Source organism: Schistocerca gregaria, unplaced genomic scaffold (genome assembly GCF_023897955.1).
Source record: "Schistocerca gregaria isolate iqSchGreg1 unplaced genomic scaffold, iqSchGreg1.2 ptg000001l___fragment_1, whole genome shotgun sequence".
NCBI lineage: Eukaryota > Metazoa > Arthropoda > Insecta > Orthoptera > Acrididae > Schistocerca > Schistocerca gregaria.
In genome coordinates, this window is record NW_026061697.1 from 1,720,053 (window position 1) to 1,792,141 (window position 72,089).

Here is a 72,089-nt window from a genome sequence, read left to right on the forward strand (position 1 = left end):
TCTTCACTAATGAGTATCATATATGCCTTCAACCACACAATCGTTGGAGACGTGTTTAGAGGCAACATGGTGAAGCTGAACACCTAAGACACACTGTCCAGCAGGTGTAGTTTCATTATGTGGGACTGATGTATGTTGCTGCTGGTCATGGAAGGCATCATAATGGCTGCATGATACATGAATGCCATTCTCCAACCAATGGTGCAATGATATCGGCAGCATATTCATGAGGCATTAATTGTTGTGGACGAGAATTCATACCCCCATGAATGTTTTCCTTCAGGATAATTATATTGTTTAACTAGAGTGGCCAGCATGCTCTCCAGACAGAACCCATCAAACTTGTCTGGGATGGATTGAAAATGGCTGTTTATGGATAACATGACCCGCCAACCACTCTTGGGGATCTATGCCAAATCGCCATTGAGGACTGTGACAATCTGGACCAACAGTGCCTTGATGAACTTGTGGATGGTATGCCATGACAAATACAGGCATGCATCAATGCAAGTGGATGTGCTATTGGGTATTAGAGGTACCAGTGTATACAGAAATCTGGACCCCTACCTGTGAAGGTATCACTGTATAGTGGTACAACATGCAGTGTGTGGTTTTTATGAGCAATAAAAAGGGCAGAAATGTTGTTTATGTTGATTTCTATTCCAGTTTTCTGTACAGGTTCTCTACTCTCCAACTCTAGGGAATGAGGTTATGCAAAACTTTTTTGATGTGTGTATTAGAATAAAAGTTGAAACTACATATAAAATTAAGGAACGGAATTTTAATTGCACTGTCTACCAACATATTGACATTATAAAGTCCCCAGATACAATTATTGACTTTTTCTCTCCACATAAGATGCTCAGTCTAATTTATAAAAATGTCTGGATCACAGTTCTTGTTTCTAGAACACTTTCACAGCTGCCACACTTTCTATACCAAGAAGTCCCTTCCATACAGCCTAGTCATCCATGGCTGTTGCATCAGTAGTGATGAGCAGTTCCTCTGAAAATATGCTGAGGATCTGACTGAGGCTTTCACAGACTGTTATTACCTTCCCAGCTTCGTACAACAACACATCCCCGTGCCTTATTGCTCCAGTCACCCACCACCTCGTTAAGGTACAGCATTCCACTCATGACATGGTAGCACAATCAGGACTGGAGCAACCATATCATATTCTCCTTCTCCCCTGCAGGTCCGGGGTTTAGAGTAGGCCCAAGGTATTCCTGCCTGTCGTACAAGGTGACTAAAAGGAGTTTCACATGTTTCAGCCTTTATGTGATGGCCCCCTGTAGGGTTTGACTTCCATTCTTCAAACTTTTCCGAAAGAATGAGCCAATTGGAGAAGGGAGCCTTAAAAGGTCCATCGTGTCCTTCGTGAATTAAGATCTTTAGACCCGTGACCACACAGGCATTGTGCTGCTGATGCCTGCACTGTTAACTCCCTGCATATGCCAAGGGGTAGATGCCCATCTTCCTGGGGCATCGGGACTCCCAGCAAAGGCCATCCTATCAGGTGGCCCCTGGTCAGAGTGGGCGGCATCAGTGTGGATGACAAACGATGAAGCGCAGTCCATCATCTCTTGCTGGTGGTGAAACACCAGCAGTTTCTAAGCTATCACAAGCACAATTCAACACACAAAAGTACAACAAGTAAGAGCTTAAATGTGGTCCAGGGTACCACATTTCACAGAGACATTCTTTTACAGTCCAAAATTGAGCTGTATGCCAAGATTGTGGTTGCCCATCACATCACAATACTCCATGTGCACTGCCTTCCACCTGTGTCAACTGCAGAGAGCACCATTCACCTTGCTCACCTGACTGCAGGATTCTCCAGAAAGATAGGAGAATCCTGGAGTAGAAGACCCTGGACTGAATGACCTACACTGAGGCTAAGAGAAAATTTGAACACATGCATCCTGTGTGTATGACATAGTCTTGCACCACCCCTACAACAGTTCTGACACCATGAGCTCTGCCAACCCAGGTCACCTCTCAGAGCTGGTAGACTCACCTGCCCCCTTGATGTTGGAGAGCATTTCCATCCCTGTTGATCCTGCACCACCTACTTGAGGAGCAACACCCCCCCCCCCCCGCCCCCCACTGCTACCATCATTGCGCAACAATCAAGGCTGGAGCTGGAGAAGTGTAAGTGTTCTTCAGCTTCTCTCCCTAGGAAGTGGTCCCTTGGGTCACTCCATTCCTAGGTATCTTCTAGTGGGAAACATGCTGGCCAGGGTCGTTGACTTACACCTTCTAGAGCACGTTGGGTGGCACGGGATACATGCGGACGTGCATTGTCGTGTTGGAACAGCCAGTTCCCTTGCCGGTCTAGGAATGGTAGATCGATGGGTTCAATGACGGTTTGGATGTATCGTGCACTATTCAGTGTCCCCTCGACGATCACCAGAGGTGTACAGCCAGTGTAAGAGATTGCTCCCCACACCATGATGCTGGGTGTTGGCCCTGTGTGCCTCGGTCGTATGCAGTCCTGATTGTGGCGCTCACCTGCACGGCACCAAACACGCATACGACCATCATTGGCACCATGCCAGAAGCAACTCTCATCGCTCAAGACAACACGTTTCCATTCGTCCCTCCATTCACACCAGTCGCGACACCACTGGAGGCGGGGTGCACGATGTTGGGGCGTGAGCGGAAGACGGCCTAACGGTGTGCGGGACCGTAGCCCAGCTTCATGGAGACGGTAGCGAATGGTCCTCGCCGATACCCCAGGAGCAACAGTGTCCCTAATTTGCTGGGAAGTGGCGGTGTGGGCCCCTACGGCACTGCGTAGGATCCTACGGTCTTGGCGTGCATCCGTGCGTCGCTGCGGTCCGGTCCCAGGTCGACGGTCACGTGCACCTTCCGCCGACCACTGGCGACAACATCGATGTACTATGGAGACCTCACGCCCCACGTGTTGAGCAATTTGGCTGTATGTCCACCCGGCCTCCCGCATGCCCACCATACGCCCTCGCTCAAATTCCGTCAACTGCACATACGGTTCACGTCCATGCTGTCGCGGCTTGCTACCAGTGTTAAAGACTGCGATGGAGCTCCGTATGCCACGGCAAACTGGTTGACACTGACGGCGGCGATGCACAAATGCTGCGCAGCTAGCGCCATTCGATGGCTAACACCGCGGTTCCTGGTGTGTCCGCTGTGCCGTGCGTGTGATCATTGCTTGTACAGCCCTCTCGCAGTGTCCGGAGCAAGTATGATGGGTCTGACACACCGGTGTCAATGTGTTCTTTTTTCCATTTCCAGGAGTGTAGATCTCGCCAGACCCTCTCACATGATGGATATAGACTATTCAGGCAATAAATCAGTGGAAGCAGGTGACTGTGAGCCATACAGTGCTTCACTGAATTTTCCGTGCCTTCCCAGTCTCACGATGTCATCGTCCAGTGGAACTGTGGTGGTTTTATCCACTGCCTGGCTGAGCTACAGCAACTGTTGAGGTTTAAACCTGCTATCTGCATTGCCCTCCAGGAAACCTGGTTCCCTGCCCTCCGTCACTATAAGGCATATTACAGCAACCACAGTGACTATAATCGATTGACAAGTGGAGTTTGCGTTTATGTTCTAAACTCAGTATGTAGTTAACATGTGCCCCTTCAAAACTCTCTTGAAGCTGTGGCTGTCAGAATAAAGATGATGCAGGAAATAACTGTCTGCAATGTATATCTTCATCTAGATGGTGCAGTACCCCTGAATGTATTAGCTGCACTAATTACAAAGTGGAAGCTCTTCAGTGCTCTTGCGCATTGCACCGACACATTTCCTGGGTCTGACCGCATCCACAGCTAGGTGATTAAACATATCTCATCTGACTACAAGTGACATATAATCATCATCTTCAACCGGCTATGGCGAGATTGTGTAAAAACGCACTTGATGTTGACAGCTATCATCCCATCTGCCTCACCAATGTTCCTAAAAAGCAATGCCACAAGAGTGAGAATAAAACGGGTGAAATGTGTAACACAAAACAGAAAGAAAGGAAAAGCCATAAGAATGAAGGGCACACTATGAACACTAGAAGGAACAAAAGAGGACAAGAAAACAACAGAAGAGAGTAAAACATGAAAGCAGATTACAGTGGCTGGCAACCACGAGAATAGAAAGGGAAAGCCAGTGACTCTGCAACACATTAAAAACTCAACCGTAAAGCACTAGGCTGGAGTACACAGAGGGTCAAACGATACACTAAACCCTACATAGAAGTATAAAACCCATTCTCACGGATAAAATGTAAAACTGAAGATGCTGTGGAGTCATTGTGTCCAACACCGAAGGCAGGTTGGTGGGAAAGTTGAAAGTCTGTCACAGAGCGGCTAAATGTGAGTAGTCCAGCAAGAGGTGGACAACTGTCATTTGGAAGCCACAGCGACACTTAGGTGGCTTCTCGCAACAGAGTAGTTAACCATGCATTAGCTTCATATAGTCAATGCAGAGCCGGCAGAGGATGACTGATTCCCTGGGAGAGGCCTGCCTGGAAGACTTCCACACATTCATAGCCTCCTTAATGACATGCAATTTGTTGTGTGTGCTGTTATGACATTCCATCTCCCAAAGCCAGAAAACCCCATGGTGTAAGACAGAATGTAGGTCAGCTTCAGAGAATGCCTATCTCCAGAAGCAGTTTCCACGTCGCCTGTTTGGGAGCCATTCCGTGGTTTTTCAGTGGACCCCAGGACACGTCATTATCCTTGGCTATGAACTTGCTGATAGGCAGATGTGAGAAAATGCAAATCACCAAAATGTAAGTAGTTACTCTTTTTAAAAAAAATTGTGAATTTAACTGTGTAATAATATAAAACTAACACAACTGCATCGTTATAAATCCCACCGATGATACCTTAGAACAGGAGAATGTGAAAAGTGTACGGGATAAATAAAGTAACTAGCAGCAGGATAAGGCAGCTTTATTTACAAAACAAATTTTATATGCTTGCTGCAGAGGATGGCCACACAAACAGACTTGTTATTCATGCCATGCCAGGCATTTCCACATGACCCATACCAGAAATTCAGAAGATTCATCTGAACATCCATAAAACCATACAACACACAAAATTGAACAAGATATGCAAATGTAACAATCTGGTACCTAAATATTCAATGTAAAAATTAAAAACAGTTCAACCACCACCCAAAAAGCAATGCATTCTGCTCAGAAAATATGGTTAAAATACGAGATAAAATCCCTAGACTCTAAAAAACAAGAGTTAAATTATGAGTTGTATAAGACATATTTACAACTCGCATACACCATAAATAATATGAAAGTTTTCTACCATCAGGTCAACAGGGTCGAAAAGCTTTCAAAACTGGTGCACAAAGAATAGAAACAGTTAATAGAAGAAAGATCAACCTACTCAAAAAACTCCAGTTACAACATATTACCTTTACTCACACACACAAATTCTACCCAAGATTAGTGAACCTTACGGACACACAGTTAAACAGTAAAGAAAGACAGCTGTTGGAGAAAGGATGAAAATACAATGTAAATTTAGAAATAGATGAAGGTTACTTAGGAAATCTAATTATAGAAGCATAAAGTGTTTTGACAAGGGATGATAGGAATGAAAATAGCAGTGTCAGCATTGGATTAACTAGAGAACCAGTAAAAAAAGAAATCCAGAATATAATAAGCAGCATCAAAATGCAACAACACAAAAACAACAAAACCTCAGATCTGCAACTCTAGGAAAAATTATGAAAAAACTACAAAAACAAAATGTTATCATTTTAAAATAATAATTCCAATCCCTAAGAAAGCAGGTGTTGACAGATGAGAAAATTACCAAACAATCAGTTTAATAAGTGACAGCTGCAAAATACTAACACGAAAGTTTTACAGACGAATGGAAAAACTAGTAGAAGCCGACCTCGGGAAAGATCAGTTTGGATCCCGTAGAAATACTGGAACACATGAGGCAATACTGACCTTACGACTTATCTTAGAAGAAAGATTAAGGAAAGGCAAACCTATGTTTCTAGCATTTGTAGACTTAGAGAAAGCTTTTGACAATGTTGATTGGAATACTCTCTTTCAAATTCTAAAGGTGGCAGGGGTAAAATACAGGGAGCAAAAGGCTATTTGCAATTTGTACAGAAACCAGATGGCAGTCATAAGAGTCGAGGGGCATAAAAGGGAAGCAGTGGTTGGGAAGGGAGTGAGACAGGGTTGTAGCCTCTCACTGATGTTATTCAATCTGTATATTGAGCAAGAAGTAAAGGAAACAAAAGAAAAATTCAGAGTAGGTATTAAAATCCATGGAAAAGAAATAAAAACTTTGAGGTACGCCGATGACATTGTAATTCTGTCAGAGTCAGCAAAGGACTTGGAAGAGCAGTTGAATGGAATGGACAGTGTCCTGAAATGAGGATATAAGATGAACACCAACAAAAGCAAAATGAGGATAAAGGAGTGTAGTCGAATAAAGTCGGGTGATGCTGAGGGAATTGGATTAGGAAATGAGACACTTAAAGTAGTAAATGAGTTTAGCTATTTGGGGAGCAAAATAACTGATGATGGTTGAAGTAGATATCATATAAAATGTAGACTGTCAATGGCAAGGAAAGCGTTTATAAAGAAGAGAAATTTGTTAACATCGAGTATAGATTTAAGTGTCAGGAACTCTTTCCTGAAAGTATTTGCATGAAGTGTAGCCATGTATGGAAGTGAAACATGGATGATAACTAGTTTGGACAAGAAGAGAATAGAAGCTTTCGAAATGTGGTTCTAGAGAAGAATGCTGAAGGTTAGATTTGTAGATCACGTAACTAATGAGGAGGTATTGAATAGGATTGGGGAGAAGAGAAGTTTGTGGCACAACTTGACTAGAAGAAGGGATCTGTTGGTAGGACATGTTCTGAGGCATCAAGGGATCACCAATGTAGTATTGGAGGGCAGCGTGGAGGGTAAAAATCATAGAGGGAGACCAAGAGAAGAATACACTAAGCAGATTCAGAAGGATGTAGGTTGCAGTAGGTACTGGGAGATGAAGAAGCTCTCACAGATAGAGTAGCATGGAGAGCTGCATCAAACCAGTCTCAGGACTGAAGACCACAACAACAACAACAACAACAACAACAACAACAACAACATTTTAAAAGGAGACAAGGGGACCACAATATTACTGATACACAAAGAACAATACATTGAAAAAACACAAGAAATCATTTTACAAAATAGCATTACAAATTTAAAATCAGACATGACATTCAGATTAAAGACAAAAGTACAAAAAAAAAACAAAAAAACAACACACTCTGAAAAGTATTGACATCATACTGGATAACATAGAGAAAAGAAAGTTGTCATATATCAGTCCCACTGCGCTGGTTCTCCGAAGCCAACCAAAAATCCACAAACCGAATCTTCTGTGAGGCCAGTACTGGATTTCAGAAAATCCCCCCCCACTTCAAAGCTTGCAGGATACATGTTAAAATTTCTGTCTGTAAATTTCAAATTACAAGAAGACAGAACTATTAAAAACACTACCCAGCAAATACAACGAACAAAAGATATAACCCTCCTTTCATTTGTTATAGAAAACATGTATTGCAACATACCAGTACCAGAAATGGTTCAAATGGCTCTGAGCACTATGGGACTTAACATCTGAAGTCATCAGTCCCCTAGATCTTAGAACTACTTAAACCTAACTAACCTAAGGACAACACACACACAGTCATGCCTGAGGCAGGATTCGAAACTGCAACCTTAGTGGCTGCGTGGTTCCTGACTGATGCGCCTAGAATTGCTTGGTCACACCGGCCAGGAGTACCATAAGTAATAGAAATTATAGATAAGTACATGAAAACTTATAGTCACCTTCCTGATGAACAGATTAAGGAAATATGCACACTAATAAAGCTCATAACTTAACAAAATTACCTCAAATTCAGTAATGAATTTTATTTAGAAGGAGATGGATTACCAATTGGGTCCCCAGTTTCAGAAGCCTTAGCAGATATTTTTGTAAACCACATTTAACAGATCATTTTCACAAAAATATTAGCAAAATAATACAACATATTATATTGGTTCAGATACATGGATGACATCCTTTGCTTAACAGATATACCACAAAGATAAATTGAAAAACTACATACTGACATCAGCAAGATCCATAAAAATATAAAATTCACAATTGAAAGAGAACAGAACAACCAAATTAACTTCCTGGATATTACAATAAAGAAACAGAACCATAAGCATATGTTTGAAATTTACCGTAAACCCACAGCAACAGACAATATGATTCATCAATCCTCTAACCACCCGTACACACAAAAGCAAACAGCACTTCAACACATGCTCCACAGACTCAACACAGTACCACTTGCCAAAGAGGCTACCAAAAAGAATTTGACATAATGATGCAGGAGGCACAAAATAATGGTTACAACAGTAACACAGTAACACAGTAACAAAGCTTAACAACAAAATTAAAAGTAAAATAAAAGCAGAAAGCTCCAAACCACAGACAACAACACAACAGAACCAAACACAAACATGCAGTCCCATAACAACTGCACAGGATAATCAGAAAAAGTTGAAACAAAACAATAGATGGTACACAGTGACATACAAATGCAAACTCACCTATCAAATCACCAATATTTTCCAGAGACAAGGAATAAACATAGCAGACACAACAGACAGTTCTATGCAAAAATACACCCCAAAACTGACTAATAACAGAGACATATACCAGAAAGTAGGTATATATCAGCTACAGTGTAACACTTGTGAAGGCAGTTACACAGAGCAAACAGGGGAACATTTGATGTCAGATAAAAAAACACATGAGAGTTTGGAAATATGGGACAAACCACATCACATTTGCAGAATGCCTAAGAGAAAAAGACCACAAACCAACCACTAGAGACAATGACATAAAATAATTACAATCGACAGTAAAACAACACCTCCTAATAATGCAAGAAAATTACCACATACAGAAAACCAAAGCAGAAGGTAAAATCCTGTTGAATGACCAAGTACACATGCCAAGCCATTCATTATTTAAAATAATAGAATACCATCTGCAAAAAGGATTAATAAAATAATACAGTCCAATATAATAATAATAGAATCCAAAAAATCCATGAACCCCTCCACAGAATATTGAAAGGAAAAGTCAAATCAGCTGTCACTGTCACCAAAGTATTCAACCACTCACTGATAGCTTGTACTCCCCCCTCCACTGCCCCCCCCCCCCCCCACTCAAATTAAAACTCGTCAGCTCTATCCCCCTCCCTCCCTCTCTCTCCATCGTACGCACACACAGTAGAAACATCAGAAATAGAAGTTAGTCTCGAAAATATACTTCGTTACATTTGCAACAAATAGGTAAATTTCTCAAAGAAGATGAAACAAATAATAGAGTTGCGATATTTACGTTGAGAAAAACAGTGTACGATGAAATAGTTGTATTGAGTGACAAAAGAACAATAGTCGACCACAGAAAGGGGAGAAATATGGTGAATGGTGTATGGAAGGTGAGAACACAAAGATGTGATTATATGGCAGTGATAAAAGTGGTAGTGTGACCTCCAGACCAGATGTGAGGATAAGCAAATTAGCAAATCATAAGTAATTACTTTTTTTTTACAATGTGAACTGTTTAATAATCTAAAACTAACAAAATTGTATCATTATATATCCCACTGATGATGCCTTAGAACAGGAGAAGGCGAAACACATATGGGATAAATAAAGTAACTAGCAGAAGGAAAAGAAAGCTTTATTTACAAACCAAAAATATATATCACAGTACCCTGGAATGGGAAATGTATTAAGCACTATTAAGCACTATCTTTTACATCCCTTCCACAATAGTATTCCACTGACCACTGAACCTAGAGAATATCATTACTACACAACCCCTGCACGCTGCCCTTTACCTCGTGGCTCATGCCCCTGTAATAGACATAGATGCAAGACTTGTCCCATACATCCTCCCTCCACCACCTACTCCAGTCCACTCACAATTGTCAATTGTCCAATCAAAGAGAATGCTACCTGTGAAACCAGTCATGTGATCTAAGAGCTAAGCTGCAACCACTGAGCTGTATTTTATGTCGACACGGCAACTGACAAAATGTATGTTCACATGAATGACAACCAAAATCCTGTGATGAAGAAACAGTTGGGCCAATCAATTGCGGAGCATGCTGCACAGCATGATATTTGTCATTTCAGTGACTGCTTCACAGCCTGTGCCTTCTGGATTCTTCCCACCAATACCAACTTTTCTGAATTGCACTAGTGGGAACTCTCCCTACAGTATAGCCTACATTTAAGTAACCCTCAACCTTCATTAGTCACTGTCTACCACCAAACTATACCATTCCTTGTTCCCATTCCAGAACTCAATTCCAGGAATGCACCCACAGTTTCTATAGCTACCTCCTTTTCAGATGGCCCTCCCGCCCCCCTGCCAACATCTGTCTAATCTCCTGACTCCAACTAGCTGCCGTACTCTCTCCCCGCTTTGTCCCTGTAACCGTCCACAAGCAGCACATAACTGTCCCCCTACCCTGCTATCTCTCCCTGCCCCATTCTCCTCCTTCCCCACCACCTGTTTGCTTCTCCCACCATGTGCTTCTGCTTGCAGTCTGGTCTTGGGTGCCAGAGCTTGTGGGCTTTTGTGTTTGTTTTCCTTGCTCTGATGAAGATTTGTTATGATTATTAATATGCAGCCAATATGCAAGGTATCAACATTCTATTAAGGAATGGGATTATCATTGTCTACCGTCAAAGAAAAGCTCTACAGTTGGGTGCATTTCCTTGAAGAAGCTTCTGGCTTTGAAACATTTAAAACAATGTGAGCTCAATCTTATTTCTGTTATCTCTCTCTGAAAATAATGCTAATAATCAAGAACATAGATTTAAGATTATTTCTATTTTCTTTCATCTGTGGTCAGATTCTACATATTTCAAAAAATTTACTTCTTTTCAGTTTTAATATCTATTGAGCAATAGTGACTGTTTACTAGCACTGAAGTTAACTAAAACAAAACAATAGTTGTTAGCAACACTATCCCACAAGGATTTTTGTGCATGATCTTTCACACAGCGCTGAAGATTAGTTCCCACTGTCATATTTGTAGTCCTCTACTATTTCATGTTTCAGGTTCAGAACCCACTAAATTATTCAGATGTTCATCATGATGCTGATGGTTCAAGTAAGGTTAAACCATGTAATGGATAGAATGGGAACTTCATTGCAGAAGACAATAGAAAATATAACATAGGTGTTATGTCACATCAATAGTTGTGATACAAGCCGTTCAGAAGCTGTACAGTTTCAAGGGTCAGCACCTGAAATTGCTGTTGATAGTTCCGTCCTTAAAACGGATAGCCAGAAGTTTCTTTTATAAGTTCAAAATTATGAGCTCACCAATCTTTAATCATGTCTTTAAGATCCTATTGGGTATGACCTGATCTCTTACAGTTTCTAATGGTGTATGCAGACAGGTACTTAGTATGGACATCTGTGGAGCACAATACTTATTATCTCTTCAGAAAGTAATTGTGCACACAATACAGATGAAGTGATCAAAAGTTGTTTCACATACAGTTAAGTAAAACACGGCAAAGAATGGTTGTTGTAAACACAAATATCATTAAATAAAACTGAAACACACACATAATGATATTTATTGCTCATAATTGTAAAATAAGTTCTCTCAGCCTGACTTAAATGAATGGAGAGGCAACACAAATAATTCCCAAGAGTGGTCTAGAATGCAGCCTAGCTAAACTGAAGCCATACCTGAAGAAGATTAACAGCACAATCAAGAGAGTGGAGTGAATGTAGGCCGTAAACAGATATGTTCTATGGTATTAATGAACTGTGTTAATTTATTATTGTTTACAAAACCTGTGTGCCAGAAGGCTAAGTTTTATTGGCTGTGGATATTGTCATTATATTTTGTTTGTAGCAGTATGTTACTTCGCATGAGCAGCGTCTATTCAAAAGTTCAATTCTAATTTATGCCTATGCATTGGAAATCAAGGGCTTATTATTATTATGGGACCCATCTTGCATATTAAAATGTAGTTACTGAAAAATCTGTAATTTGTAATTCAGGACTCTTGCTCATTAGTACTGGTGTCAATAGAAATTAGAAAAATCAGATGATCAAAAGTGTATCAACAGATCCTGGAAATTCACAGCAATATGTCCATAACTGGCACTACAAATCTGGATAAAGTTAAACTAACAATTATCAATATCTGTTAATGCATATAACAAAGAAAGTTGCTGTGACTTACCAAATGAGGAAGTGCTGGTAGATAGACACAATAAAAAATACACAAACACACACACAAATTTCAAACTTTCACAACCCAAAGTTGAAGCAACCTTGGGTTGCGAAAGCTTGAAATTTGTGTGTGTATTTGTGTATTTTCCTCCCCCCATGAACCATGGACCTTGCTGTTCGTGGGGAGGCTTGCGTGCCTCAGAGATACAGATGGCCGTACCGTAGGTGCAACCACAACGGAGGGGTATCTGTTGAGAGGCCAGACAAACGTGTGGTTCCTGAAGAGGGGCAGCAGCCTTTTCAGTAGTTGCAGGGGCAACAGTCTGGATGATTGACTGATCTGGCCTTGCAACATTAACCAAAATGGCCTAGCTGTGCTGGTACTGCGAATGGCTGAAAGCAAGGGGAAACTACAGCCGTAATTTTTCCCGAGGACATGCAGCTTTACTGTATGATTAAATGATGATGGCATCCTCTTGGGTAAAATATTCCGGAGGTAAAATAGTCCCCCATTCGGATCTCCGGGCGGGGACTACTCAGGAGGATGTCGTTATCAGGAGAAAGAAAACTGGCGTTCTACGGATCGGAGCGTGGAATGTCAGATCCCTTAATCGGGCAGGTAGGTTAGAAAATTTAAAAAGGGAAATGGATAGGTTAAAGTTAGATATAGTGGGAATTAGTGAAGTTCGGTGGCAGGAGGAACAAGACTTCTGGTCAGGTGACTACAGAGTTATAAACACAAAATCAAATAGAGGTAATGCAGGAGTAGGTTTAATAATGAATAGGAAAATAGAAATGCGGGTAAGCTACTACAAACAGCATAGTGAACGCATTATTGTGGCCAAGATAGATACGAAGCCCACACCTACTACAGTAGTACAAGTTTATATGCCAACTAGCTCTGCAGATGATGAAGAAATTGAAGAAATGTACGATGAAATAAAAGAAATTATTCAGATAGTGAAGGGAGACGAAAATTTAATAGTAATGGGTGACTGGAAATCGAGTGTAGGAAAAGGGAGAGAAGGAAACATAGTAGGTGAATATGGATTGGGGCTAAGAAATGAAAGAGGAAGCCGCCTAGTAGAATTTTGCACAGAGCACAACTTAATCATAGCTAACACTTGGTTTAAGAATCATGAAAGAAGGTTGTATACGTGGAAGAACCCTGGAGATACTAAAAGGTATCAGATAGATTATATAATGGTAAGACAGAGATTTAGGAACCAGGTTTTAAGTTGTAAGACATTTCCAGGGGCAGATGTGGACTCTGACCACAATCTATTGGTTATGACCTGTAGATTAAAACTGAAGAAACTGCAAAAATGTGGGAAATTAAGGAGATGGGACCTGGATAAACTGAAAGAACCAGAGGTTGTCCAGAGTTTCAGAGAGAGCATAAGGGAACAATTGACAGGATTAGGGGAAAGAAATACAGTAGAAGAAGAATGGGTAGCTCTGAGGGATGTAGTAGTGAAGGCAGCAGAGGATAAAGTAGGTACAAAGACGAGGGCTGCTAGAAATCCTTGGGTAACAGAAGAAATATTGAATTTAATTGATGAAAGCAGAAAATATAAAAATGCAGTAAATGAAGCAGGCAAAAAGGAATACAAACGTCTCAAAAATGAGATCGATAGGAAATGCAAAATTGCTAAACAGGGATGGCTAGAGGACAAATGTAAGGATGTAGAAGATTATCTCACTAGGGGTAAAATAGATACTGCCTACAGGAAAATTAAAGAGACCTTTGGAGAGAAGAGAACCACGTGTATGAATATCAAGAGCTCAGATGGCAGCCCAGTTCTAAGCAAAGAAGGGAAGGCAGAAAGGTGGAAGGAGTATATAGAAGGTTTATACAAGGGCGATGTACTTGAGGACAATATTATGGAAATAGAAGAGGATGTAGATGAAGACGAAATGGGAGATACGATACTGCGTGAAGAGTTTGACAGAGCACTGAAAGACCTGAGTCGAAACAAGGCCCCCAGAGTAGACAACATCCCATTAGAACTACTGACGGACTTGGGAGAGCCAGTCATGACAAAACTCTACCAGTTGGTGAGCAAGATGTATGAGACAGGCGAAATACCCTCAGACTTCAAGAAGAATATAATAATTCCAATCCCAAAGAAAGCAGGTGCTGACAGATGTGAAAATTACCGAACTATCAGTTTAATAAGCCACAGCTGCAAAATACTAACGCGAATTCTTTACAGACGAATGGAAAAACTGGTAGATGCGGACCTCGGGGAGGATCAGTTTGGATTCCGTCGAAATGTTGGAACACGTGAGGCAATACTGACCTTAAGACTTATCTTAGAAGAAAGATTAAGAAAAGGCAAACCTACGTTTCTAGCATTTGTAGACTTAGAGAAAGCTTTTGACAATGTTGACTGGAATACTTTTTTTCAAATTCTAAAGATGGCAGGGGTAAAATACAGGGAGCGAAAGGCTATTTATAATTTGTACAGAAACCAGATGGCAGTAATAAGAGTCGAGGGGCATGAAAGGGAAGCAGTGGTTGGGAAAGGAATGAGACAGGGTTGTAACCTCTCCCCGATGTTATTCAATCTTTATATTGAGCAAGCAGTAAAGGAAACAAAAGAAAAATTTGGAGTAGGTATTAAAATTCATGGAGACGAAGTAAAAACTTTGAGGTTCGCCGATGACATTGTAATTCTGTCAGAGACGGCAAAGGACTTGGAAGAGCAGTTGAACGGAATGGACAGGGTCTTGAAAGGAGGATATAAGATGAACATTAACAAAAGCAAAACGAGGATAATGGAATGTAGTCAAATTAATTCGGGTGATGCTGAGGGAATTTGATTAGGAAATGAGACGCTTAAAGTAGTAAAGGAGTTTTGCTATTTAGGAAGTAAAATAACAGATGATGGTCGAAGTAGAGAGGATATAAAATGTAGACTGGCAATGGCAAGGAAAGCGTTTCTGAAGAAGAGAAATTTGTTAACATCGAATATAGATTTATGTATCAGGAAGTCGTTTCTGAAAGTATTTGTTTGGAGTGTAGCCATGTATGGAAGTGAAACATGGACGATAACTAGTTTGGACAAGAAGAGAATAGAAGCTTTCGAAATGTGGTGCTACAGAAGAACACTGAAGATAAGATGGATAGATCACGTAACTAATGAGGAGGTATTGAATAGGATTGGGGAGAAGAGAAGTTTGGGGCACAACTTGACTAGAAGAAGGGATCGGTTGGTAGGACATGTTTTGAGGCATCAAGGGATCACAAATTTAGCATTGGAGGGCAGCGTGGAGGGGAAAAATCGTAGAGGGAGACCGAGAGATGAGTACACTAAGCAGATTCAGAAGGATGTAGGTTGCAGTAGGTACTGGGAGATGAAGCAGCTTGCACAGGATAGAGTAGCATGGAGAGCTGCATCAAACCAGTCTCAGGACTGAAGACAACAACAACAACATTTGTGTATTATTTATTGCGTCTGTCTACCAGTGTTTTATCATTTGGTGAGTCACAGCATCTTTGTTTTTTATGTATATTTTTACCATGTGGAATGTTTCCCTCTATTATATTCAATATCTGTTAAGATAATTAAGTTTACTGAAAAGAGGAAAAATAGCCCTTTAATTTGAAAGTGATCTTTCCTTCAAAATATACCTATTAACTCGTAAGACTTTGCATAAAGTATGAACTTAAATTTACCAAAAGTCTTATGTGGATCTTAATATACGTTACGGGTTTGGTGCCACTGCTCCACACTTCTCTCCAGTGCTAAACTAGTGATCCGTTAACATCTTAGAATGCATCCTGTCCACTAATCCTTTCTTTTAGTCAGCTTGTGTAGGAAATTTCTTTTCTCTCCAAGTCCATTCACCCATCTTATGTTCAGCATACATCTGTAGCACCACATTTCAGAAGCTTCTATTCTCATCCTGTCTAAGCTGTTTGATATCCATGTTCCACTTCGTATATGCCAACAATCAATACAAATGTTTCCAGAAAAATCTTTGTAACACCTAAATCTATAAACATGTTGTGAATATTGCAGTTCCATGTTGTGAATATTTCAGTTGTCCTTATTTCTGTGTCTAAGAAAATTAGAGAGAAATTTCCCCTCTCTTTTTTTTTTTTTTTCGGGCATGTTCATAGCTGTGTTTTCACACAAACCTGTTTCAGCATTTTCTGTACTATCTGAAGATAGCAAAAAAAAAAGTGCTGAAAAATGTCTCACTGAAAACAAAGCTACAAAGGTGTCTTGCATAAAGTGCAATTACTCTACAACCTAAGTTTATATTCAATGCTCCAAAATTTCTCTTCTTCAGAAACACTTTCCTCTCCATTGCCTGCCTAGATTTTATATCATCTCTACCTTGAACATCATTAGCGATTTTGCTGCCCAAATAGCAAAAATCATCATCTTTAATCTAATTCCCTCACATCACCTGATTTAATTTGACTACATTCCATTATCTTCTTTTGCTTTTGTTTATGTTCATATCATATCTTCCTTTCAAGAACTGTCCATTCCGTGCAACTGCTCTTGCAGGTCCTTTGCTGTCTCTGACAGAATTACAATGTTGTCAGCAAACCTCAAAGTTTTTATTTCTTCTCCATGTATTTTAATTCCTATTCTGAACTTTTTTTTTGTTTCTTTTACTGGTTGCCCAATATACAGTCTGAATAACGTCATGTATAGGCTACAACCCTGTGTCACTTGCTCCCCAACCACTTCTTCCCTTTCATGCCCCACAACTGTTATAGCTGCCATCTGGTTCTGTAAAAATTTTAAATAGTGTTTCACTCCCTGTATTTGATCCCTGCTTCATAATTTGAAGGAGAGTATTCCAGTCAACATTGTCAAAAGCTTTCTCTAAGTCTACAAATGGTAGAAACATAGGTTTGCCTTTACTTACTGCATCTTCTAAGATAAGTTGTAGGGTCAGTATTGTCACATGTGGTCCTACATTTCTCCAGAATCCAAAGTTATCTTCTATGAAGTCAGTATCTGCTGCTTTTTGGTCCTTTTATAAAGAATTTGTGTTTGTATTCTGCAACGACAAATTCCTAAACTGACAGTTTGGGAATATTCACACCTCTCAGCACCTTATTTCTTTGGAAGTGAAATTAATACATTCTTAGTGAAATTTGTGGATATTTAACCAGTTTCGTACATCTAGCACAGCAAATGGAATAATTTTGTCATTGTTGTCTCTCCCAATGCTATCGGTAGTTTTGACAGAATGTTATCTACCCCTGGGTACTTGTTTCCTTGTTTCAGTGTGAGTCTTCAGTGCTCAGTCAAATGCTTCTCACAGTATATCTCCCTTGTTATCTTCATCTGTCTCTTCTACTATTTGTATGATGTTGCCCTCAGTTATATCTCCCTTGTATAGATCCCCTATACACCGATGAGCCAAAACATTATGACCACTGCCAACTGTGATGTCGGATGCCACCTGGTAGCGTTACAGGCATATGACACTCTAAAAACAGTAAGTAAGTGGGAAGCAGATGCATATGGGGATCACCCTAATGAAGATACAGGTCCTCACAGCTTTACTTCTGCCAGTATCTCGTCTCCTATCTTCCAAACTTTACAGAAGCTCTCCTGTGAACCTTGCAGAACTAGCACTCCTGAAAGAAAGGATACTGCGGAGATATGGCTTAGCCACAGCCTGGGGGATGTTTCCAGAACAGTTTTAATCTGCCAGAAAGTTTCATATCAGTGCACACTCCACTGCAGAGTGAAAATCTCATTCTGGAAACATCCCCCAGGCTGTGGCTAAGCCATGTCTCCGCAATATCCTTTCTTTCAGGAGTGCTTATTCTGCAAGGTTCGCAGGAGAGCATCTGTAAAGTTTGGAAGGTAGGAGCCGAGATACTGGCAGAAGTAAAGCTGTGAGGACCGGGCGTAAGTCATGCTTTGGTAGCTCAGATGGTAGAGCACTTGCCCACAAAAGGCAAAGTTTCTGAGTTTGAGTCTCAGTAGGGCACACAGTTTTAATCTGCCAGGATGTTTCATATCAATGCACACTCCGCTGCAGAGTGAAAATCTCATTCAGGAAATCAACAAAATGATTGTATTGTGAGGGGGCTTTGTGCAGCTTCTGTCCCATAAAGCACTTAGGATTATGGATGAAATGGGATGACCGTTGCTTTGTAGTAACCATACCATTACAGTGTAATAGAGTGAGAGGAGCTTGCTGGAGCTTCTTTCAGAAACAATTCACATAGGGTTTTGGCTGAAGTGTGATGATTGTGGCTTTGTAGTAACTATACCAACGGGATGATAGTATTGTGAGGGGAGTTTTCTGAAGCTCCTTTCAGAAATAATTCACATAGGACTATGAATGAAATGCAATGATTGTGGCTTTTTAGTAACTGTACCAAAACTCGTGGTATTGGTCGGAAAGCTTTTTACAGTTTCTTTTGGAAATAATTCACATAGGACTACGAATGAGATGAGATGATTGTGGCTCATTAGTAATTATACTGGAAAAGTGATAGTATTGTGAGGGGAGCTTTCTGCGGCTTCTTTCAGGAATAAATCACATAGGCTTATGGATGAAATGCTATGATTGTGGCTTTGTAATAGCTATACCAACAGATTGATACTTGAGTGAGAGGAACTTGCTGCACCTTCTTTCAGAAATAATACACATATGGTTATGGATTAAATGCAATGGTTGTATGTCTTCAGTAACTATAACAACAAAGTGATAGTATTGTGAGGGAATCTTCCTGCAGCTTCTTTAAGAAATAAATCTCATAGTGTTATGGGTGAGATGCCCTGTATGTGGTTTTGTTGTAGCTATAGCAACAAAATGATTCTACAGTGAGAGTACCTTTGTGCAGCATCTTTCAGAAATAATTCACATAGGGTTATGCATAAAATGCGATGGATATGACTTTGTAGTTACTATACTAACAAGGTGATAGTATTGTGAGCTTTCTGCAGCTTCTTTCAGAAATAATTCACATACCATTATGTGTGAAGTGCAATGATTGTCACGTTTTAATAACTATACCAACACTTTGGTTCTAGAGTGAATGGAACTTTTTGCAGATTCTTTCAGAAATATTTCACAGCATGCTATGAATCAAATGCAATAATTGTGGCTTTGTAGTAACTACACCATCAAGGTTTATAGTATTTTGAGGGGAGCGTTCTGTGGCTTCTTTCAGAAATAATTCACATGACGTTACAAATTAAATGCAATGATTGTTGCTTTGTAGTAGCTATATGAACAGATTGATTGTTAAGGAAGAGGATCTTACTGCAGATTCTTTCAGAAATAATTCACAAAGTGTTATGAATGAAATGTGATGATTCTGGCTTTATGGTAACTACACCAAGAAAGTGATTGTAGTGTGAGAGGAGCTTTCTGCAGTTTCATCCAGAAATAATTCACATAGTGTTATGGCTCAAATGAGACGACTGTGGCTTTGTAGTAACTAACCGTGAAAGAGATTGTAGTGTGAGAGGAGCTTTCTGGAGCTTCTTCCAGAAATAATTATCATAGTGTTAAAGATGAAATGCCATGATTGTGGCATTTTTGTAACTATACCAACAAAGGGATAGTAATTTGAGAGGAGCTTTTGTCAGATTCTTTCAGAAATAATTGTCATAGGGTTATCGATAAAATGCAATGCTTGTTGCTTGTTGCGGACCTTTCCTACAAGAGAGTGCAAGAATTCAAATAGCTAGGGGCACTTTCCACTGTGAACTCATCATGTGATGCAGAGATCAATGCCAGAATACAAGCAGGAAACCGATCTTTCCACAGCCTAGCACAACTGCTTTGGTAGAAATATCTCTCCAGACAGTTCAAGATTCAACCGTACAAAACCTTTATCCAGCCTCTTGTTCTATATGGCTGTGAGATATGGAGTATCCGCAAACAGGGCTTCCATAAGCTCCTTGTTTTTGAGAGAAAAGTGCTTCAGAAGATTTTTGGTACAGTTCTGGATGCAGATACTGGGGAATGGAGGATCAGATACAATGAAGCGCTTGAGGAACTATACCAGTGGCCCAACATAGCAGGTACCCTCAAAGCCAAACAAATGCAGTGGGCCGACATTGTAGCTTGGATGGAGGATCACAGATGGCCTCGGAAGCTCCTGGATTTCACACCTAAAGGAAAGGGACTTCCAGGGAGACCCAAGAACCATTGGTGGAGTGGACCCCATGAAAATTTAATCCAAGTGTCAATAGATTTGGACGAATGGCAGATAGCAGCATTGGACAGAATACAGTGGAGGAGGAAACTTGTAGATGTGTGTGGTCTACTGGGCCTGATCACGTAGTAGTAGTAGTAGTAGTAGTAGTATTGCTTTGTGTAAAATTTCAAACAAAGTGACAGTACTGAGAGAGGTGCTTTTGCAGCTTCCTTCAGAAATAGATCACAACTGAACCAACAATGTGTTAGTAATGTGAGAGAATCTTTCTGCAGCTTCTTTCAGAAATAATTTCCACAGGGTTATGGATGAAATGCGATGAATGTGGCCTTGTAGAAACTGTACTAACAAAGTGACAGTACTGTGAGCAGAGCTACAAGCAATTCATTTCAGCAATAATTAACGTATGGTAGTGGATGAAATCAGAAGATTCTGGCCTTGTTGTAACTATACCATGAAAGTGATAGCAGTGTGGTAGGAGCTCCCTGCAGTTCCTTTCAGAAATAATACTCATAGGGTAATGGATGAAATGTGATGATTCTGTCTTTGTAGTAACTGTAGGATCAAAGTGTAGTAGTGTGAGTGGAGCTTTCTGCAGCTCCTCTCAGAAATATTTCAGGTAGTGTAATGGATAATATGCAATGATTCTGGCTTTTTTGTAATCATACCAACAATGTGAAGCTGCTGTGGTATGAGCATTCTGCTGATTCTCTTGAAAAAAAAAAAAAAATCACATATGGAAATACATGAAATGCGATGATTCTGGCTTTGTAGTAATCATACCAACAAAGTGATCCAAATGTGGGAGAAGCTTTCTGCAGCTTCTTTCAGAAATAATTCTCACAGTGTAATGGGTGGAATGCGATGATTCTAGCTTTGTAGTAAAGATACCAACAAAAGTGTGTCTGCTGTGGGAGGAACTTTCTGCAGCTTCTTTCAGAAGTAATTCGCATGGTGTAATTGACGAAATGTAATGATTCTGGCTTTGTAGTGTTACGAAAGTGTGGGAGGAGCTCTTTGTAGCATCATTTATAAATAATTCTCATAGGGTAATGGATGAAATGAAATGATTCTGGCATTGTTGTAATCATAGCAACAACATGACACAATTGCGGCAAGACCTTTCTGCAGCTCCTTTCAGAAATAATTCACATAGGGTAATCAAAGAAATGCAATGATTGTCACTTTGTAGTAATCATACCAAGAAAACAACACAAATGTGAGAGGCGTTTTCTGGAGCTTCTTCCGGAAAAAATTCAACTAGGGTAACAGATGAAATGTTGTAATTGAGGATTTGTATTAATCATACCAACAGAGTGACGCCGTTGTGGGTGGAACATTTTGCAGCTTTTTTCAGAAGTAATTCACTTAGGGTAATAGATAAAAATTGATGATTCTGGCTTTGTAGTAATGACACCAACAAAGTAACGCAAATATGGGTGGAGCTTTCTGTAGCTTCTTTCAGAGAAAATGCACATAGTGTAATGGATGAAATGTTTTGATTCTGGTTTTGGAGTAATCATACCAACAATGTGACGCTGCAGTGGGAGGTTCTTTTGGCACTGCCTGTGAGAAATAATTCACATAGTCTTATGGATGAAATGAGATGATTCTGGCTTCATAGTAATCATACCAACAAAGACACGGTGCTGTGGGAGGAGATTTCTGCAACTTCTTTCAGAAATAATTCACATAGCATGATGGATGAAATGGGATGATTCTCACTTTGCAGTAATCATATGAACAATGTGACTCTGCTGCCTGAGGAGCTTTCTGCAGCTTCTTTTAGAAATAGATCAGATACGGTCATGGATGAAATGTGACGATTCTGGCTTTGTTGTAATGATACCAACAAACCGATGCTGCTGCAAGAGGAGCTTTCTGCAGCTTCTTTCAGAAAATAACCACATACAGTAATGGATGAAATTGGATGATTTTGGCTTTGTAATAATCGTACGGAGAAAAAGACGCAGCTGTGCAAGACGCTTTCTGTAACTTCTTTGAGAAATAATTCACATATGGTAATGGATGAAATGCGATGATTCTGGCATTGTAGTAATCATAGCAACAAAGAGATGCTGCTGCAGGAGGAGATTTCTGCAGCATCGTTCAGAAATAATTCACTTAGGGTAATAGATGAAATAGGATGATTCTAGCTTTGTAGTAATCATAACAACAGAGAGGTGGTGAGGTGGGAGAAGCCTTCTGCAGCTTCTTTCAGAAATAATTCACATAGGATAATGGATGAAATACGATGATTCTGGCTTTGTGGTAATCATACCAACAAATAGATAATGCTGCAGGAGGAGGGACTGCAGCTTCTTTCAGAAATAATTCGCATAGGGTACTGGATGAAATGCGTGATTCTGGCTTTGTAGTAATCATATGAACAAAAAGATGTGCTAGGAGCTTTTCTGCAGCTCCTTTCAGAAATAATTCACATAGGGTAATGGATGAAATTCGATGATTCTGGCTTTGTAGTAATCAGACGAAGAAAGAGACGCTGTTGTGCAATGAGCTTTCTGCAGCTTCTTTCAGAATAATTCACATAGGGTAATGGATGAAATTCGATGATTCTGGCTTTGTAGTAATCTGATGAAAAAAGAGACACTGCTGTGGAAGGAGATTTCTGCAACTCTTTTGGGAAATAATACACATATGGTAATGAATGAAATGGAATGATTCTGGCTTTGTAGTAATCATATGAACAAAAAGAAGTTGCTATGTGAGGAGCTTTTTGCAGCTTCTTTCAAAAATAAATCACATATGCTAATGGATGAAATGCAATGAATCTGGCTTTGTAGGAATCATACAAGCAAGGAGACGCTACTGTGGAAGGAACTTTCTGCTGCTTCATTCAGAAATAATTCACATAGTGTAATGGATGAAATGCGATGTTTCTAGCTTTGTAGTAACCATACCAAGAAACAGGTGGTGCTGCGAGTGAAGCCTTCTGCATCTTCTTTCAGCAATAATTCACATAGGATAATGTATGAAATGTGTTGATTCTGGCTTTGTGGTAATCATACCAACAAAGAGACGCTGCTGTGAGAGGAGCTTTCTGCAACCTTTCAGAGATAATTCACATAGCGTGATGAATGAAATGGGATGATTCTAGCTTTGTATTAAATATACAACCATAAAGACACTGATGTAGCAGGAGCTTTATGGAACTCCTTTCAGAAATAATTCACATAGGGTAATGGATGAAATGCAATAATTCTTGCTTTGTAGTAATCATACCAATATAGATATGCTGCTGCAGGAGGGGCTTTCTGCAGCTTCTTTCAGAAATAATTCACATATGGTAATGGATCAAATGCGATGATTCTGGCTTTGTAGTAATCATACCAACAAAGAGACGCAAATGATGGAGGAGCTTTCTGCAGCTTCTACATCTACATCTACATCTACATCCATACTCTGCAAGACACCTGACTGTGTGTTTTTGGAGGGTACCCTGAGTACCTCTATCGGTTCTCCCTTCTATTCCAGTCTCGTATTGTTCATTGAAAGATGTATTGTCGGTATGCTTCTGTGTTTGCTCTAATCTCTGATTTTGCAGTCATGGTCTCTCTGCGAGGTATATGTAGGAAGTAGCAATATAATGCTTGACTCTTCGGTGAAGGTATGTTCTCGAAACTTTAACTAAAGCCCGTACCGAGTACTCTCCTGCAGAGTCTTCCACTGGAGTTTGTCTATCATCTCCGTAACCCTTTCGAGATTACTAAATCATCCTGTAACGAAGTGCGCTGCTCTCCGTTGGATCTTCCCTATCTCTTCTATCAACCCTATCTGGTACGGATCCCACACAGCTGAGCAGCATTCAAGCAGTGGGCGAACAAGCGTACTGTAAACTACTTCCTTTGTTTTCGGATTGCATTTCCTTAGGATTCTTCCATCGTATCTCAGTCTGGCATATGCTTTACCGACGATCAACTTTATATGATCATTCCATTTTAAAACACTCCTACTGCGTACTCCCAGATAATTTATGGAATTAACTGCTTCCAGTTGCTGACCTGCTATTTTGTAGATAAATGATAAGGGATCTATCTTTCAGTGAATTCACAGCACATTACACTTGTCTACATTGAGACTGAATTGCCATTTCCTGCACCATGCGTCAATTCGCTGCAGATCCTCCTGCAGTTCAGTACAATTTTCCGTTGTTACAACCTCTCAATACACCACAGCATCATCTGCAAAAAGCCTCAGTTAACTTCTGATGTCATCCACAAGGTCATTTATGTATATTGTGTATAGCAACAGTCCTATGGATGTCTCTATAGGCCCCCTGGCTCATCAGCTGTTGTCCCTGAGCAACTGAAGGATAATTTGGAAAATATTTTAAGCAGATTTCTCCACCATGTTATAGTTCATGGTGGAGATTTTAATTTGCCAGATATAGACTGGGAGACTCAAACGTTCATAACGGGTGGCAAGGACAAAGAATCCAGTGAATTTTTTTTTAAGTGCTTTATCTGAAAAATACCTTGAGCAGTTAAACAGAGAACCAACTCGTGGCGATAACATATGAGACCTTCTGGTGACAAAATTACCTGAACTATTTGAAACAGTGAATGCAGAACAGGGAATCAGCAATCATAAAGCAGTTACTGCATCGATGATTTCAGCCATAAATAGAAAAATTAAAAAAGGGAGGAAGATTTTTCTGTTTAGCAAAAGTGACAAAAAGCAGATTACAGAGTACCTGACAGCTCAACACAAAAGTTTTGTCTCAAGTACAGATAGTGTTAAGGATCAGTGGACAAGGTCAAAACCATCATACAATATGCATTAGATGAGTATGTGCCAAGCAAGATCGTAAGAGATGGAAAAGAGCCACCATGGTACATCAACCGAGTTAGAAAACTGCTGCGGAAGCAAAGGGAACTTCACAACAAACATAAACATATCCAAAGCCTTGCAGACAAACAAAAATTAAGTGAAGCGATATGTAGTGTGAGGAGCGCTATGTGAGAAGCACTTAATGAATTCGAAAGTAATGTTCTATGTACTGACTTGGCAGAAAATTTAAGAAATTTTGGTCTTATATCAAAGCGATAGGTGGATCAAAACAAAATGTCCAGACACCACAGATGACAAAAGGGTAGATACCGAAATAGACGACAGAGTGATAGGGAAAAAATTAAAATCACTCAAAAGAGGAAAGCCCACTGGACCTGAAGGGATACCAGTTCGATTTTACACAGAGCACACGATGGAACATAGCCCTCTTCTTGTAGCAGTGTACCGTAGGTCTCTAGAAGAGCATAGCATTCCAAACGATGGGAAAACGGCATGGTCTTCCCCGTTTTCAAGAAGGGACTTCGAACAGATGTGCAGAACTATAGACCTATATCTCTAATTTTGATTAGTTGTAGAACTTTGGAACACGAATTATGTTAGAGTATAATGAGTTTCTGGAGACTACCAACATACTCTGTAGGAATCAGCATTTTTTTGAAAAAGATGGCCATGTGAAACCCAGCTCTTGCTAATGATCCACAAGACTCAGAGGACCATAGACATGGGTTCACACTTAGATGCCGTGTAACTTCTTTCAGAAATACTTCACTTAAAGTAATGGATAAAATGCAATGATTCTGGCTTGTAGTAACCTTATTAACAAAGACAAGCAAATGAGAGATTAGCTTTCTGTAGCTCCTCTCAGAAATACTTCACATAGTGTGATGGATGAAATGCGATGAATCTGGCTTTGTAGTAACCATACCAACAAGGAAACAGGAATGAGGGACGAGCTTTCTGTAGCTTCTTTTATATACCTCACATCAGGTAATGGATGAAATGTGATGATTCTGTCTGTGTAGTAATCATACCAACAAACAGATGTAAATGAGGCAGGAGCCTTCTGTAGCTTCTCTTATATACACCACATCAGGTAATAAATGAAATCTGATGATGCTGTCTGTGTAGTAATCATACAAACAAAGAATTGCAAATAAGAGAAGGGCTTTCTGTAGCTTCTCTCAGAATAACTTCACATAGGGTAATGGATGAATTGCGATGATCCTGGCTTTGTAGTAACGTTACCAACAAATGTACGCGTATGAGGGGAGAGCTTCCTGCAGCTTCTCTCTGAAATACTTTGCATGGGGTAATAGATGAAATGCGAATATTCTGGCCTCTGTAGTAATTATACCAACAAACAGTCACAAATGAGGGAAAAGTTTTCTTTAGCTTCTTTCAGAAATACTTCACATTGTTTAATGGACACCCCATGAACAATGGACCTTGCCAATCGTGGGGAGGCTTGCGTGTCTCTGTGATACAGATAGCCATACAGTAGGTGCAACCACAACGAAGGGGTATTTGTTGAGAGGCCAGACAAATGTGTGGTTTCTGAAGAGGCAGGAGCCTTTTCAGTAGCTGCAAGGTCAACAGTCTGGATGATTGACTGATCTGGCCTTGTAACAATAACCAAAACGGCCTTGCTGTGCTGGTACTGTGAACGGCTGAAAGCAAGGGAAAACTTCCTGAGGGCATGCAGATTTACTGTATGATTAAATGATGATGGGGTCCTCTTGGGTAAAATATTCCAGAGGTAAAATAGTCAACCAATTGGATCTCCGGACGGGGACTACTCAAGAGGATGTCGTTATCAGGAGAAAGAAAACTGGTGTTCTACGGATCGGAGCATGGAATGTCAGATCCCTTAATCTAGCAGGTAGGTTAGAAAATTGGTGAAGTTCGGTGGCAGGAGGAACAAGACTTTTGGTCAGGTGACTACAGGGCTATAAACACAAAATCAAATAGAGGTAATGCAGGAGTAGGTTTAATAATGAGTAGGAAAATATTAATGCGAGTAAGCTACTACAAACTGCATAGTGATAGCATTATTGTGGCCAAGATAGATACGAATCCGACACCTACTACAATAGTACAAGTTTGTAGGCCAACTAGCTCTGCAGATGATGACTAAATTGAAGAAATGTATGATGAGATAAAAGAAGTTATTCAGATAGTGAAGAGAGGTGAAAATTTAATAGTCATGGGTGACTGGAATTCGAGTGTAGGAAAAGGGAGAGAAGGAAACATAGTAGAGGATATGGATTGGAGCTAAGAAATGAAAGAGGAAGCCGCTTGGTAGAATTTTGCACAGAGTCCAACTTAATCATAGCTAACACTTGGTTTAAGAATCATGAAAGAAGGTTGTATACATGGAAGAACCCTGGAGATACTAAAAGGTATCAGATAGATTATATAATGGTAAGACAGAGATTTAGGGACCAGGTTTTAAATTGTAAGACATTTCCAGGGCAGAGGTGGACTCTGACCACAATTATTGGTTATGACCTGTAGATTAAAACTGAAGAAACTGCAAAAAGGTGCGAATTTATGGAGATGGGACCTGGATAAACTGAAAGAACCAGAGGTTGTACAGAGTTTCAGGGAGAGCATAAGGGAACAATTGACAGGAATGGGGGAAAGAAATAAAGTAGAAGAGGAATGGCTAGCTTTGAGAGATTAAGTAGTGAAGGGAGCAGAGGATCAAGTAGGTAAAAATACGAGGGCTGCTAGAAATCCTTGGGTGACAGAAGAAACATTGAATTTAATTGATGGAAGGAGAAAATATAAAAATGCAATAACTGAAGCTGGCAAAAAGGAAATCAAACGTCTCAACAATCAGATCGACAGGAAGTACAAAATGGCTAAGCAGGGATGGCTAGAGGACAAATGTAAGGATGTAGAAGCTTATCTCACTAGGGGTAAGATAGATACTGCCTACAGGAAAATTAAAGAGACCTTTGGAGATAAGAGAACAACTTGTATGAACATCAAGAGCTCAGATGGGAACCCAGTTCTAAGCAAAGAAGGGAAAGCAGAAAGGTAGAATGAGTATCTGGAGGGTCTATACAAGGGTGATGCAATTGAGGACAATATTATGGAAAAGGAAGAGGATGTAGATGAAGATGAAATGGGAGATACGATACTGTGTGAAGAGTTTGACAGAGCACTGAAAGACATGAGTTGAAACAAGGCCCCCAGAGTAGACAACTTTCCATTGGAACTACTGACAGCCTTGGGAGAGCCAGTCCTGACAAAACTCTTACCATCTGGTGAGCAACATGTATGAAACACGCGAAATACCCTCAGACATCAAGAAGAATATAATAATTCCAATCCCAAAGAAACCAGGTGTTGACAGATGTGAAAATTACTGAACAATCACTTTAATAAGCGACAGCTGCAAAATACTAACACGATTTCTTTACAGACGAATGGAAAAAATAGTAGAAGCTGACTTCAGGGATGATCAGTTTGGATTCTGTAGAAATACTGGAACACATGAGGCAATACTGACCTTATGACTTATCTTAGAAGAAAGATTAAGGAAAGGCAAACCAATGTTTCTCGCATTTGTAGACTTAGAGAAAGCTTTTGACAATGTTGATTGGAACACTCTCTTTCAAATTCTAAAGGTGGCAGGGGTTAAATACAGGGAGCGAAAGGTTATTTGCGATTTGTACAGAAACCAGATGGCAGTCATAAGAGTCGAGGGGCATGAAATAGTAGCAGTGGTTGGGAAGGGAGTGAGACAGGGTTGTAGCCTCTCACTGATGTTATTCAATCTGTATATTAAGCAGGCAGTAAAGGAAACAAAATAAAAATGCAGTGTAGGTATTAAAATCCATGAGGAAGAAATAAAAACTTTGAGGTTTGCCAATGACATTGTAATTCTGTCAGAGACAGCAAAGGACTTGGAAGAGCAGTTGAATGGAATGGAGAGTGTCTTGAAAGGAGTATATAAGATGAACATCAACAAAAGCAAAATGAGGATAAGGAAATGTACTGGAATTAAGTTGGGTGATGCTGAGAAAATTGGATTAGGAAATGAGACACTTAAAGTAGTAAAGGAGTTTTGCTATTTGGGAAGCAAAATAACTGATGATGGTCAAAGTAGAGAGGATATAATATGTAGACTGGCAATGGTAAGGAAGGCATTTCTGAAGAAGATAAATTTGTTAGCATTGAGTATAGATTTAAGTGACAGGAAGTCATTTCTGAAAGTATTTGTATGCAGTGTAGCCATGTATGGAAGCGAAACATGGACGATAACTAGTTTGAACAAGAAGAGGATGCAAGCTTTCTAAATGTGGTGCTAAAGATGAATGCTGAAGATTAGATATGTAGATCATATAACTAATGAGGAGATATTGAATAGGTCTGGGGAGAAGAAAAGTTTGTGGCACAACTTGGCCAGAAGAAGGAATCGGTTGGTAGGACATGTTCTGAGGCATCAAGAGATCGTCAATTTAGTATTGGAGGCCAGTGTGGAGGGTATAAATCGTAGAGGGAGACCAAGAGATGAATACACCAAGCAGACTCAGAAGGATGTAGGTTGCAGTAGGTACTGGGAGATGAAGAAGCTTGCACATGATGGAGTAGCAGGGAGAGGTGCATCAAACCAGTCTCAGGACGGAAGACCACAACAACAACCACAACAACAACAGTGTAATGGACGAAATGCGATGATTCTGACTTTGTAATAACCTTACCAACAAAGATATGACTATGAGGGAGGAGCTTACTGCAGCATCTCTCAGAAATACTTCACATAGGGAAATGGATGAAACGCGATGATTCTGGCTTTGATGTAACCATACCAACAATGAGAAGCAAATGAGTGAAAAGCTTTCTTCAGCTTCTCTCAGAAACACTGCATATAGTGTAAAGGGTGAAGTGCAATGATTCTGGCTTCATAGTAACCATACCAACAAAGACATGCAAAGGAGGGAGGAACTTTCTGTAGCTTCTCTATGTAAAGTTTCACATAGGGTATGGATGAAATACGATGATTCTGGCTTTGTAGGAACCCTAACAACAGAGAGATGCCTATGAGGGAGGAGCTTCCTGCAGCTTCTCTTTTATGCTTCCATCGGGTAATGGATGAAATGCAATGATTGTGTCTGTGTACTAATCATACCAACAAACAGATGCAAGTGAGGGAGGAGCTTTTTGCAGCTTCCCTCTGAAATACTTAACATAGGGTAATGGATCACAAAGATTATTCTGGCTTTGTAGTAACCACTCCAACAAAGAGACGCAAATGAGGGAGGAGCCTTTGATGGCTTCTCTCATAAATACTTCACATCAGGTAATAGATGAAAAGTCATCATTGTGTCTGTGTACTAATCATACCAACAAACAGATGAGAGTGAGGGAGGAGCTTTCTGCCGCTTCTCTCTGAAATAGTTCACATAGGGTAATGAATGAAATGCTATTATTCTGGCTTTGCAGTAACCATACCAACAAAGAGACGCAAATAAGGGAGGAGCTTTCAGAAGCTTCTATAATAAATACCTCACATCATTTAATGGATGAAATGTAATGATCGTTTCTGTGTACTAATCATACCAAAACAGAGATGCAAATTTTTGAGGACCTTCCACCAGCTTCTCTCAGAAATACTTCACTTAAGGTAACGGATGAAATGCGATTATTCTGGCTTTCTAGTAACCATACCAACAAAGAAACGCAAATGAGGGAGGAGCTTTCTGTAGTTTCCCTCAAAAATACTTCACATCAGGTAATGGATGAAATATAATGACTGTGTCTGTGTACTAATCATACCAACAAACATATGCAAGTGAGGGAGGAGATTTCTGCAGCTTCTCTCTGAAATACTTCACATAGGGTAAAAATGAAATGGGATGGTTCTGGTTTTGTAGTAACCATACCAACAAACAAACTCAACTGGGGGATGAGTTTTCTGTAGCTTCCTTCAGAAATACTTCACATCAGGTAATGTATGAGATGTAATGATTGAGTCTGTGTACTAATCATACGAAAAAAAGATGCAAGTGAGGGAGGAGTTTTCTGCAGCTTCTATCAGACATACTTCACATAGGGTAATAGATGAAATGGGATGATTCTGGTTGTGTAGTAACCATACCAACAAAAGACACAAATGAGGGAGGAGCTCTCTGTAGCTACCAACAGAAATAATTCACATTAGGTAATGGATGAAATGTATTGAATGTGTCTGTGCACTAATCTTACCAACAATCAGATGCAAGTGATGTAACAGTGATCTGCAGGTTCCCTCAGAAAAGGTTCACATAGAGTAATAGATGAAATGCGGTTATTCTGGCTTTGAAGAAACCATATTAGCAAACAAACGCAAATGAGGGAGGAGCTTTCTGTAGTTTCCCTCAGAAATATTTCACATCAGGTAATGGAAGAAATCTAATGATTGTGACTGTGTATTAATCATACCAAGAAACAGATGCAAGTAACGGAGGAGTGTTCTGCAGCTTCTCTCAGAAATACTTCACACAGTGTAGTGGAAGAAGTTCAATGATTCTGGCTTCGTAGTAACCATACCAACAAAGTGACGCAAATGGGGGAATAGCTTTCGGTGTCTTCTCTCTTAAATACTTCACATTAGGCAATGGATGAAATGTAATGATTGTGTCTGTGTACTAATCATACCACAAAGCAGATGCAGGTGACTGAGGAGCTTTCGACAGATTCTCTCTGAAATACTTCGGATAGGGTAATGAATGAATTTTAATGATTCAGGCTTTGTAGTAACCATACCAACAAACAATGCAAATGAGAGAGGAGCTTACTGTGGCTTCCCTCAGAACTACTTCACATCAGGTAATGGAGGAAATGTAATGATTGTGTCTGTGTACTAATCATACCAACAAACAGATGCAAGTGAAGGAGGAGTTTTCTGTACCTTTTCTCTGAAATACATCACAGAGGTTAATGGATGAAATGCAATGATTCTGGCTTTGTAGTAACCATAGCAACAAACAAACGCTAATGAGGGACTAGGTTTCTACAGCTTCTCTATGAAATACATCACATAGGGTAATACATAAAATGCGATGATTCGGCTTTGTAGAACCATACCAACAAACAAACTCAAATAAGCGAGGAGCTTTTTGTAGTTTGTCTCATAAATACTTCACATCAGGTAATGGATGAAATGTAATGATTGTGTCTGTGTAATAATCATACCAACAAACAGATGCAAGTGAGGGAGGAGCTTTCTGCAGCTTCTCTCAGAAATACTTCACATAGGGTAATAGATGAAATGCGATGATTCTGGGCTTGTAGTAACCATACCAACAAACAAACACAAATGAAGGAGGAGCTTTCTGTAGCTTCCCTCAGAAATGATTCACATAGGGTAAGAGATGAAATGTGATGATTCTGGCTTTGTAGTATCCATACCAACAACCAAACGCTAATGAGGGATGAGCTTTCTGTAGCTTACCTCAGAAATAGATCACATAAGGTAATGGATGAAATGTAATGACTGTGTCTGTGTACTAATCATAACGACAACCAGATGCAGGTGAGAGAGGAGCTTTCTGCAGCTTCTCTCTGAAATACATTATATAGGATAATAGATGAAATGCGAAAATTCTGGCTTTGTAGTAACCATACCAACAAACATACGCAAATGAGGGAGGAGCCTTCTGTAGCTTCTCTCAGTAATACTTCACATCAGGTAATGGATGAAATGTAATGATTGTGTCTGTGTACTAATCATTCCAACAAACTGATGCAGCTGAGGGAAGAGCTTTCTGCAGTTTCTCTGAGCTCTTCTCAGAAATACTTCACATAGGGTAATAGATGAAATGTGAATATTCTGGCTTTGTAGCAACCATACCAACAACCAAACGCAAATGACAGAGGAGCATTCTGTAGCTTCTCTAAGAAATACTTCACATCATGTAATAAATGTAATATAATGGTTGTGTCTGTGTACTATTCATACCAACAAACAGATGCAAGTGAGGGAGTAGCTTTCTGCAGCATCTGTCTGAAATACATCACATTGGGTAAAATATGAAATACGATGATTCTTGCTTTGTAGTAACTATACCAAAAAACAAAAGCAAATGAGGGAGGAGATTTCTGTAGCTTTTCTCAAAAATATTTCACATAGTGCAATAGATGAAATGGGTTGATTCTGGCTTTGTAGTAACCATACCAAAAAACAAACCCAAATGAGTGAGGAGCTTTCTGTTGATTTCCTCAGAAATATTTCACATAGTGTCATAGGTGAAATGCTATGATTCTGGCTTTGTAGTAACCATACCAACAATCTGATGCAAGGGAGGGAGGAGCTTTCTGCAGCTTCTCTCTGAACTACATCACATTGGGTAATAGATGAAATGCAATGATTCTGGCTTTGTAGTAACCATAGCAACAAACAAATGCAAATGACACAATAGCTTTCTGTAGCTTTTCTCAGAAATACTTCACATAGGGTAATAGATAAAATGTGATGATTCTGGCTTTGTAGTATCCATACCAGCAACCAAACGCAAATGAGGGATGAGCTTACTGTAGCTTATCTCAGAAATACGTCACGTCAGGTAATGCATGAAATGTAATGACTGTGTCTGTGTACGAATCATAACAACAACCATATGCAAGTGAGGGAGGAGCTCTCTCAGCTTCTCTCTGAAATACATTACATAGGATAATAGATGAATTGCGATGATTCTGGCTTTGTAGTAACCATACCAACAAACATACGCAAATGATTGAGGAGCTTTCTGTAGCTTCCCTCAGAAATACTTCACATCACGTGATGGATTGCTACAGAAGAATGCTGAAGATTAGATGCGTAGATCACATAACTAATGAGGAGGTATTGAATAGGATTGGAGAGAAGAGAAGTTTGTGGCACAACTTGACTAGAAGAAGGGATCGGTTGGTAGGACAAGTTTTGAGGCATCAAGGGATCACAAATTTAGCATTGGAGGGCAGCGTGGAGGGTAAAAATCGTAGAGGGAGACCGAGAGATGAGTACACTAAGCAGATTCAGAAGGATGTAGGTTGCATGGGTACTGGGAGATGAAGCAGCTTGCACAGGATAGAGTAGCATGGAGAGCTACATCAAACCAGACTCAGGACTGAAGACGACAACAACAACAGGTGATGGATTAAATATAATGATTGTGACGGTGTACCAATCATACCAACAAACAGATTCAAGTGAGAGAGGAGCTTTCTGTAGCTTCTATCCGAAATACACCACATAGGGTAAGAAATGAAATACGATGAATTTGGCTTTGTAATAACCATCCCAACAAACTAACGCAAATGAGGGAGAAGCTTTCTGTAGCTATTCTTAGAAATACTTCACACAGAGTAATAGATGAAGTGTGAGTATTCCGGCTTTGTAGTAACAATACTAACAAACAAACACAAATGATGGTGCAATTTTCTGTAGCTTCCCTCAGAAATACTTCACATCAGGTAACGGATGAAATGTAATGATTGTGTCTGTGTACTAATCATACCATCAAACTGATGCAGGTGAGGGAAGAGCTTTCTGCAGTTTCTCTGTGAAACTCATCACATAGGGTAATGGGTCAAATGCAAATATTCTTACTTTATAGTAACCATACCAACAAACAAATGCAAATCAGGAAGGAGCTTTCTGTAGCTTCCCTCAGAAATACTTCACATCATGAAATGGATGAAATGTAATGATTGTGTCTGTGTACTAATCATTCCAACATACAGATGCAAGTCAGGGAGGAGCTTTCTGCAGCTTGTCTCTGAAATACATCACATAGGGTAATTGATGTAATGCAATGTATATGGCTTTGTAGTATCCATACCAACAAACAAACACAAATGAGGGAGGATCTTTCTGTAGCTATTCTCAGAAATACTTCACACAGTGCAAAAGATGAAATGTGATGATTCTTGCTTTGTAGTAACCATATCAACAAACAGATGCAAGTGAGGGAGGAGCTTTCGGCACCTCCTCTCTGAAATACATCACATAGGATAAAAAATGAAATGCAATGATTCTGGCTCTTTAGTAACCATAACAAAAACATACGCTAATGAGGGAGGAGTTTTCTGTAGCTATTCTCAGAAATACTTAACATATAGTAATAAATGAAATGCGATGATTCTGGCTTTGTAGTAACCATACTAACAAACAAATGCAAAAGAGTTAGGAGCTTTCTAAAGCTTCCATCAGAAATGATTCACATAGGGTAATAGATGAAATGTGATGATTCTGGCTTTGTAATATCCATACCAACAACCAAACACAACTGAGAGGGGAGCTTTCTGTAGCTTCTCTCAGAAATTTTTCCCATCAGGTAATGGATGGAGTGTAATGATTGTGTCTGTGTACTAATCTTAACAACAAACAGATGCCAGTGTGGGAAGAGCTTTCTGCAGGTTCCCTCAGAAATACTTCACATCCGGTAATGGATGAAATGTAATGATTGTGTCTGTGTTCTAATCATACCATAAACAGCTGCAAATGAGTGATGAGCTTTCTGCAGCTTTTCTACAAAATACATCACATAGGGTAATAAATGAAATGCGATGATTCTGGCTTTGTAGTGACCATACCAACAAACAAACGAAAATGACGGAGGTGCTTTTGTACCTTCCCTCAGAAATATTTCACATCAGGTAATGGATGAAATCCAGTGATTGTGTCTGTGTACTAATCATAACAACAAACACTTTCAAGTCAGGGACGAACTTTCTGCAGCCTCTCTCTGAGATATATTTCATAGGGTAATGTTTGAAATGCAAAGATTCTCGCTTTGTCGTTACCATACCAACAAACAAAGGAAAATGAGGGAGGAGCTTTCTGTAGCTTCCCTCAGAAATACTTCACATCATGTAATAAATGACATGTAATGATTGTGACTCTATACTAATCATTCCAACAAACAAATGCATATGAGGCATGATTTTTTTGCAGCTTCTCCCTGAAATACATCTCATAGGGTAATAGATGAAATGTGATGATTATGGCTTTGTAGTAACCATACAAACAAACAAACGCAACTGAGGGAGGATCTTTCCGTAGCTTCCCTCGGAAATACTTCGCATCAGCTAATGGATGAAATGTAATGATTGTGTCTGTCCATTCCAACAAACAGATGCAAGTGAGGGAGGGGCTTTTTGCAGCTTCTTTCTGAAATTCATCACATAAAGTAATATATGAAATGCGATGATTATGGCTTTGTAGTTACCATACATACAAACAAACGCAAATGAGTGAGGAGCTTTCTGTAGCTTCACTCAGAAATACTTCACATCATGTAATGGGTGAAATGTAATGATTGTGTCTGTGTACTAATCATACCAACAAACAGATGCAAGTGAGGGAGGAGTTTTCTGAAGCTTCTCTCTGAAATACATCACATAGGGTAATGGATGAAATGCATTGATTCTGGCTTTGTATTAACTTTGCCAATAAACAAATGCGAATGAGGGAGGAGCTTTCTAAAGCTTCCCTCAGAAATACTTCACATCAGTAATGGATGAAATGTAATTATTGTGTCTGTGTACTAATCATACCAACAAATAGATGCAAGTGAGGGAGGAGTTTTCAGCAGCTTCTCTCTGAAATACTTCAAATACGGTAATAGATGAAATGCGATGATTCTGGCTTTGTAGTAACCATACCAACAAACAAACGCAAATTAGGGAGGAGCTTTCTGTAGCTCCCTCAGAAATATTTCACATCAGGTAATGGATGAAATGTATTGATTGTGTCTGTGTACTAAGCATACCAACAAACAGATGCAAGTGAGGGAGGAGCTTTTTGCAGCTTCTCTCAGAAACGCATCACATAGGACAATAGGTGAAATGCGATGATCCTGACTTTGTAGTAACCACACCAACAATCAAACGCAAGTGAGGGAGAAGCTTTCTGTAGCTTCCCCCAGAAATACTTCATATCAGGTACTGGATGAAATGCAATCATTGTGTCTGTGTACTAATCATAACAACAAACAGATGCATGTGAGGGAGAAGGTTTCTGCAGCTTCTCTCAGAAATACTTCATATAAGGTTTGTTTGCTAATCATATCATCAATCAGAAGAATGTGAGGGAGGAGCTTTCTGCATTTTCTCTCTGAAATACAACACATAGGGTTATAGATGAAATGCGATGATTCTGGCTTTCAAGTAACCGTACCAACAAACAAACGCAAGTGAGGGAGGAGCTTTTTGTAGCTTTTCTCAGAAATTTTTCACATAGGGTGATAGATGAAATGCCATGATTCTGATTTTGTAGGAACCATACCAACCAACAAACCAAATGAGGGAGGAGTTTTCTGTAGCTTCCCTCAGAAATATATCACATCAGGTAATGGATGAAATGTAATGATTGTAGTAACCATACGTAGGGTAATGGATGAAATGCAATGATTTTGGCTTTGTAGTAACCATTCCAACAAACAAACTCCATAAAAGAAATGTAATGATTGTGTCTGTGTACTAATCATACCAACAAAGTGATGCCATTGAGGGAGGAACTTTCTGCCACTTTCCTCAGACATACTTCACATCAGGTAACGGATGAAATGGAATGATTGTGTCTGTGTACTAATCATACCACATAGTGTATGCTGCTGTGGTGTGTGCCTCGCCCTTGCCTTTGGCTGTAATTGGCACATCGCCCGAAGGGCTCAGTCCCTCTGGAGGCCTTGCGCCACCACTTTTATTCCATCTTAGCGACGTATCACGGCTCTGGCATTGTCTACATCTACATCTACATCTACATGACTACTCTGCAATTCACATTTAAGTGCTTGGCAGAGGGTTCATCGAACCACAATCATACTATCTCTCTACTATTCCACTCCCGAACAGCGAGCGGGAAAAACGAACACCTAAACCTTTCTGTTCGAGCTCTGATTTCTCTTATTTTATTTTGATGATCATTCCTACCTATGTAGGTTGGGCTCAACAAAATATTTTCGCATTCGGAAGAGAAAGTTGGTGACCGAAATTTCGTAAAAAGGTCTCGCCGCGACGAAAAACGTCTATGCTGTAATGACTTCCATCCCAACTCGTGTATCATATCCGCCACACTCTCTCCCCTATAACGCGATAATACAAAACGAGCTGCCCTTCTTTGCACCCTCTCGATGTCCTCCGTCAATCCCACCTGGTAAGGATCCCACACCGCGCAGCAATATTCTAACAGAGGACGAACGAGTGTAGTGTAAGCTGTCTCTTTAGTGGACTTGTTGCATCTTCTAAGTGTCCTGCCAATGAAACGCAACCTTTGGCTCGCCTTCCCGACAATATTATCTATGTGGTCCTTCCAACTGAAGTTGTTTGTAATTTTAACACCCAGGTACTTAGTTGAATTGACAGCCTTGAGAATTGTACTATTTATCGAGTAATCGAATTCCAACGGATTTCTTTTGGAACTCATGTGGATCATCTCACACTTTTCGTTATTTAGCGTCAACTGCCACCTGACACACCATACAGCAATCTTTTCTAAATCGCTTTGCAGCTGATACTGGTCTTCGGATGACCTTACTAGACGGTAAATTACAGCATCATCTGCGAACAACCTAAGAGAACTGCTCAGATTGTCACCCAGGTCATTTATATAGATCAGGAACAGTAGAGGTCCCAGGACGCTTCCCTGGGGAACACCTGATATCACTTCAGTTTTACTCGATGATTTGCCGTCTATTACTACGAACTGCGACCTTCCTGACAGGAAATCACGAATCCAGTCGCACAACTGAGACGATACCCCATAGCTCCGCAGCTTGATTAGAAGTCGCTTGTGAGGAACGGTGTCAAAAGCTTTCCGGAAATCTAGAAATACGGAATCAACTTGAGATCCCCTGTCGATAGCGGCCATTACTTCGTGCGAATAAAGAGCTAGCTGCGTTGCACAAGAGCGATGTTTTCTGAAGCCATGTTGATTACGTGTCAATAGATCGTTCCCTTCGAGGTGATTCATAATGTTTGAATACAGTATATGCTCCAAAACCCTACTGCAAACCGACGTCAATGATATAGGTCTGTAGTTAAATGGATTACTCCTACTACCCTTCTTGAACACTGGTGCGACCTGCGCAATTTTCCAATCTGTAGGTACAGATCTATCGGTGAGCGAGCGGTTGTATATGAGTGCTAAGTAGGGAGCTATAGTATCAGCGTAATCTGAAAGGAACCTAATCGGTATACAATCTGGACCTGAAGACTTGCCCGTATCAAGCGATTTGAGTTGCTTCGCAACCCCTAAGGTATCTACTTCTAAGAAACTCATGCTAGCAGATGTTCGTGTTTCAAATTCTGGAATATTCCATTCGTCTTCCCTGGTGAAGGAATTTCGGAAAACTGCGTTCAATAACTCCGCTTTAGCGGCGCAGTCGTCGATAACAGTACCATCGGCACTGCGCAGCGAAGGTATTGACTGCGTCTTGCCGCTTGTGTACTTTACATACGACCAGAATTTCTTCGGATTTTCTACCAAATTTCGAGACAATGTTTCGTTGTGGAACCTATTAAAGGCATCTCGCATCGAAGTACGTGCCAAATTTCGCGCGTCTGTAAATTTTAGCCCATCTTCAGGATTTCGCGTTCTTCTGAACTTCGCATGCTTTTTCCGTTGCCTCTGCAACAGCGTTCGGACCTTTTTTGTGTACCACGGGGGATCCGTTCCATCTCTTACCAATTTATGAGGTATGAATATCTCAATTGCTGTTGCTACTATATCTTTGAATTTGAGCCACATCTCGTCTACATTCGCATAGTCAGTTCGGAAGGAATGGAAATTGTCTTTTAGGAAGGCTTCTAGTGGTACTTTATCCGCTTTTTTAAATAAAATTATTTTGCGTTTGTTTCTGATGGATTTGGAAGAAATGGTATTGAGCCTAGCTACAATGACCTTGTGATCACTAATCCCTGTATCAGTCATGATGCTCTCTATCAGCTCTGGATTGTTTGTGGCCAAGAGGTCAAGTGTGTTTTCGCAACCATTTACAATTCGCGTGGGTTCCTGGACTAACTGCTCTAAATAATTTTCGGAGAATGCATTTAGGACAATCTCGGAAGACGTTTTGTGCCTACCACCGGTTTTGAACAAGTATTTTTGCCAACATACCGAGGGTAGGTTGAAGTCCCCACCAACTATAACCGTATGAGTGGGGTATTTATTTGTTACGAGACTCAAACTTTCTCTGAACTGTTCCGCAACTGTATCATCGGAGTCTGGGGGTCGGTAGAAGGAGCCAATTATTAACTTAATTCGGCTGTTAAGTATAACCTCCACCCACACCAATTCGCACAGAGTATCTACTTCGACTTCACTACAAGATAAACCACTACTGACAGACACCAACACTCCACCACCAATTCTGCCTAATCTATCTTTCCTGAACACCGTCTGAGACTTCGTAAAAATTTCTGCAGAACTTATTTCTGGCTTTAGCCAGCTTTCTGTACCTATAACGATATCCGCTTCTGTGCTTTCTATTAGCGCTTGAAGCTCAGGGACTTTTCCAGCGCAACTACAACAGTTTACAACTATAATTCCGACTGTTCCTTGATCCAAGCACGTCCTGTAATTGCCAAGCACCCTTTGACATTGCAGCCCATCCCGCACTTTCCCGAGGCCTTCTAACCTAAAAAACCGCCCAGTCCACGCCACACAGCCTCCGCTACCCGTGTAGCCGCCAGCTGAGTGTAGTGAACTCCTGACCTATTCAGCGGAACCCGAAACCCCACCACCCTATGGCGCAAGTCAAGGAATCTGCAGCCAATACGGTCGCAAAACCGTCTGAGCCTCTGATTCAGACCCTCCACCCGGCTCTGCACCAAAGGTCCGCAGTCGGTTCTGTCAACGATGCTGCAGATGGTGAGCTCTGCCTTCATCTCATAAGCAAGACCGGCAGCCTTCACCAAATCAGATAGCCGCTGGAATCCAGAGAGAATTTCCTCAGATCCAAAGCGACACACGTCATTAGTGCCGACAAGTGCCACCACCTGCAGCTGGCTGCACCCTGTGCTCTTCATGGCATCCGGAAGGACCCTTTCCACATCAGGAATGACTCCTCCCGGAATGCACACGGAGTGCACACTGGATTTCTTCCCCTCCTTAGCCGCCATATCCCTAAGGGGCCCCATTACGCGCCTAACATTGGAGCTCCCAACTACCAGTAAGCCCAACCTCTGCGATTGCCCGGACCTTGAAGACTGACGGTTCGATGGTTGCTGTTCGTGTCGGTTATGCCCTAACTCTAGGGGACCATTGTGAACAACTTTCATTGCCGGCTGGCTGCAGCTTTTACACTACTGACGTGGTCACCATCTTTCGAGCTCTAGAATATCTCCGCTCCTGCTCAGGTGAGTCCTTCGTTATCTGTGGCGATTACCCGTGCGGTTTACCAGCTCTCGACCAGTGTTTCCCTCGTTCTCGTCTGGTGAGGGCTATCCAGTTGTCCCTGCATAATCTTGCCCGTTGCGGCAGATCTGTTGTCTTTGTTTGGAACCCAGGCCATGTTGGGATACCTTGCAATGAAACTGTTGACTGCCTGGCGAAAGAGACCACCAGTAAAGCATCTCTGGAGATTAGCCTCCCGGCGACTGATTTGCGGGCACTATTCCGGCACAAAGTTTTAGATTTATGGGACAGTGATTGGCGCAACCTGCCCATGCCAAACAATCTCCGTCATAACAAGGAGACGTTGACTGTGTGGTGGTCACCCATGCCATCCACCGCAGGGACTCAGTCGTCCTTTGTTGTCTCCACATTGGCCACACCTGACTGATGCACAGTTATTTCCTGTGTCGTGAGGATCCACCTCTTTGTCGTTGTGGGGCGTACTTGACAGTGGTCCATATTCTGTTGGAGTGCACCCTTTTAACTGTGCTCAGGCAGACTTTTGCGCTGGCTGAAATGCTCTCTGCGCTTTTAACTGATGACTGTTCCATAGCGGACTTAGTTTTGCGTTTTATTCGGGCAGGGGGATTTTATCGCTTAATGTAAATGTGTGTGTTTTTGTGTTGATTCTGGCCTATGGGCTACGATTTTAGTCTGCTTTTTTTAATGTGTTTCTCGGTGGTTGGCTTTTCCTTTTATGTTTCTATGGTCGGCCACACACCGTCCCACTACGTGCGATTTTAGTTCGTCTTGTCTGGTCTTTGTCTCAGTTTCTCTCGTTCTGTGTCATCTGTCCTCTCGTTTGTTGATTGTTCTTATTCTCTGTGGGTGTTTTTAGTATTAGAAAAAGGGACCGATTACCGTAGCAGTCTAGTCTCTTTAACCCCCACAAACCAACCAATCCTAAGATGTCTACCTCAGTCGGAGATGAAATGTCAGAAATAATTTTATTCATCGACCGTGCCGTCCTCCCACAAGCCAGTCCAGAAGTTTTGACTAATGTGAACAGTCGCTGTGAAAGCCTATGTTGTGTAAATGTGTGCTTGTCTCCTGAAGTGTACCTGGTGAAAGGAGGAGTAGGAGGTGGGTTAAAGCTCGTGGTGTGAGTAGCTTCGGGGTATTTTCTATCCTTCACGTAACATGTGTTTTCATTCTTGATAAAACACTGAATAGTAGTCATCGACAAAGTTTTTTGTTGTAGCTCGTGTATTTAGAGGAAACAGCACTATCCTGGCGTACATGTTTCCTTGGGATTGAACTAGAATGTCATGAATTTCAGACACAGTCTCCAACTGTTTTCACTATTTAACTTAAGTTATTATAGGACCTGTCTGAGGAAATGTGTGTCAAGTAACGTACTTCAAAAGGCCTTTCTGCTGTGCTCTAAGTCCTCATGTTCATATACAGGATTGAAGCAGTTGAGAGTTGAGTGTTGAATCACGGTTCTGCACTATCCCCGATGACCACTGTCAGCACGTGTGGCGGCAGCTTGGGGGACATTCCATTCTTCCAGTGTTTTGGAAAGGCACAGTATGGCCAGCAAATGGTTATGACTGTAGGTTGCAGTTGATAGTGATTGAGGGAACTGTGACAGAACAACAACCTTTCAGATGTCGTTAATCCTCGTGTTACATCTTGTATGACAGTATCATGATGTTATTTCCAACACAACAGTGCTCATCCACACAGTGGCATGTGTATGTATCAATTGTGTGCATGGTATTAGCTGCTCCCATAGTCAGCAAAATCCTTAGATATGATCCCTGCAGAGTATATGTGGCACGAGCTTGGACATAAACTCTGCCCCAGTGTCAGTATCCAGAATATTGTGGACCATTACAACAGTTTGAGGCCAGCTTGCCCGAGGAAGGAATCTACTGGCCTTATGACACCCTTCCTACCAAACAAGTGTATGCAAGAAGGGCAATTGGGTGCATGTCATATTGATAAGTGAGCTCATACTGCCAAGTTCTTTGTAAATCTGACTCAATTTTGTAATCACTAAAGTAACATCACATACCGTCTGAACCCATGGCATTTCTTTTCTTTTTGTGAATTTCAATTTCTTAGCCGGGCAGTGTTTATGAACATCTTGGGCTGAAAGAAAATTAGCATGATATAGAGACGTAAAACTATTAGAGACGTAATTAAATGTAAAAGTGTCACTAAAAACACATTTAAAGTGAAAAGCCTGAAAAAACACCAAGTTGTGTGTCCAGAAAATCTGTATCACAATGGGTTAACAGTGAGCAGCAACTGCAACCAAATGGGAAAAATATCTTCTTCCGGCCCAGGATGTTGTAGCAGATTTTCTGCAACTTCACATTCCTAATGCTTCTGTATATTTTTTCCTGTTTCTACAAAGTCCATTCCTGGCAACTATAATTTAAAATGATCCAAGTCACTCTCCTTCTTCTTTGTATACTAAGGTGTCTGTCTGTAAATAATTTACTCTTATTTCTGAAGGCTTGGGCATTCCAATTCTTCTCTTAATATCCACTACCTTTTGCCCTCAACTATGTTGGCACGGATCTTGAACCTGCATGAATTTTGAGTAGCCCTGAAGCTTATTATCCATGGGGAAAATGGATATAAAGAACTGAAAGTGAAGTTGTCAAAACGATCCAATGGTAAAGAATTGATATGTTTGTAAGCACAGATACAGGTTATTTGAAGTATGAAATAGCAAAACGCCTGGATAGGGGAACAAGCTAGTGGCGTTTTTAATGAAAATACATAAAATTAAAGAATCTGTAGTTACAAATAAGTCAGTTCTTTACTGTTGCACCCTTTTGACAGTGTCACCTTCAGTCTTTTATATCTGTTTTCCTTGCTAATAAGCTTCAGGATATTTATGAACATTCATGTCAATGAAGTCGTTTGCTTAATAAGCTTATCAGTGACAATAGTTACAGTAATTTGTGAATGAATTCAAGAATGCCTGTGGGTAATGGAATTAAACTGTTAACATTAGTAAGATTTTGGAAAGTTTCATCATCATAATACTATTTACTACTTTTTACTGATTTTTCTCATTTCTGGTCCCGGTTTGTTTTGTTTAGTTTTATAAAACTTCCACTGTCCTGATGTTTTTTTCTTCCAGTATAATGAAATGATGCTTATATGAAACTGAGTTGATCCACATAAAGCACTTGCAGTACCTTGCAGGCCTGCATACAATAAAAAGTATTTAATATTGCATTTTTTGTAATCAGTTCAGCATGCAACTCTGTATACATAACCTGTCAGTAGCTGCCCACAGAGTAATTTTAAATTTTCCTGTAATTAAATAACATAAAACATGATAAATAGATGTAAAAACTTTTTATAATATGGAAAAATGCCTGTACACCATTATTATTTGCTGTACGTAGATAGTCACAGGATATGTGATGCATTCCCTTATGGATCTGAGTTACTGGGTACACATTTGTTTCCATACTATTCGGGCCCACATAGTTAAATGTACAGTTCAGTTTATCATGTTTTATAGATAATTTCACTTCAAAATTTCTCTGAGGGTTGATATGCTTTTATAAATATGTAATGTTGGATCATTGGCTGTTGTCATCTTAGCATATAATTTTAATGGTCTTTTATCCATTCTGGATTTTTCTGAACTCAACAGCTGTGAACAAATGTTGATTAAGAATGCAACCAACCATGAGTACTTCTAAAAGTATTAATTTAAATGCCATTACCAGTCTCAAGCTATTATGGCTGTCTACAGATTTTTATTTTATTTACTTACTTTTTTTAAGTAATTGCAACAATGTCTAATATACATGTATTTGATAAAATATAAAATGAAATACTTACATACCCTTGATTTGTTTTGTCAGTATCATTTAGGCTTTCTTTGGTCCTTAAGCATTTTCAGCATGACACACGAAGAGTTAAGAATGATAGACAATGCACTTATTCTAAACAATCCACTGTGTTGTGCACACACTTCACAGTATTTTTCATCAGTTGCAGCCTTTGACAAGTACTTCACATGTAATGATTTTGCTTACAGTGAAAAGTCTATCCACTGACCAAAGATATCACTCATTTCTCAACAAGGAAACATCTCATGTACTGTATGTTAAGTAAAGAATGTGTGGACGATGCAAATCTAAATAACAGAAAAATGCTTTGTCCAGAAAAGTGCACTTCCTACAAGTGAGGTACTCTAATTGTAGGAGAAATTAACAAGAAGATTTATCAGGCTACTCTCGAGAAGCAATGGCATGTGTTTTGGTCCCTGACAATATTCTTCAATGGATGTTAAGTTGGGCAGCTAGTGGAATAAGAATACCCTTGTTCAGAGTCCTAACACAGACCAATCATGTTTAATTTGTGTGAAAAGTGCAATGAACATTTTCAGGATTGTTTGTTAGCCAGCTGTAGTTGCTCATTTAGAATTTGCTGAGATGAACTGAAGGTGTGAATGCATATTTCTAGTTATTTTAACATACCCATTTTCCTCCATAAGTTAGTTGTATATTTTGTTTGTAGATTATCTTTAGTGTTTGAAATGCTGTATCTATATTGAGCCATGTGAGTGGCAGTTGCAGGTTTACTTAAATGTTTTTAGTCTAAAAGCATCCTTGTATTTATGATATCTTGAAGTTGCTGCCAGTCAGGCCAAGATAAAATCTGATGCAATTGTTACAATCAGTACTGTGTATTCCTCAGTTTTTAGAGCCCCAGCCCAATGGTTTTGGTTTTATGTACTATGTTATGTTGCTGCATTTAGTGTGTATCTATGGGCTTACTTTATTCAACCATAGAATGTTTATGAAATATTACATATGTCATGTTAATTGAAAGAGGAAACAGTTTTTTAATTAACTAATCCATACATACAGCAATAACATCTTTTACAGTTGTAGATGATGATGATCTGCTGTTAATTTTGAAGTGTTTTGTACAATTTTTTATACACATTGCCAAACAAGTTTACAATTTACGTAAAAAAAAAATACAGTTTGTGTTGCATAACTACACACTGGGTGAGCGAATATTTGTAGTTTGGGCACTGCCTTTCAGCTGTCTTAAGTACCTTGACAATACTTTTAGCATCCCCTTGTATTCTTTGTGTTCTCTCTTTAGCCCATTTGAAAAAGCAGAGTCATTAGCTGACAACAATGTTAAGATGACAAAATTGGATCAAGTATGGAAATTATCCATCACAGACACTGCATGCAGAATTTCACATTATTTCTAATTAAATAATAATAATTTTTTCAATGCCTGCTTGATGTTACATAAATAATCATGGACTTTTTAGTATTAACTATTCGAGAGGTATGCTTCATTTTTTTTAATATCAGGGTTTTAATGCATTCAAAAAATTTATGGTGCAGTTTTATTCCTTTGTAGAAAATACTGGCTGCTGTTTTGTTTATCTTGAAACATGAGTCGGACAAAACTGACATTTACTCAGATCATGTGAATACTGCTGTTTGTGAGATAACTGCTTTGTTCTGTAAAAATATTGTTATTCAGTCTGATATTATGTAATTGCCCAAACTATGAGGTTTGCGGTGGGATTATTTGGGACAGAGATGCTACATATTAGTATGTTGTGCAAACAATAATGTAAAATGAATGACTTACAGAGGATGATGTGAAGTTTGCACTATGTGCATATTTAGACTGCTCAGCTATAACTGAAGTTGTATTTACCAAATGTTGAAAATTGATCTTCTACCTTAGACTTATAATTACCTTTGATGTTTACATTCTGTATGTAGCAAACATCACTAGAGAAATCTGCCATTGCGCTGCTTGTAAAAGTTGTAACTGTTTGATAGTAATTTGTCATGTTGACATAATGATTATTCCTTAATCTAGAATGTTTCTAGTTACGTAAGTACTTTTATTCATGTTATATAGTAACCTGTTTATTCATTATGTATGTAAAAGTTTATTGTTTGCTAGGAAACTTAAGTTTGGGTCAACACAATTCCCAACAGACAGATATAATTTATGATAATAATTAAAATAGTTTATGCACAATTATCTTAAAATATTCAAAATTAAATATAAACTTAGTAACAATCAGTTTAATGCTTAAAGACATTCTTTCCTTTCTTACTGTACACTGATTTCTGCAGGCATTTTTAAGTGTAAAGTTGCCTTGCTGGTACCTGGTACTTAATGCTGTAAATGTTAGCTGTGTTAGCTTCAGTTTTGCTTGGTTACTTTATATTTGTATGGATCATATGGGACAAGTCAAAACAATACTACTTTTGTGTAAAACAAATGAGCTCTGTATTCGCATGTTTTCCAAGAGAAAATTGGTCCTACACAGACCCATCCTCACTCCACCCATGAACAACAGTTCTCAAATTTTATATGGATATGAATCTGTATGTGCATCAAAGCCTTTCTTATGCAGCACAAGACATGGGTAGCCAACATATGTTTGCGGCACTGTGAACTGTAACTTGACAGCTTACCACTACCTTATCCAACACTGCCTCTAAAGTAGTGGCAATAAAGGCTGTGCATATGTGGCATGGACTTCTTTGTGAGAACATCCATCAGGGGTTTCAGAGTATTTAATTCTACAGCATCAAATGTGTCACGAAGTGCTCTTTGACCCAGTTAAGTTATAACATTATATAAATAACACACAGCAGAGTGAACAGTATTAATGGCGATGATAACGATGTCGATGACATGAACAACAATTATAATAGTCTATTCACTGGACAGTAAATTTGTAATTATTTATTTATTCTGTTAGATGAGTTGATTGTTAATCAGTACAATGATGACTGCATTACCACCTGAAGCAAGACTGCTTAATACAAATTTCTGCTTTATTCAATCAATCTTTGGTGTGCACATATGTTGCTGCAACAATTAAGTAAAATTAAATGATATGATTGAATTGTTCATTTGATGGAATTCTGTATTCATTTGGATGTTAAGTACACCAGTGTATAATTTCTTTAATGCCTCATCTGAATCCTTGTCACTATAGCCATTTTTATCTCGAATTTATGTATAGCATTGCCTAACACTTGTTTGTAATTTAGTTTTCAAAGCTATAATTGTAAAAAAAAAAATGTTTGTGTTTAATATGTTGTTTAAGTTTAGTTTGTTGTTTCACTGTTAGTATGTTCTGAACATTAAAGAATATTACTAACTATCCTGAAATAGATTATTAAAGTTATCCCCTACTGTCACTCGCAGTGTTTTGTAAGTCATTGTAATATGTTGATGCTGATTTACACTTTTATGGCCACTTACCATTATTTTGTTACTGATCTCTTATAAAAGCAAATTCTTGATTTGTATACTTCATCTATTTTTATATCTTTATTGCCTGTTGCGGAAAGTGGATGTTAACAATGTTGTTGAATTATAGTGTAAGCGGCTATGCCTTCATCCAGAAAGAAATAAAAACATGATTGACATGTATAGGAATTTTAATTCATCTCCCTAAGGATATCTCACATATAACTTATTTCATCTCTGGCAGTGTTTATTAATTTGATGTGGTAGTCAGGAAGCAACCTCAAGATGTAAAACAAACTCTTGCAACGTTTTTGTCCATAAAATTTGGAATTGGGAAGAAAGATAATGGTGGCAAGTGCTGTTATCAAATACTCAACACTGAAATGGTTGTATTTGAGTGGTTATACACTACATTAGAACAGAATTTTCCAGTAATCAAAATTTCTTTTGAGACAGCATTATGGGATAATTTTCTCCTATTCCCACATGAGGGTGCACAAATAGCTTGAACATTTGGGAGCTTCTTCCATACTCAGTTAAGAGAGTTAGCTCTGCCAGTAACACTGTGACAGTTTTTTACATACAGATGATGACAGTGTGCGGTCCAACAAGCAGGTCCTGTCAATAACAGAGCAGCTGTTGAAAGCTTGATTTCTCCCTAAAACCTTAAGGGGCAAGTAAATCTGAAAAACATATCTAAAAATTTCATAATCTTGTTATGATTGTGTAGAAACAATTGTTACTCCTAAGTAACACTCGGACGCAATAAAGAAGCCTTGTTGTGGTAAATAAATTTACAGTCATATTTAGGGTACGCTAATTATCACATTCGTTTAGGGAGTGACTCTTTATCATGTTAGGGCACCATTTTCAAAATTTTAAGTGGTATGTAAAATCTTGTGGCTTTTGCAAACTGAAAAAGAAGAACTTGCAGTTTATTCCATGCCATCGACAGGAAAACTGTGAAGGCCTAATGATGTAAACAGAAAGGTATACTACAGTTTAACCTACTATTCTTAATGCTGCTTTCACAGTGCTCTCCCAGAAAGTGGATGATCACAAGTGCATGGAATACTGTCTCATCTGTTCCCAAACACAAATATTAGGGTATGAGATTGATAACCATTTACCATTCATTCTTCCACAGTGAGAAATATTTATTGGATTTTTCAGATTGGTGCAACAGGTAAATCAAATATACTGGTGCCCGTTGCAATTTATTGCTTCAAAATACCTATAGAAACAACTGTGGGAGCTCTCACACAGAATCTTTGGTTTGTCATCTCTCTGTACTTATGTCTGGTTTAGGCAGTGCACGATCCACATCTCCATTCAGCAAACTGTAGTAGTATTCACGGAAATCCGTAGGAAACCCACCGTTCCATAGTAACACTCTTGTCTCTCATTTGCTGTGAATAGATCTTTAAATTTGCTGCTGCACTTTGTACTTTCGCGATGCAGTGGAGCTGCTGTGCACTTCCAATACTTCTTGCCATGTAATTTTATTTCTGTTTGCAGATGATTGAGGACCGTAAGAAAGCACATATCTACTCAGACTCACGATAAAGTAATGTAACCACTCTTAACAAACTCCTCTAATGAGACGAGTGTTCAACGGAAACAATGGTATTGTCAGGAATGCCCCTAGGGAAGTGTTTTCTGTAAACATAATGATTTGGCAGGCAGGGTGGGGAATAATCTGCGGTTGTTTGCAGATGATGCTGTGATACAAGATGATTTAGATAGTTGTGAGAGAGAGAGAGAGAGAGAGAGAGAGAGAGAGAGAGAGAGAGAGAGAGAGAGAGAGAGAGAGAAGGATGTGTTAACAGTATGTTCAAATGACATGTAAGTTGTACATAGATGCTTTGGGAACTCGTATGGGAATCCCTGGAGAGAAAGCAATATTCTTTTTGAGGAACACTGTATAGAGGAATTTAGAGAACTGGCATCTGAAGCCGCTTGCAGAATGATTCTACTGCCAGAAGCAAACATTTTGCATATGAATTATAAAGATAAGCTATAAGATACTGGGGCTTACACAGACGCATATAGATATTCATTTCTCCCTCACTCTTTATGCGAGTGGAAGAGGAAAGGGAATGACTAGTAGTGGTACAGGGTACACGCACACTACAGCTGCTGGTGGAATATGTATGTAGGTGTGGCCAGGCTCATAACAGGAGCTCTCATTCAATCTTGCTGTGACAGAAAATTTTCTGGATCATTGTCGCCAGTGTCCATTTTCTCCTCGAGTTCAAAGACACTGCCAAGCCATGACTTCAACCCACAGGTGGACCTCCACAGCAGGGTGGAAGCAAAAACACTGCTGTGCCTTGCTGATCTTAATGAGTTAACTCCACTCTTCACAAATCTATACATACACGACAAAGGGCACACACGGTTGGTTGGCCCACACTTACTGATTACTTAAAATATGTTTTTAACAATTACGAATGTCGTTCCTTGGCGTGAGAGATAATACATGCATTTCAAGTTATTTTTAAGATTGATCACACTTATAACACTTCCAGTTAAGGGTAATAGTATGTAATTAATTCGTAAGGACATAGTTTATAACCATGTTTTGGTGGAAATAGTTTAACTGTTCTTTACCATAGGGAGTCACATGCTGATGCTGGGTTCTGTACTGCACTACGTTACTTCAAATCTGCTTTGTGACAAATATTAAATGGTGTCTCTGTACATGTTGACTTGTCATTTTCCTGCTAAGTCTCTTTACTTTTGACTATTTTGGAGACTATGTAATTATTGTGACACAACATCACATTGCAGCTTAAAATATTTGTAGCACCAACATTTACAACTCAATTTTTGGACAGACACTGTGTACATATATTATTTTTGAGATGATATTGTCCCTTCTTTTATACCTCCATACAAAAATAGTTTAGGTAATTTCCTCTACATATCCACCTGACCCCAGGTAACACCATCCCTCCTATAGGTCCGTCTATGTCCCCCTCAATTCCATACATAAAATGGGGTTCACTGAACTTAAAAATTGAAACTATATCTCTTTCTGTGTCAAAAGTGTCTACATAGCATATTTAAGTTTTACTTCCTACATGGGTTTCCTACTACTTTCCATTCTGTCACTCTTACTGTGCCTTTCACTGAGTCATACCTTCCCTCTATGTTATATTAACTTTTAATAACGTGATTTCTCTGATACAAACTTCAGATTAACTACAGACTGTTCATTAAGACCTCATTTGCTGTTACACATGGAAATGTTGTTATCCAGTTTGTCCTTATTAATAGAGTTGTGCACCACTCATTTTGAAATCATGAAGTAGTACTGAGAATACAGAAGTTTCCTTTAATTTGTTACTTTTCCTCTCAACTACTTTGTCATATACTAGGTATATATGTGATACAGCAGCTTTTCAGTTTCCACTGAGAACACATCTATCTTTTTGTTAATCCCAATTGAAAAAAACATTTAGTTATCAAACTCAAAACCTTTATTTATTGTGTGTCAAACACTTTATGCCCAATTATGTAACATATGTATAACTATCAGCTTTTTCATACACTTTGAAACGTATAAGGTTCACACACACATTTTCGTTTCGCATGTTGCTACGGGTTTCTTTATCAATTGCCATTTTAATTTGTAGTTCACTGTAGCTACCTCAGTTTACATTTTGCCATTTGGAGATAGTGAGTGGAGCTGTGGACACTAGAAAGTGGAGTGCCAAATGGAATAATCTGAACATTTTCTTCTTGAGTTCAGTAGAGGGGTGACAGCAGTGAAGGCAGCCAGAAACATCTGCACCATATGTGGGGATAATGCTATTCATCAGAGCACAGCAAGAATATGGTTTTCTCGTTTAAAGGAGGACCATTTTCACATTAGTGACCCACTAAGTTCATAAAAATGCGAAGGCCTTCCTGAAGATCATGGAAAGATTAATCCACAGTGATGCATGCCAGTGTATTCAAGATCTGGGTCATTGATGATCATGATCATTCCACCACTGTGCAAATTTTGCATGCAACAGAAAGGTTACAAAATGAGGTGTATGAGTACCGCATGTCCGAAGTGAAAATCGCGAAAATCAGTTGGTGGTCATATCTATCTCTATTTGCTCATCATCAAGTGGCTCATGAAATACTGAACATTACAATTGTTGCAGGGTTAGCGGTCAAACCCGGGACTCCACATGGCAGACCTGAAGCTGAGACCCACCACACCGTATTTCGTCAGGAGACCGAGCAAGTTCAAGAATTTCGAGAGGCAGTGCAGAGTGATACAGTGGTATTCAGTAACATTGCTTTATTCAGCTAATTTACAGTATTTGATGGTGAAGCGTAGTGTCAGTGTGCTGCCCGCCCGATGTCCTGCAGGTCCAGCCAGCTCAGCAGACTCCTGGTATGCCGATGCCGCTAATGTTGTTATCAAGGCTGCCTGCCAACGGAACTTGGCCGCTGCTCTCCCGGTCACCACCCAGCGATGCGTAGCGACTTGCGACTTGCTCCGCCCCATTAGGCCTGCTCTGTCTGACCAAGGGATGAAGGTGGATGTACTGGTCACCTGTGGCCCTCAGGCCACCGCTGCTCCCAACACGTGACCTGACTCAAACCCACGCCCACCTGGATTCTGTGCTGAAATTTTCGCTAATGGTACTTGCTGGATGGCAACACCCACTGCCATCTCTGGCACTGTCGTAGCGCTGCTCTGCTACCCTCAGGGTACGCCTCGCCCGGACCCGGTACGCCAGGTGGGAAGCAAACTTGGCCACTACACTAGAGTGGAACTGAGTCCCTCCTGGACCTGCTGCAGACCTCTCTCACTGCCGTTTTTCAGGCAGACCGTGCTATCTCCAAGTGGAAGGATGCCATTCCACCCTCCCCTGGCGTTGTGTCCCCCGATGCAGAATATAACCCGAGCAACAACATAGAAACAAAGTACAAATTTATACAGAATGCTTATAATATTGCTGCCAGACTGGCCACTATAAGCATAGACCAGCACAGGTCTGTCCCGATGCTCCACTGACCTGGCAGACCCTGTAAGCTAAACTTGCCCGTCTATTTATATTGGTTTCTCCCTTGTTTCTGACATAGTGTCAGAGAGATACAGAAACAATTGTAGGGATAAATTCCTACAGGTCAGCCATTTACAAATATCCACTCCTGGCTCTGGCCTAGTGCCCCACCTCATATATCCACTAACTAAGAGCAACGCTGCAGTTTCCTGCCTTGTTGTTGCTCCACTCAAAACAAATCATGCATGCAATACCGCTGTCGCAGCTCTGCACCGGCAGGTGCCATGTTTACCTCGCCTGGCCTGCTGGCTGTTGTCCATTACGGCACTCTGCCAGCGGCCCCAGATTTCATCCCCCAACCGCGCCTTCATTGGATTTCGAAAAAATTTCCCTTTCCCTTGACTAGACTGACACTAGTGCAGCACTATCCTGGTGATGAAAAATTGTGTCTGTATGCTAACATAAGGAAAAGAAAGGATTGCTTGAGGCCAAAGAAAGGAGCAACATCCCATACAAAAATCTGCATGCTTTGACAAAAGATAATGTTATGCATCTAGTGGGACGACGATGGTGTGGTGTATTATGAATTGCTTCCACAAGATGTAACCGTCGTTGCTGACATTTTCTGTCAACAGAAAAGATGTCTTGCATATACAGTCTAAGAACAGCAACCAGGAAGTCCACGTGAAGCAATACGGATCCATGAAAGAGCCTGCCTGCATTCCGTACAGTATTTTTTTGTCAGTCTAGCAAAAGTTGGGTTGGGAAGTCATGTCACACCCACCTTATTCACCTGATCTTGTGCCTCAGATTTGAGCCTTTTCAACTCTCTATCAAATAACTTTCATGGAACTTCCCTTTCGGATTAAAAAAGTGTTCTGAACATGACTCAATGAATTCTTCACCAGAAAACCATGCCATTTCTATTTCGCAGAATCGAAAATTTCCGCAATGTTTGCTGTCCATCATAAGCACTGAAGGATGATATATTATTGTACGCTGAAGTCTCTGTTATGTTCATTAAACCTATAGAAAAAGTATACAAACTAATGCACCAACTACGTACCTGTGTTGGGGCCTAGCGCAATGGTTATCATATAAACATGATGTAGAAGGTTGTTGGATCAAAAAACGACAATTCAAACTTTTTTCAATTTATAAATCCGATCAAAAGAATGTGATTATTATTTTTATTCAATTAATTCGTTTACATGTAATTTTTGATATTATTGTTTGTTTTATTTACCCTTATTTTTCTTTCTGTCATTCTTTTTTCTCCTGGAATCTGCCTGTGTCACCTATAATATGGAAATAATTGTTAATGTGTGTGTGTGTCCGTCTCGAGTTGCTTCATAGAGGTTAGCTTTAACCACCATAAACAAAGCAAGTGCAATTTTTAAATCTGCACTGATTGTTGACTGCTATTCTCTCTGATGCATTTCACATCATGGGGTTGTGGTTAGCTTAGGACACATTTTTGAATTCAGGGCTTTGTCTGCCATGGTTGTCATTTCTCACTTAGAATCAGCTGACCCTAGACCATCTCACATTTCCAACGTACCTGGAAGTGGCTGCCTCCGACATTACTCTGCATTAATTGGTGCATAGTAATGAAGAAAACAAATTAATATTTCTACTTTGACAGTTCTCTGCTATTTATTGCATAATTTTGTAAACCATACTGTTTTTTTCTGACGTGCTCTGGTGGTTTCCGGTGATTAAGGGTGTCAGTGTGGTACTGGTGTGCAAGACTCACATTCCCTCTTGGCTATCGAACTTACTGGGAGTTGCTTCGCTGATCATCTTTTCAGGATAGCCACCTGTGATGTCCTGCACGACTTCTTCTCTAAATACAGGATGCTACATGGAGGAAATTTTTTATACTTTAAAATATTCTCGACTGTACGGAGTTATTTTAAAACTCAATCTCACTGTATTTTCATCACACACAACAGTTTCTGACAGACTGGAAGGTTCCAAGCTTACAAAAAATGTTTTAGTTGTATGAAAACTATCACATTCATTTTTCCATAAATACAGTCAACAAATCTCACAAAGTTTAACAAGACAACTGTCTGGACCTTACTTATTGATTCTTTCTCTTACATTTGTAATTGTCCCTTCTCTTCTTTCAACAACATTCAAATGTTCACACAGTAATGTTTCACGTCACACGGAGTACGGCGCGTTTATTCCTTGAGCCGGACGTGTAACTCCAGGCGACTACCTGCACACGCCGATCATCCGTCCCATACACGTCTGTCCTGCACACACATAACTGTGGTGCAGCAGACACAGTTCTACTCATCTCTAAAATAATGTGTGTTCAAGACGGTGGAAATACGAGGGTCTCTAGAATTTACCTCGAAATTCTTTAGGCATTACAATGCCTTCCAGAATTCTGGAAGTTAGAAAAGTATAATTATCAAATTGTCATTACTTCAACACCCCCCCCCCCCCCCCCCCCATCAATTTAATAATTTCCTAAATTGCTGATAAAATTCACTATCCCCAGCTTTTGAGACAGTCTATTGAAACGTGCACTCTTAGCTACTTTTGGTAAAATATGTGCCATTTGTTCCTCGGAGCTAATGTATTGAACATTCAGATGGCCTTTGTTGTATAGCTCTTGTGTAGAATGGATTTCACATCCACATGCTTCAGTCATCTATGTTCCCACTTCCATAATTGACAGATTCTTCAAGAAGATGCTTAAGCCATGGGGTGTCTGTCATAGCTGTCGCCGAAGCTGGATATTCTGCTTCTATTTCCTAGTGAAACTCATCTGTCTCCTTGTCACAAGAAACAGTTTTTCAAACAAAAAACTATAAGAAAGTGAAGAAGACTGAAGATCTACAACATAACACAGTCAGAATCAACATAGCAGTAATAGCATTTAAAATTTCCTTTTTGTAACACAGGCCAACATCAAGTGTTCCTTTAATATATCAATGAATTCATTTCAAAAATTTCTACTCTAATTCTGTTGGTTTATTTTACTGTCTACTAAAATAGTTAAGTGATGCACTTCGTCTGGTCATAGCTGTCATTATATACATCAAAAAATTGTCCATCTGGTTTAAATTCATCCATTTGACCATAAGCATCTCCACTGGATTTCACTTCCATCGATGTTCTCAGTGTTTACAGTCTTCCATGTTGAATCTTTTCAATAAGTATTCAAGATGAACATAGGGACAAAGAAACGTTTTGCCACTGTTGCTCTGCATATTTATTCTGAGGAATGATTTTGGTTCTCCAAGTTCTCACATTCAACATTTTAATTAGATCTTAATGTAGGTGACTTTTTTTTTTACTATTACATCCAGCTGGGATATTATCTACATATGGAAGCAAATTGAATATAATGATCATCAATGCTTTCAACATAGAGACATCTGCCAATTTTGGGTTGTTGAAAAATGATTTCCCTCATAAAACTGTCAAAACCTTTTTTTTTTTAGTTTGCATACAAGACTTTTCTTAATCTTTACACCAGGTCTCAATGCAGGAATCAATTTTGTACATCTGTTTGTTCCATAAATGAACTATATTCCTTCACCACACTAAGGAGCATTCTTAGTGTTGTGAATTGAGCAAGTGGAGTATAGTCATATCTCTTTCAATATTTCCAGACATGTCTATTTTTACTTTGAACATCCTCTTACTGTCAGTTATACTTTTATTTGCTGTAAGTGGTGCATAAGTCAAAGTTCCATTAGATGACAGAGCCCAATTTTTCCTTTTTTTTTCCATTCTTCTTCTACTTCTTCATGATGCCTAACCTGAACGACTTCAGACTTCTGAGGTAAGTTTTCCCACGAATGTTTTTGCATTCAAGGGAAACACTGCATAATCCTTGAAAAACCTAAATTTTCTTGTTATTCTATTGCTTTTCCACAAAGTTTCTGCTCGCTTCCACTTCTTCTGACATCGTGGGCCTTGAGTTACCTTCAACAGTTTGCACAAAATCAAGGACTTCAAAACAGAACTAACTTTGAGGAAACTGAAGAATGTTCTGAATTACATTGTTCACTTGAATGGTCTTCTTCAAGATCCAATCATCACTGCTTTCACCTTCAAATAGAAACTTATCTTTTTAAAAAATTACATCTCTCCCAAATACAACTTTGTGTTGCTTGGCGCACCATATTCTGTGGCTAATTAGACAGTTTCCAGTCACGAAACATTTTAATGGTCTAGTTCCTTTTCAATACTTTCCTTGGAATGTGCCACTATGCAACACACCCAAAGTCATATTTGTTCAAATTTGGCTTTCTTCCATCCGATAGCATTTCTAGAATTTGTGCATCTAAAACTGAAGTATAACTACGGTTAATGATAAAAGTATGTGCCAGTAACTTTTGACTAAAATTGCTTTCAAACTTCGCGTCCAAGAATTGTGCAATGAGCCTTTTCAATGACAGTATGATTTAGTCGCTCTGCCACTCCATTTCGTAATTGAATTTGCAAATATACTCATGACCGCTGTCACTTTTAAATCTCCTGATTTTCAGCAAATACATACTTTGGAAATACGAAGCAACAATTGTTACCAATATTGTATCGACCACCGTGCCATTCAGTTCAGTGAGCGGACACATGGGTATTATATACTGTAGGACTGAAAGTTTCGGAGTGTTTTTCTCGTGAATGGCTAGCGATCTGGCCGTATGGCTGGGGCATTGTAACTCTATGGGGTAGTGCTGCCAACACATTACATCCCACTCTTAACTTCATTTCCCAACCCTCGCACTCCCCTTGTTAGTGTGTGTATATACATGATTGAATCATTTCTGTGAGCTGCAGCTATAGCAGGCTTTTATATGGGGAGTTGCTGCTTTGTTTGGGGGCAACCATTCTTTTCCTTTCCTTATGATCTTAGGATAAAGACACCATTTCCTGTCACCTATAAGGCTATAACAATACAAGTTAGGAATGGTCAACGTTGCTTTCAAGCAAACTGATCACGAACAATGAGAAAAGCACATACATTCACCTGCTGATTTATGTGTTTTCGGCTTAGAGCATGTGGTACCTTTTCTCAACCTTCTCCATTGCATGAAAATGTCGCACGATGGTAGAATGATCACAGTTAATAACATTTGCCAGTTCTCGAGTTTGCTGACATTGATTATTGTGGGTAAATGTGTTTAATCAATCTTTATGAAACTTCGACTGTCTTCCTGAATGTGCTGAATCACTAATGTCAAAATGATCCTTCTTAAAACGAGAAAACCGCATTCTTTCCATGATCTGTCTCATGGAATTATCCCCCTCCAACATGTGGCGTGAATGTTTCTGACTGCCTCCATAGCTGTCATTCCTATTGAACTGTAATAGAAGAATACATCAGAAATGTTTAGATTTCTTCACTAGGCACTCCATTTTCTAGTGTCCAAACCTCCACTCATTATCTCTATATAACAAAATGAAAATATGTGAACTCATATAGCAACAGTGAACTACAAAGTAAAAAATGACAACTCCTAGCATCCACAATATCAACTAAAATCTTATTTTTAGACAAAGCTTTCACGGCATCATACATAGCTTGAGACTTGGTTGTCTCTGAATACATCCTTTTATCTTGCTGTCAGATGCTGTCGACGATGGCAATTCATTTACTGTCCAGTAGTAATCTACCCTTTAAGAAATTCGGTTCCAATTCCTCACTTGAGAAGGTATTCAGAGCAGTAACAACTACTTCGGATTCTGGTGGAATTGTTTGTAAGAAACCGCATACTATATCAGTTCCTCCAATATTATCATCCGATCCTTCAAATTAGCCATTAACTTATGAAATTCCAAAAAATTAATTTCAAGAGACATTGTCATTTGCATTAAACTTTAAATGTCGTTCTTAATAAAAGTCATACCTTTCAGCTCAAATGTTTGTATTAATGTATTTCTTATTTTTGGTGTAGGCCTACTCCAAGCAACTTTGTGAAATTCTTTGGATTACTTGGGACTTACACTTGTTATCGGTTTTGCCAAGCTCTCCCGGAAGAGTTTTCTTCCACGCACACTATTCAGCTGTCTCAGCCATGTCCATGTATCTCTTTCACACAAAACTCACTTCCAGCTCACATAGAAGTATTTCAGTCCTAAATTTTCAGTTGCTAAAGTTCTTCCCATTAAACAACAGTACCTTGTATTCCTCCTCCTCTTGAGCCATGACTCTAAATTAGGTACTGGATTAATTTTTTCCACCTTTATTTGTTGTACTGCAACACCTGGCACCTGGGTCCATGACCAGTTGCTAAGAAATTAACAGTTATTTGTGATAAGTAATTTCAACTCGTTACTTCACACAATTTACAAATACAACCACGGGACAACAATGAAGACAAAATACAAACAGAGCGAAGAAACACAGAAAAAACACATAAAAAAGACAAAGAGAAAATAGCTCAAAGGATTATTATTACATTATCATCATTTCCACACACTTTGTATTAGATAGGAAACTCCATGTCCAAACAATGAACAATGGCACCATTTAACCAAGATACAGAACAGCCTGCCACCACAAGTAAAAAACATAGCCTTGATTTTAGAAATCTGAAATCATTAACTGATCATTGCTTTGCATTTTGTGAATTTTTGGTCCATATGTGTATAGTGAAATATCAAACAAGCTGCAAGTGCATGAACGATTTTTATAAAATTAATAATCACTGTGAACGAGACTTTTATACAATGTGTAGCTATCTCCATACTGTTGTCTTTGTCCATGTTTGTACTGTATTGTAATACTCTTTTGGTCTCCTTCAACTATTATTTATGCTACTTGTCAACTCAGATTATACAACCTGGGCCTAGCAAAAATTGTCATTTTAACAGCCCTGGACATCTGCTGCCATTTAGGTTATGGAATCTTGTTCTTGATACAGTTATGAAGTGTAGTGGTATGACCAAGAGGGAATTTGATCTCGCTTGATATGGCTAATAAGTATATGACATTGTTTGTCTTCTATCTTGATATATACACTCCTGGAAATTGAAATAAAAACACCGTGAATTCATTGTTCCAGGAAGGGGAAACTTTATTGACACATTCCTAGGGTCAGATACATCACATGATCACACTGACAGAACCACAGGCACATAGACACAGGCAACAGAGCATCCACAATGTCGGCACTAGTACAGTATATATCCACCTTTCGCAGCAATGCAGGCTTCTATTCTCCCATGGAGACAATCATAGAGATGCTGGATGTAGTCCTGTGGATCAGCTTGCCATGCCATTTCCACCTGGCGCCTCAGTTGGACCAGCGTTCGTGCTCGACGTGCAACCACGTGAGACGACGCTTCATCCAGTCCCAAACATGCTCAATGTGGGACAGATCCAGAGATCATGCTGACCAGAGTATTTGACTTACACCTTCTAGAGCACGTTGGGTGGCACGGGATACATGCGGACGTGTATTGTCCTGTTGGAACAGCAAGTTCCCTTGCCGGTCTAGGAATGGTAGATCGATGGGTTCGATGACGGTTTGGATGTACCGTGCACTATTCAGTGTCCCCTCGACGATCACCAGAGGTGTACAGCCAGTGTAAGAGATCGCTCCCCACACCATGATGCCGGGTGTTGGCCCTGTGTGCCTCAGTCGTATGCAGTCCTGATTGTGGCGCTAACCTGCACGCCAAACACGCATACGACCATCATTGGCGCCAAGGCAGAAGTGACTCTCATCGCTGAAGACGACACGTCTCCATTCGTCCCTGCATTCACGCCTGTCGTGACACCACTGGAGGCACGATGCACGATGTTGGGGCGTGTCCGGAGCAAGTAAGGTTGGTCTGACACATCGGTGTCAATGTGTTCTTTTTTCCATTTCCAGGAGTGTATATAAGGCCGTAAAAATGAATTTTACTGCAGATGTTTTCCCCAGTATTCAGTAAATCAGTATCTCCTGGCGTAATGGTGTACATTAGAGGTGACAAGAAAATAACATAACTGATAGAAATAACTGGTTATTGAGAAGTAGCAGTTACTGTGATAAGGGCTCATCTGATACTAGCAGTTACTTAAATAACAGTGCTTGCGAGACCTGTTTACAGAAGATCATACTATGCTTTCACGTCAACTAATCTGAGATCTGGCTATGATAGAGAGGGATATGTCATCTGGAAGATGTTCTACATGTCATGGAAATAACAGAGACTATGCGCCATCTATTGATACAACTGTGTGTTACTTTGTGCGCTCTCACTACTTTCAGCACAAAAATTAAATAAAGTTAATGTCAGAGTGGTTGCTGATAGGAGCAAACTTAAAGGCATTGTACATGTACTAGAGTTCACTTGGGTCATTAGTTTGGGCAGTTAGTACAAATGAAGCAATTGGAGCGACAATGGAAATAACGGTCAGAGGTTGTTATTTTTCTCTAGCTGTTATTATTCTCTCACAGTTTCGTTCTCTGACACTTAACAGGCTACCACTACAGGTAACCCAGTGACATTTCCGGAGAGAATAGTTACTGGAGTGAGCAAAATATTATTGTACCGCTATGGAAATAACTATCTAGAACCCCCGGTGTCCAGCAGTTGACAACTAATGGGATTCTATTCTTTCCATTTCTTGTAGTTCCTGAAACAATTGACCTTCTATCTGGCCTTCGGTTGTGTTAGAGGGTATTGTTAATGGTTTTTAAAGTTTTACACATATTGAAATATTTGAGCATTGTAGGTGATCTAAAACTGGAAAATAGTGGAGTACCTTCTCAAAGAATACCATATCCCCAATGCCTAGCGGCACCATTATGATGAAAAAACGCTGGTGCTGTATGTAATTAGTGTGTCTTATCAACTTGAGTACAAAAAAACTTGTGTAATTTCATAAAATTTGTCTTTGTGGCTTTACTAAGAAAAATGAGCTTTCTCAATTTGTGCATATACACTGCAAATGGACTTTTTTTATTTAATTAATTATTGGCTACTGATTTTGAATCATTTTCCACATAGTATTGAGCACATCAGTTTTATACAGGGAAATTGTACAATGGAATATTTACACTTCACACACAAGTATGGAAAATTAACCATTTGATCGCAGCATAGATGGAATGAATACAGGTATGCTTACAACAATAGTCAGATCAGGTACTTTGTCAGGAGCATTCAAATAAAAATATAGATTTACTAATATTAGGGTCTACTTGTACTTGGGCATTCTACATGAAATTTTTTGAATAATATATGCTCTTTCTGTATTGAAAGAGGCCAAGGGAGTTCATTTTGGCCCTTTATTTTAAGTGCTCATCTATCTCGTTCATGAATTAGTATAATACATATTCAAATAATGGAAAATCCTGGATAGAATGTAACAATATTACGAGAAAGAAAGCCGCGCGCACACACACACACACACACACACACACACACACACACACACACACACACACACACACACACACTCTCACACACACACACACACACACACACACTCTCTCTCTCTCTCTCTCTCTCTCTCTCTCTCTCTCTCTCTCTCTCTCTCTCTCTCTCTCTCTCTGGAGGATAGTTAGACCACGGGCAGGGGAGAGGTGGGGAGGGGGGCAGATGTAGCAGAAATGGAGAGAAATAAAAAGACTGGGTGTGGTGGTGGAATAATGGCTGCATAGTGCTGGAACGGGTGCAGGGAAGGTGAGGGATGGATGAGAACAGTGACTAATGAAGGTTGAGACCAGGAGGATTATCGGAATATCGGATGTATTTCAGGGATAGTTCCCACGTGCACAATTCAGAAAAGCTGGTGTTGGTGGGAAGGATCTATACAGCACACACTGTGAAGCAGTCATTGAAATATCATGTTTGGCAGCATGTTCAGCAACAGGGTGGTCCACTTGTTTCTTGGTTGCAATTTGTTGGTGGCCATTTGTGTGGACAGACAGCTTGTTGGTTCTCATTCCTACATAGAATGCAGCACAGTGGTAGCAACTTAGCTTGTAAATCACATGACTAGTTTCACAGGTAGGCCTGCCTTTGATGGGATTAGTGGTGATGGTGCCTGAACTGGAGTAGGTGGTGGCAGGAGAACGTATGGATGTAGGTGTGTTACAGAGGTATGAGCCATGAGGTAAGGGATTGGGAGCAGGGGTTGTGTAAGGATGAGTACATTATGTAGGTTCAGTGGATGACAGAATACCATGTGAGGCATGGGAAGGATAGTGGTCTGGATACTTCTCATTTCAGGCCACGACAAGAGGTAATCGAAACCCTGGCAGAGAGTGTAATTCAGTTTCTCCAGTCCTGGGTGGTGCTGAGTTATGAGGGGCATGGTCGTCTGTGGTCAGACAGTGGGATTTTGGTAGGTGGTGGGAGACTGAATAGATAAGGCACGCAAGATTTGTTCTTATACAAGGTTGGGAGGATAATTATGGTCAGTGAAGCCTTTAGTGAGATATTTAGATTGGGGCTGCTCATCACTGCAGATGCGGTGACCAAGTGGGGATAGGCTATATGGAAGGGACTTCTTGGTATGGAATGGATGGCAATTGTTGAAGTGGAGGTATTGCTGGTGGTTAGTAGGTTTGATATGGACGGAGGTACTGATGTAACCACATTTGAGGTGGAGGTCAACATCTAGGAAGGTAGAGTGTTGGGTTGAGTAGGACCTTGTGAAGCAAATGGATGAGAAGTAGTTGAAGTTCTGGAGGAATGTGGATTGGGTATCATTATCCTCACTCCAGATAGCAAAGATGTAACCATTGAATCTGAACCAGGAGTGGGGTTTAGGATTCTCTGTTTTTAGGAAGGGTTCGTTTATATGGCCCATGAATAGGTTGGCATTAGATGGTGCTATGAGGGTGCCCATAGCCATACCCTGGATTTGTTTGTGGGTAATGCCTTCAAAGCAGAAGAAATTGTGTGTGAGGATAAAGATGTCATGGTGACTAGGTTGTTGGTTTGGAATCTGTCAATCTTTGGGAAAGGGAGTGTTCAATAGCAGGAAGGCCATGGGCATTAGGAACATTAGTGTACAGGGAGGTGGCACCAATAGTGACAAGCATGGCACTTTGTGGTAAAGAGTCAGGAACTGTGGAGAGTCAGTGAAGGAAATTGTTCAAATGCCTCTGAGCACTACGGGACTTAACTTCTGAGGTCATAAGTCCCCCAGAATTTAGAACTACTTAAACCTAACTAACCTAAGGACATCACACATATCCATGCCCGAGGCAAGATTCGGACCTTCAACCATAGCGGTCGCGCGGTTTCAGACTGTAGTGCTTAGAACCGCTCGGCCACTCTGGCTGGCTGGAGAAATGGTTGGTATCTTTTAAATAGGAAGGTATGTTAGGGTTAATAGATTGTATGGGTTGGTCTATGAGAGCAGCAATTCTCTCAGTAACCGGCCACAATGGGGCGTCTTGGGTGATTAGGTTTATAGACTTTAGGAATCATGTAGCAGGTAGGATTTATTAGTGGAGTGAGAGAGGTGAGCAGAGGCATGGACTCCAGGGAGAGGGTCTGAGGTGGGCATAAGGATTTGAGTAGTGACTGGAGATCTTGCTGGATTACTGGAATGGGGTCGCTGTGGCAAGGTTTGTAGATAGAAGTACCTGACAGTTAAAAACAACAGTGGTGGAGCCTTTGTCCACAGGTAGGATTAGAAGGTCAGGATCATTTCTTATGTGGTGGACTGCAGCTATTTCTGCAGATGTATGGTTAGAATGATTGTTGAGGGATTTGGGGAAAGATAGTGAGGCAACTGTTTATGCCATGCTCTGGCAGTTTCCGGTGATTAAGGGTGTCAGTGTGGTACTGGTGTGCAAGACTCACACTTCCTCTTGGCTATCGAACTTACTTCTCCGATCTTCTTTTCTGGATAGCCAGCTGTGATGTCCTGCACAACTTCTTCTCCCAAGATAAGATGCTACTTTGGAGGAAATGTTTTATACTTTTAAAATAACTCCGTACACTCGAGAATATTTTGAACTCAATCTCACTGTATTTTTATCACACATAACACTTTTCATACAACTAAAACATTTTTTCCGCTCATGAACCATGGACCTTGCCGTTGGTGGGGAGGCTTGCGTGCCTCAGCAATACAGACAGCCGTACCGTAGGTGCAACCACAACGGAGGGGTATCTGTTGAGAGGCCAGACAAACATGTGGTTCCTGAAGAGGGGCAGCAGCCTTTTCAGTAGTTGCAGGGGCAACAGTCTGGATGATTGACTGATCTGGCCTTGCAACAGTAACCAAAACGGCCTTGTTGTGCTGGTACTGGGAAAGGCTGAAAGCAAGGAGAAACTACAGCCGTAATTTTTCCTGAGGACATGCAGCTTTACTGTATGATTAAATAATAATGGCGTCCTCTTGGGTAAAATATTCTGGAGGTAAAATAGTCTGCCATTTGTATCTCCAGGCGGGGACTACTCAGGAAGACGTCACTATTAGGAGAAAGAAAACTGGCGTTCTTCGGATCGGAGCATGGAATATTAGATCCCTTAATCGGGCAGGTAGGTTAGAAAATTTAAAAAGGGAAATGGATAGGTTAAAGTTAGATATAGTGGGAATTAGGAAGTTCTGTGCAGGAGGAACAAGATTTTTGGTCAGGTTAATATAGGGCTATAAATATAAAATAAAATAGCGGTAATGCAGGAGTAGGTTTAATAATGAATAAAAAATAGGAGCGTGGGTAAGCTACTACAACCAGCATAGTGAACGCATTATTGTGGCCAAGATAGACACAAAGCCCATGCCTACTAGAGTAGTATAATTTATATGCCAACTAGCTTTGCAGATGATGAAGAAATTGATGAAATGTATGATGAGATAAAAGAAATTATTCAGGTAGTGAAGGAAGACGAAAATGTAATAGTCATTGGTGACTGGAATTCGTCAGTAGGAAAAGGGAGAGAAGGAAACATAGTGGGTGAATATGGATTGGGGCTAAGAAATGAAAGAGGAAGCCGTCTGGTAGACTTTTGCACAGAGCATAACTTAATCATAGCTAACACTTGGTTGAAGAATCATAAAAGAAGGTTGTATACATGGAAGAATCCTGGAGATAGTAAAAGGTATCAGATAGATTATTTAATGGTAAGACAGAGATTTAGGAATCAGGTTTTCAATTGTAGTACATTTCCAGGGGCAGATGTGGACCCTGGCCTTAATCTATTGGTTATGACCTAAAGAAACTGCAAAAAGGTGGTAATCTAAGGACATGGGATCTGGATAAGCTGAAAGAACCAGAGGTTGTACCGAGCTTAAAGGAGAGCATAAGGGAACAATTGACAGGAATGGGGGAAAGAAACACAGTAGAAGAAGAATGGGTAGCTCTGAGGGATGTAGTATTGAAGGCAGCTGAGGATAAAGTAGGTAAAATGACGAGAGCTGCTAGAAATCCTTGGGTAACAGAAGAAATATTGAATTTAACTGATGAAAGGAGAAATTATAAAAATGCAGTAAGTGACAGAGGCAAATAGGAATACAAAAGGTCTCAAAAATGAGATCGACAGGAAGTGCAAAATTGCTAAGCAGGGATGGCTAGAGGACAAATGTAAGGATGTAGAGGCTTATCTCACTAGGGGTAAGATAGATACTGCCTACAGGAAAATTAAAGAGACCTTTGGAGAAAAGAGAACCATTTGTATGAACATCAAGAACTCAGATGGAAACCCAGTTCTAAGCAAAGAAGGAAAGGCAGAAAGGTGGAAGGAGTATATAGCGGGTCTATACAACGGCGATGTACTTGAGGACAATATTATGGAAATGGAAGAGGATGTAGATGAAGATGAAATGGGAGATAAGATACTGCGTGAAGAGTTTGACAGAGCACTGAAAGACCTGAGTCGAAACAAGGCCCCAGGAGTAGACAACAATCCATTAGAACTACTGACACCTTGGTACAGCCAGTCATGACAAAACTCTACCAGCTGGTGAGCAAGATGTATGAGACAGGCGAAATAACCTCAGACTAAGAGAAGAATACAATAATTCCAATCCCAAAGAAAGCAGTTGCTGACAGATGTGAAAATTACCTAACTATCAGTTTAATAAGTCACAGCTGCAACATACTAACGCACATTCTTTACAGACGAATGGAAAAACTAGTAGAAGCTGACTTCAGGGATGATCAGTTATGATTCCGTAGAAATTTTGGAACACGTGAGGCAATACTGACCTTATGACTTATCTTAGAAGAAAGATTAAGAAAAGGCAAACCTACGTTTCTAGCATTTGTAGACTTGGAGAAAGCTTTTTGACAATGTTGACTGGAATACTCTCTTTCAAATTCTGAAGGTGGCAGGGGTAAAATACAGATAGCGAGAGGCTATTTACAATTTGTACAGAAACTAGATGGCAGTCATAAGAGTCGAGGGGCATGAAAGGGAAGCAGTGGTTGGGAAAGGAGTGAGAAAGGGTTGTAGCCTCTCCCCGATGTTATTTAATTTGTATATTGGACAAGCAGTAAAGGAAACAAAAGAAAAATTCGGAGTAGGTATTAAAATTCATGGAGAAGAAGTAAAAACTTTGAGGTTCGCCGATGACATTGTAATTCTGTCAGAGACAGCAAAGGACCTGGAAGAGCAGTTGAACGGAATGGACAGTGTCTTGAAAGGAGGATATAAGATGAACATCAACAAAAGCAAAACGAGGGTAATGGAATGTAGTCAAATTAAATCGGGTGATGCTGAGGGAATAAGATTAGGAAATGAGACGCTTAATGTAGTAAAGGAGTTTTGCTATTTAGGAAGTAAAATAACAGATGATGTTCTATGTAGAGAAGATATAAAATGTAGACTGGCAATGGAAAGGTAACCATTTCTGAAGAAGAGAAATTTGTTAACATCGAGTATAGATTTATGTATCAGTAAATCGTTTCTGAAAGTATGGAGTGTAGTCATGTATGGAAGTGAAACATGTACGCTAAATAGTTTGGACAAGAATAGAATAGAAGCTTTCGAAATGTGGTGCTACAGAAGAATGCTGAAAATAAGGTGGATAGATCACGTAACTAATGAGGAGGTATTGAATAGAATTGGGGAGAAGAGCAATTTGTAGCACAACTTGACTAGAAGAAGGGATCCGTTGGTAGGACATGTTTTGAGGCATCAAGGGGTCACAAATTTAGCATTGGAGGGCAGCGTGGAGGGTAAAATTCGTAGAGGGAGACCAAGAGGTGAATACACTAAGCAGATTCAGAAGGATGTAGGTTGCAGTAGGATCTGGGAGATGAAGAAGCTTGCACAGGACAGAGTAGCATGGAGAGCTGCAGCAAACCAATCTCAGGACTGAACAACAACAACAAAACATTTTTCGCATGCTCGGAACCTTCTGGTCCGTCAGAAACTATCACATTCATTTTTCCATAAATACAGTCTACAAATCTCACAAAATTTAACAAGACAACCGTCTGGACCTTACAAAAGTAAGAGAAAGAATGAATAAGTAATTGTTCCTTCTCTTTCAACAACATTCAAATATTCACAAATAATGTTTGACGTCGCACTGAGACGGCGCGTTTTTTCCTTGAGCTGGACATGTAACTCCTTACAAATGGAAGGCCTCAGACACGGCCAACCGATTCGGCTCAAATTTGGCAGGTCGCTTGTGTACAACCTAAAACGGAGGAATCTAAGATATTTTAGGTCAACACCGCCGCGTTATTGAAAAAATCCCCCCTAAAAGTTATGAAGAGCAATTGACTCAAAGTTGGTGGGATCGATAGATAATTGTAAATAGAGCATTTTTCAATATCAGCTATGGTATCCGAAAACGCATACTATTCCAGAAACCGAGGAAAGAAAGTTTTACAACTGTCGCTTCTGTTCCAACTTTTTAAACGGTTTTTGCCGACAGCACTGATAGCGCAACAGCCAAGGTAACTGGCTGGGAATCTGAGAACCCGGGTTCGAATCGCGAGGAAACCCAGTGGATGTTATTATTTTCGTTTGTATTTTTCCATATCTCAATTGATAGGAATAGGAGGGTTAATAAGGTAAATCTATAAGGAACGATAAAAATAAGGTAGGCAAATAAATTTCTGAAACTTCTTGGGGTAGTAAACCACTAAAATGTTACTCCAGGTCACTTTAGAATGGCTCTTCCAGTCACTGTTACGTGTCCTCATTTTTCGTCGAACAACTAGATGGGTGGTACTTGTCACATAAAAATTTGAAATAAATATACTCACGGCACCAAGAACATCTAATGAATGCAATCTTTCGAAAGCTACACTGTTCCTTCCCAAGAGTAGGCGGAAAACAAACTTGGTTTACATTTAAAAATGTCTTTTTTCGGGAATTAATTTTGATGCATACCACGCATACGATATCATTGCGTGAAAAATCGGTGCTGAAAGTTGGTTATGAATTATGTTGTAAATAGTTATTGTATCCGTGCGGTTGTCCAATTCCCGCTGGGTTTCCAGAAGCACACTGCAATCCTGAAGCCTGGAAATAAAGTTTTTAACCTGGCGATCGAAATCAACATCACACGGCTGGTACACAGGTGTACAGTTGGGCGGTATTACTTTTACCGTGCACGTCGGCTGACCCTCGCCATCTATAATCATTGTGTCATATAATATAGCATTACTTTGTCCACTCCAGGAATCCACTACTAGAAAAAGCTTGCTATCGGGAACGTATGGTTTTAAAACATTCTCAAGAAATGTTCTGTAAATCGCATTCGTCAGTTTGGAGAAGGTAATGTAAACATTTTTCAACGAGTCGGTTAAACGGTTGACCTCTTCTATAACCTGAGGACCAAATGTAACATTCGTTTCTTGTAAACATAGGAAAACCTTACGTAACAGTTTTCCAGAGGCTGTAGTGGCATGTTGCGCCTTGTAGGAATGTGTTAGTAGGTTTTTACTACCAACTGCGACAGGGATTCGTTTTTCTCCCTTATGCGATAACGTGCGTCGAATGTTCACCCAATACTCGCATCCTGTATGACCGGTGTTGATCACGTAATCACTATTAAAACCGGCCATAAGTGACGCCGTTTGCCTGTTGAAAAGAGCTCCCACTTTCTGTATATCTTCTATATTTTGTACCTCCTTATGAGAGACGTATTTAGTGACGCGCCGTTGACGAATTTTATACCCCGATCTGAAATTTTTTGCCCAAGATAATGATGCAGCAGACGTAGAATCCTGGTTGGCCGTATATTGAAGCGCTGCACCTGCAGCCCACTCCTGAAGTATTCTCGCTGTTACATTCTCGTTACGTCAACAAGATTCGACAAATAGGTCGTATGTCCACATATTTATCGCCTGGTATTTGTCGTATCTTGTCCCTCCTTTAACGATATCACTTTCACACAATTTCAAGTCCTTCTTCTGTTCCAGGGCTGTTGTTGCTCCATTCTTTTGCAGTGTTTGTAAGTTCAAATTTGGATGATTCCTGGCTAGCGCTACCGCCTTAACTTTTACTTCAAGGGGTATAGAGCTGTAGTTAAGTCGTTTAGTAACCAGTTCGTGATACTCATCGGGAACGGATGAAGCACATGTTCCCAGTGACGTGCAGATTTCTGAAGTGTTATGACAATTTAGCGATTCACTAGTCGGGATATCTTCCACTGAATCACCTTCTGCTTCGTCTTCATGGTATAGTACCTCAGTATCAAGAAAAGTCATTTCGTTCGTCACCACCAAAAATCTCTCGACCATAGCCTTTCCTATCAACCTGGAACGCCGAGAAACAGACCTGGCTGCTTCTGGTAGTGCGTTGATAATGCATCTGTATTTTGCAAACCAAAACACACCGACGGTAACTTCCCGCTTGCCATCGTCTGTGACAGGCTCCCAACTATATATTACAACGCTAGTCGAAGGGTGTACATCCTCCGTTACTCAGATTATGCACCTGAAAGATATGACAACAAATAATAACTAGTTACTACGGCATAAACAGACGACCTAATTTCTACAAACTACATACAGCAATCGTCATATGTTACTTACAGAATAACGCTGTATTCATTCACGAAACTTATTTCATTCGGCACATTAATGATGGAAAAATCACTACTGTATCCGCCAGGATCGCGGCAGCCTAATGACGGAAAACAACTCTTTCCAATTTACGTCTATAAGGCTCGTGCTGGACACCTTCTCTCTTCCAGATTCACAACTATGATATGACGAAGAGGCAACCGGGACAACATAACTCTCCCTGCGTGCATTCTGTCCCGTGCCTCGCTGTAAACAAGCGTCGCGCGGTTGGCTGTCTGTGA